Below are 72,089 nucleotides of genomic sequence, written 5' to 3'. Positions count from 1 at the left end.
AAAGAAAAACCCTGTGCAAGGGATCAGTTTAGATTTCTGCTAAGATAGACTGATATTCTTTTCAACAGCAGGTTAGATAGGAAAGAAAATTATATAGAAGAGTATCAAAACCAGTCAATCTGAAAGGAAATCAACCCTGATTGTTCATTGGAAGGATTGATAATGAAGCTCAAGCTCAGATACTTTGGTCACCTAATGCGAAGAGAGGACTCTCTGGAAAAGACCCTGATGCTGAGAAAGATTGAAGGCAAACGGAGAAGGGGATGGCAGAGGATGAGATGGTTAGATAGCATCACTGAAGCAATGAGCATGAAACTGAGCAAACTCAGGGAGGCAGTGAAGGACAGGAAGGCTTGGCGCAATATGGTTCATGGGGTCACGAAGAGTCGGACATGACTTAACGACTGAACAACAACAAAACCAAAACCTTTCTGCTCTGTCAGCTAACTTCTGCCCTACCACTGTCAGCATGCATGCTCCAAGAGATGACATCCAAAAACTCTGTGGCTTTGTTTCCATAAAATTTGAACCTGATAAATATCTTCTTAAATCTTCTTAAATCTTTTGTTTTATATATAAACATACACAATTCATTTACTGTTACATTCATTTCCTCTAATGGCCAGTCATGCTTTCTAATTTCCATTAAAAAAAATCAATTGTTTCAATTACTAAAATAATTTATATCAGTTGAAATCCTTATAGTTAAGGCGTTTTTTTTTATCTGCACTACTTTTGTTTGCTGTTGTAGCACTTACAGGACCATGTTGTAGAAATGGATAAAATTTGTGAAAAAAGAGATCAGTATTAGGACTCAGGGTTTTTTTCTTTTTCTTTTAATGCCTCAGGTAAGAGATCAGGAATTGAGGCTGTAACCAGATTCACAATTGCCCAGGAGAAAGTCTCACTGAACTCAGTGTAACTTGTTTCTGAGGAAACTTACCTAAGATAATTTCTCAGCCACTTTTGCAGGATAGGTGCCCTACTTTTTCAGTTAGGGCTGTGCAATGCAATGGCCACTCACCACAGCTTCTAAAACAGAGCAGCTATGTTGCTTTGCTTCCCATGGATGTAAGCCCTCATTCTCCATTTCTCATAGCTGCCTTGGAAATTGCCAAAGGAGGGTCTAGAAGGGAAAATCATGATGAGGAGAATCATGTTGCCTCTGCAAGAGGGAGCACTTGGTTGAGGCAAAGCCCAGCCACATTCTCAGGCCTTAATTTCCAATTGTGCATCATGATTCAGACTTTATAGAATCAAGCAGAAAGCTAAAAAAGAAAAAATCACCATAATAAAATAAGTTTTGAATGTAGCTCAAGTCTCAAACAAGTAATATGAATTAGTAACCAATAAGAGAAATGTAATATTTTCCTGTCCCAAGAGATATTATATATTCCTGCTGTGCTGATCATTCAGGAAGCTCAAATGAGACATTGCCTTCCCCACAAGTGGTTCATAGGGCAACACAGACGCTTGGCTTCTAAAAACGAGGAACCCAAATACCTCATGTATCACAAATGGAACTTTTAGTAGCCACACAAGGTTTCTGCACACGTGCAGCACATAGGGCAGAAGCTTCTTCTGGCTATTGTCAGTTCAAGTTGAGGCAGACACACACAGACACACATTTATACATATATATATGTGCGTGTGTGTCGCAAGAATAAATCACAAATTTATTGAACTAACGGTTTGACCTAAAATGGAAATGAAAACTAGCTAGTATGCATTTAATTCCAATGTTTGAGAACTTAGCAAAGTAAACTATGTAGACAAATTAAATATCAGTCACTTTGAAGATACACCAAGAAGCCAAGGAATTACTACATCCATCATCCTAGTATGTTTCTTCTTGTATTGACAGTAACTACAACCTTTTCTCCATCTCCTCAGATTATAACTTGGACTCTGCATTTGTCCTGTTTGCCTAAAGAAGACAGTTTTATCGCCTTTGAATTTATATAACTGCATAATTATTTATTTAAAACCTTTACATCCCACAAGCTAAACAGACTTCTAGGCAGTTCACAATAAATAACATTTAACAGATTAAAAAAAAAAAACTTCTAAAAATAAGTATCCAAAAAGTATTGAAAATATGTAAAACAACAGTTGATAAAAGAAAATTATATAGTGGGAAAGAAAATGTAAACACTCTGTTGAGTCAAGTTCTGTTCCTGGAAACTATATGGATACATCCATGTAGTATTCTTGTTTGCAACAAGAAAGTGATAAACCATTGCTGTTTTCTGTTTGTTTGTTTGTTTGTCTTTGTTCCCAAACTGGCTTATAGCCGTAATAGTCTCCAGTCTAAGTATTAACCATATCCAATCCTGCATAGCTTTTCAAAATCATACAAGGTTGATGTAACGGTACGTGGGAAAGTCCTTGGGAGATGGGGCGAAGAGATACTGCCTAGGGAATGGTCAGATAAGAGACAGCATAGCCCACAGCTGCATAGTGAGTGGAGCAAGAGGTCAAAAAGGACCCTCCCTAAGTTCCTGAGCTGTAAAGGAGTTGGGGGGGGGGAGATGTACTTTCAGACTTGCAAGATTCTGTTAATGTAGCTTTACAATAAAGTAAAATTAGCTTATCTGGTCGTGTTTCCTGTCTGGTCTACCTGCTAAGGCTGACATCAATCCTGCAAGTCTGAAAGTACAATTCTCCCACTGTCACCTTTACAGCCCAAGTACTTAGGAAGGGTCCCTCCTGAGCCTTTTGCTCCACCCACTATGCAGCTGCAGGCTATGCTGACTCTTATCTGACCATTCCCTAGGCAGCATCTCTCTGCTCCATCTCCCAAGGTCTTTCCCACATATCATTACAATTAGCTAGTGCTATTATACCAAAGGTATTTATGTGTTAGATTATATCCTTTCTTTTTCAAGAGCATAAATACATAGCATTCCCGCCTTCATTTTTTTCCTCACAGCGATAACTCTGTGGGGTTTCCTGAGCTGAAAAAGAGTAACTGCCCCAAAGCCATCCAATGAGCTTCCATGGGTAGGGGAGAACTTGAACCTAGGTCCTCCCAATTCTAGTCCAGCACTTTAACCAGTACAGCATAGTGACTCTGAATCATTGTTAACAAGATAATATTGTCAGTAGTATCCACAGCAAACTGCAATGACACCAAAATGATGACCCAAGCATGGTGATGTTATCATGCAAACACACTTCTTATGAACTTGCATTCTGACCTCTGATGCAAGTACAAGAGCTGTGGTACAAGACTCTACAATTACATTGTCACATACATTAGGCATTTGCCACCTTTCTCCCCCCCCCCCCCCCCGCTGCCACCCAAGGATATCTATGGTGTTATTAACTGACTAGCTAACCTTCCTCTGGATTCTTTATCTTGTATGTTGTTTTTCCCTGAGTTTTAGTGGAGAAAGATTTGATTTAGCTCAACAATGGTAGTTTAACAGGTCAGAGATGAATAGTACAGTGAAGTTACCACATGAGTTGAAGGAAAACATCTGTTAGCAACAGGAAGAGTTCAACTTATTTTTAAATAGTTGATTAATGTATTCTAAACAAATCATCAGAATAGTTTGCTGAGGGAAAGAAAAGACGCTCAAGATACCTAACAGCAGGAACCCAAGAATAAGGTAAGCTATTTGATCCAGTGGAAATGAAGGGGGCAGTAAAACTTCCCAAATTTTGGCAATACCAAAATATTGCTAATCACTTTCTCCACATTTTCTCTTTTTGTATTAGGTAATATCTTGTTAATATTTTACACACGTAAGTGGTTTTCAGTGGGACAGCAATGTTGTTCTTTTGTAATACAAAAGAATGAAGTATTTTATGGTATCTTAAAGCAGAATCAGATTGTCTGAAAACTTCTTTTTTTTTTTGGTCATTAACTCCATCCTCCAAATGTCTAAAAGTTGAAATAAGTGAAGCTAGGTTTATCTTGTACAAACATTAAAGTACCATTTAGCATAAAGCCTGGTATTTCTTATGTTGGTGAAATCTTTCTGATAGTAGAAAATATATTTCTATAATAAAATTGATCAAAATAACAGATATCTTTAAACTTTTGAAATGGTGACAGTCCAACTATTATAAACTAAGATAGCTGTCAAAGAGCATTACAGGTAGTCTTTGTTTAGTGAGTGCCTCATTTAGCAACTATTCACAGTTATGACAGCGATGAAAAAATAACTTTACAATCAATCCTTGCACTTATGACCAGGTCTGTAAAGCAAAGGAAAGCTAAAGAAAGATCAAAAGCACAGTCTCAGCTTCACTTAGTGTCCACTTTGCTTAACAACTAAGTTGCTGGTCCCAGTCGCTAAATGAGGACTACCTGTATGGTACAAATGGAACACCTGGGAAAAGCTGGGCAAAGATTCTTATATGCCACATTTTAAAAGACCCTTTTAAAATGTGGCACCAGAACTCTGGTGTCCTTTCTAGCAGCCTGGGTATCTATACTGGGATTTTTTTGGCATCAGGTGAAAATTTTTGTTTTTCAGTTCTTCAGTTTTTAAAAGCTAGACTTCTCATATAGATTTTAATTTCACTCTATAATTTATTATGCTCCAGATGTTTATTATTGTAAGCTTTTGTAATCATGCTGCCAGACAACTATGGCTATTAATATAGAACTGTAACAGACTAATGTTTTTGTAAGTAATGTTAACGGCTGGGTTCAGACATAATGCTACTATAAAACATGCTTTTATAAATCACACAAAACTAGCCTAGGCCAGTGCCATGGTTAACCCACTGTAATCTAGACTTGAATTTGTGCAATTGGCTTAAGCAACAGCCAGAAACAGTATGAAACACAAGCAGCTTAGGATGCAGTGCAGAACTGTCTGAAGTCTATATTTAATACTGTTTTTAGTATGTAACTGCACTCTGCTCTGCTTTTTGCCACTTAAACTCAACTGGTATGTATAAGCCCTTAAAGGAACCTTGTATACTTTAGAGAAATGTCTGAGTCCTGAGTAAGACCTTGCTCCCAAAGAGTCCAGCCATGGAACCTTAAACTTCTGTGTTATTCCATACATGACTCGACCACCCATAGACAATTCTGTTCTTGTGGGCTTGGGTTTATGACTTTCTTCTGCATCAGCCAACTGGGCTGCTTGTCCAAAAGTAGTAGATAGAACTGGTTCTGTTTTTCACTGCTTGTTTGGGTCTGAGACCTCAAATGAGAGGGATTGTTGCCCTCCTCATCAAACCCTTCCTTTGCTTCCTTCTCTTCCTCTGACTGGGATTCATCATCACCAACCAACAAAAGCAAAGCCCAGGAACTCAAACTCTGAGCAACTAATCAGGAGCAGGAAGCTTTTCCTCTCCCTCAAGTGAATCTTTAAAAAGGTAGGAAAGCAACTTCCATGTTGTCTTTTTTCTATTGTGGGGGATGATATCTTTTTTCAGACTGGCTTCAGTCAGGTAAAGAAGTTGTCCCAACCTGAAAAAGAGTTGGAGAATCAGAAGATTATAGCCATAGGGAATAGTAGAGCTAGATGTGGATTAGGATCCTTTTGTGAAATGTTTTATAAGTTGATTCTAAGCTATGCCTGATACTGTTTTACCTGTATTTTGCATATGGGTATACACCTGTACATGTGTATTTCTGCCTGGAAGAGTAGTCGCTGAGTAAAATCTGTAGGATTCATGATATTTTCCTTTTCTTTCTCTCAAATTGTCCTCAATTATCAGTTAACCCCTTAGCCTTAATTTACATAATAAAGGACCAGTATCATCTTCTGGAATTAGTATCCTCATTTTGACAGGGAATTTAGCCACTCACAAATTCCAGCCACTGTGCTAAGCTATAGAAGGGGCAAAAATGTTGACAGCAGGATATTTTCTTCTATTTTCCTCCTGAATAAAGGTGAGAAAAGAATTTTCATTTTAAAAGAGTGGTTGGTGGCAGTTTACAGAACAGACTCTCCATAGGAGTATGGGAGAAGAGCTTAGAGATCACCAGCTGAGGAAGCCAGAGGGATTAACACCCATCCACCCCACCCAATCCATGTATTTGTAAGTGTATGTTCCATTATGCCACCTATTCAGATACAATGGGAAATCATCATTTCTTTTATGCCTTTCATGAAATATGACATTTGTGCTTCCAGTTTAAACTTAGTTCCCTATGTTATCTGTAATTAGGCCACTGTAGTTTATTTAACGTATCCTCAAGTATTCATATCTTAGGAAACTATAGTTTGTTTAAATTCATAAGAGAAACTTTGAAAGACTTCTCAGTTGGAAAAAAAGAGGGTAAAATTGTGATAGTAGAAATCCAAGTCTTGCCACATCCATAATGGTTATGAGTGTGGTTTGCCATTAATAATATTAGTGGCTGACATTGCACAACACACTAAGCTAAAATGTGGTTGACTAGATTGTAACTAGTGTAAATCTAGCCAGTTGACTTATGTAATTTAACTGGACTCTATCTTGTCCCTCTATGTTGTTTAGCATTTAGTTGAAAGCACTAGGAGCCCTTTGGAGTACAGCAGTGTTTCTCAACCTTAGCAACTTTAAGACAGATGAATTTCAACTCCTAGAATTCCCCAGCCAGCCCTAATTCTGGGAGTTGAAGTCCACCCATCTTAAAGTTGCTAAGATTGAGAAACACTGGAGTAGAGTGTCGGTAGTATTCTGATGACTCACAGCTGAGTTGATCCTTAACTACAGGTGTCCTTAGGGGTAAGCAAATGTCTTGTATCATTTTGATGCTGTCATAGTTTGATATGATTCAGCAAGTAATCTTTGGTTGGTTGGTTGATTTTAGTGCCTTCAAATCAGTCTTGACTCCTGGCAACTGCCTGGACTAGTCCCTACAGTTTTATTAGCAAGATTTCAAAAGTGGTTTGCCCTTACCTTCTTCCTAGGGCTGAGAGAGAGTGACTGGTCCAAGGTCACCTAGCTTGTTTTGTGCCTAAGGCAAGACTAGAATTCATGGTGTCCCAGTTTCTAGCTTGGTGCCTCAACCACTACACCAAACTGGCTCTCACTTTGGACATACAGCAACTATCAAACTTGCTTACCTGGAGAGATATCTAAGATCTACATGAAATCTCACCTCTTCATTAGGTTTAGGCCCTAAAATTATAGGTGATATCTGCTCATCATTTCATCTTGTTTTACCAGACCTTTAGCAATTCTGTAATAATTTTAACATTAGTTTAAATCTTTGCTTTGCGAATGGTTATTTGCTGCCTTAAATATTCAAGTGAATAGTTTTAAACTGAATAAATAATAAACAGGCCTTATTCATTTCATTGTGTTGTGAAAACATAGCTGCTATCAACATTATGACAGGATATAATGGACTGAGCTAAAATTTGCTTAATCATGACTTATGGAATAAACAATTGACTGAGCTCGCAAATTGTATTTATTAATACTTGCTTATAATACCTTATTTTTAATATTTACTTCAGAACAAAGATAGTCTTGTGTAGTGTTTATAGTATTTGATTTATCACTGGGGAGACACAGATTCAAGTCCATTCGAGCCACAGAAGCTCATTAAGTGACACTGAGCCCAGTACTATTTTTTTTAGGCCAACATACCATATAAAGTTGTTGTGGGAAAAACAGGGAAAAGGAATGCTATTGTGTTCCTGGGGGGGGGGGGCGGGGGCGAATGGACAGAATATACATCTAATAAAATGAAACAAATTATTCTTGCTGTGCAGTTGATTCCTTGAGTCCCATAATATACTATAATGTATTTTTATAACATGTTGCTGTACGTTATTTGTGTTTTTCTATTTTGAAAGTAGGCCTGAAATCTTTTCAAAAGAATGCAAAATAAATATAAATAAACAATAAGAAACCAATCAATTATTAACTGTAGATAAATAATACACTTAAGGAAGGACAACACTTGGATTTTTCACTCTGCTATTGAAGATAATGTGAAAATAAAATCTGTAATGGAAGGACAGAGAGAAGAGCTGAGTAAAAGGCTTAAAATGACAAAAAGAGCAGAGTTCCTACCATGGTGTCTGCTTACATTAATGAATGTCAATGAAGTACAAGCAAATAGCTCCATTTTCTTCACCCTGGGGCAGCTACTCACAACACCTAGTAATGCTTGGTGCTAGGATACAGATCTAAATTTAATCTTTCCTTGGGACAAACATGCATGGGGGAGATTGCAAATTAACTTGAAGGTGTTTGACAGGCTTCTGAACTTGTGAATAACACAGGGATGGTGGGTAAACATCTTTTGATTCTCTACCAGTTTCATTAAGCCATGGGTTGCAGACTTTGCATATTCTGGAGTATTCCCATGTGGGCTTCTGGGGAGAAAGAAAGAAACCTCTTCTGCAAGTCTCTATATTCAGGGTCATTCTTTTTCAGATTGATGTGTACCCAAATCCCACTTCAATTAAATGGAATTCTGCAGCCTCCCATTTAACACACTGAGACAGATATAATTTTCTCATTTAATCACTGCATTAAGTGATGCTGCAGCCTTCATTTTGATTCCTTTCAAACAGCTAGAAGGAAGAGCTCAGATTAAGAGGAGATGCATTTCATAATGTTTCCTTTCTATTCAAAAGGCATCTGGTAATCTTTCAAGCTGGAGCCTAGAAACTGCATCTCCATACATTAAATCAGCCAATGGCAAAGTGAATTATATAAATAGTCTATGCATAAATGGCCAGCCTTGCAGCAAAACATTCTGGTATTTGCAAAAGTGTACAAAGCTAGCAGCTTTCCTATTTAAGTCTTAGGCTGCAATCGCTTTGGGTACATCCCTATATATTTGGTCACTGACGCTACAATAAATATACATGCTGAGTTTTTAACACTGTCCAAAGTCATAGTTTATTTCATTATGTATTACTGAGAAAAATAATATAAACTTCGAGTATAGGAAGTGTGCAGTGCTCCACTTCATCCCTGTTTCCATAAACATCTGTCCCTCCCTGTGGTTATCTGTCTTTCAATTTATCCCTTCTCCACTGCAGACACTGACTTCCTCTCCCTCAGTCAGGCTCTACTCTCCTGCTTTTGCCCCCCTGTCCATACCCTCACTTGCTCTGCCTCCTGTCCCTCCCTCCCTGCTATTTATTTGGCCTTTATTTAACTGAAGAGAACAGTAAAAGAACAAAAGGAGGAGTGAAAGCAACACACACACATGCACACAAACATATTAATTTCTTGTTTGTGTGTTTGTACACACACACACACACACACACACATACATACAATAAAGGATGACCATATTTCATCATAATCATAAGCAACTCATTCAACAATTGCAAGTAATATCAGGTCTTCAATTAACTTGGAAAAAGTGTTAACAAATGTCTTTTAAGGAAAAGGAAGGTGTGGAAACCCAGTCATCGGTTTCCAAATTATAGTAACAATGACATCATAGCAGTAGTTCAAAAGAATATGGATGTCCCAAAATATTAAATCTAGTAATGAAGTCAAGCTGTAAAAAAAAATGTGGAGTTCTGGTTTTTGTTTTTGTTTTCATACATTTATAGTGGTCTCATTGTTGCTAGTTTGCCCAGGGTTATTTATTTTATTTTTTATTTATTTTCAAATTGGTATGCCGCCCATCTCCCCCAGTGGGTGACTCTGGGCGGCTCACAATAATAAAAAAGAAGAAAAAACACAGGACTCTCCAGACATGGACATAATCTATAAATAGTTAAAAGACATATGTTTCCGCCCTCTCGCGGTGCCTGGAGGCTGTGAGGGTCTGGATGGGGAACAACAGGCTCCAGCTGAACCCTGGCAAGACGGAGTGGCTGTGGGTTAATGGCTCTTCTGTATCCGGGACATTGTCATCGTTGGTTCTGGATGGGGTAGCACTGCCCCAGACAGACCCAGTGCATAACTTGGGGGTCCTCCTGGACTCACGACTCCTGCTCAAAGAGCAGGTGGCAGCCGTGACCAGGAGGGCTTTTGCACAGCTTCGGGTTGTGCACCAGTTACGCCCTTTCCTGGATCGGGATGCCTTGCGAACGGTCACTCATGCCCTCGTTATCTCCCAGATAGACTACTGCAACACGCTGTACATGGGGCTACCCTTGAAGAATATCTGGAAGCTGCAGCTGGTCCAGAATGCGGCCACGCGGGCGATTTTTGGGGCCCGAAGAAGGACCCATATAACACCTCTGCTCCGTGAGCTGCATTGGGTACCAGTTTGCTTCCGGGTCCAATTCAAGGTGTTGGTTATCACCTTTAAAGCCCTACATGGCATGGGGCCAGAGTACCTGAAGGACCGCCTCGCCCCCATGATCTCTACCCGTCCCACCCGATCTCACAGAGAGGGCATGCTTCGGATCCCCGCGGTAAAAGAACTCTGATTAGCGGGGTCCAGAAGGCGGGCCTTCTCTGCTGTGGCCCCCGCCCTTTGGAACATCTTGCCCCCGGAGGTGAGACAGGCCCCCTCACTCCAGGCCTTTTGGAGGGACTTAAAGACATGGCTCTGCCATCTGGCCTGGGGCAGGGAGGGAAGAAATCAGAATTGGGGTTGGCTGGCCCCTTAGTGGTATGCTGTGGCCCCAGCGGCCTCTTGGATTTCTTAGCTTTTTTATCTTTTTAATGTTTGGTTTTATAACTTTTAACTGTATTCATGTTTTTTAGTATGTTGTAAGCCGCCCGGAGTCCCCCATTGTGGGGAGATGGGCAGGGACAAATTAAATAAATAAAATAAATAAATAAATAAATAAATAAATAAATATTAAAAATGGCCTAAAAACCTCCTATAATTTGGCCCTAAAAAACCTGTAAGATGCTGGGGGGGGGGGGGACAACCCCTCACCCCACCAGCCATCTCCACAGGTGCGGGCCCCCCTCTGGCCCCCAGGCCTTCTGGCAGAGCCAGGATTTGATCTCTTTCCTGAAGGCCATGAGGGAGGGGGCACACCGCACCTCAGGCGGCAAGATGTTCCATACGGCAGGTGCTACAGCAGAAAAGGCTCTCTGCCTAGACCCCACCAATCGAAATTCCTTGACGGGTGGGGTCTGCAACCTGCCCCTTCTGCTGGACCGAGTGGGGTGGGCTGAGATGACCGGGGCGAGGCGGTTCCTCAGAAAACCGGATATATTGTGTAAGATGGGTGGTCATATATATGCTATAAATAAATAAGTGTAATGACTTCTTTCCACAATGTAACAGTGTCATGACATCACAAAACATGTTTTAATGAACTGTTATTCTCATAGCATCTCTTACAAAACAATGGTTTATTCATTCCTTTTCTGTACAAATGCAATGGGGTCAAATACAACTGAAATATTTTTGATGAATAAACTGTTGTCTATGATCAGTTGAAATCTTTGATACAGACATTATGATAGTTTCCCATTTTTAAGTCAAAATGAGGATCTCCAGTCCTTAAATTACACATATCAAATTACTTTATCAATAACAAATATTGATAAAGACTAATTATGGATTTCGTTGTCTCAAAAATTTAGTGATAGCTTCTAATAATAGAGGTCCTTGATGCTGAAAATGCCACTGGTCCAAATTGAGATGTCAGTTGATGATGTATAGTAAATACTGAATGTTGGGATTTTTATTTTAGATCAATTATTGGATGATAATGGTAATGAGTTTTATCATTTCCTACATTCAAAGATAAATATTATTTGTATGTTGCCACCGTACAAATGTAGGCTTTTGTATTTATGGTGTAAATGATTCACTGATCTCAATGGCAGGTTCACATTCTGTCCTAAGGCAAAAGTAAACAAATCACATTATGGCTTATGCAGTGCTTGAACCTGGCTACCATTTTGCTTTCTTCAGACTTATCCATTGCAAGGGCCTTGATCAGTCCTTTATTATATAGTTCCTTTGTTGTGCAGAGGACCCTCTTGCTGATTTTTCTGCCACAGTTTCTATGGAGGGCAAACCTCACCCAGGGATAGGCTAATCTGCTTTTCTTGGACACATTTTGTTATCATAAAAGTAATATAACTGCCAGGGTCTGGCTGCTTGATATTTTCAAACTTATTTAGAAAACTTGCTACATTTCTTCTAATAAAGGTTACTTTTTTAGAGTCTGACTTTCCATTCAGCTTTGCCCCCACTTCAATGACAAGAAAGTCATTGACCAGATAGGCCACTGATATGGATGCTTCTTTTCAATGACCAGCATATTCTTTCTTATCTTCAAAGGAAACCACTGGGAGAGTGAACATTCGTTAGGCATCTTACAGATCAAACGCTTAAACTGATATTTCTTGATTCCAGTCCGTTCTAGAAATAGAGATGCAGAATGCTAAGAGTGCAAAAACACAGAAACGTCAAAGCTGCTGTGACTGGTGCAGAGAGTGAGCTGACAGCAGTTATTCTTTGCATCATAGAATAATTCTAGAGTATCCAGAACAATGTTTGGTAATTATGAGATAATTTTTTCTTTCATTTGATCAGGTAATTCACATCTTTGGATGTGGATAAGTATCTTCTTCATCAAGATGCAGGATGAGTTTGGGATAAGTAGTCTTACAAAATGATTAATGTACCACTTTATAAGAAAGTTCTGATACTGAGATGTAACAATGGCTTCTGCAAAACAGAATTAAGAATGTTCTACTATTTCCCAAAGCAAAATCAGCTTCAGAAAAAAGTTCTCAATCTCATTTTCTGAAGCTAGTATTTATTTTGGGTAGGAAATGATCCTTGGTTGCCAATGAAGGATTTTCTCCCCAGTGTGAATGCTACTTTAAGATCACAGTAGGAGTGAAAATGGTTAAATATGCTCCATCTGCAGTCTTTATTTTTTTAAAAAAAATATATGCAGGAACAGGAGGGAGAACAGTAACTTCACTTTGCTGCAAATCCCTTAAAGCTACAAGTGTACAGATTGTATAAAGACAGTTTACTTGGATGCAGATTTTCCAAAAAATCAATCAATCAATCAATCAATCAATCAATCAATCACATGGTGGCAATATCAGTAGAATTTCAGCTGAAAGTGATAGTATGAATAGCATTTGAATATTAAAAGAGTTGCATTTCAATCAGCATGAATAGCCAGCTTTCAAAACAAGATATGGAAAGAAATTGTTTGTTTCTTTATATTATTATTATTATATGTAGTAACTATAGCTACATAAATCCTACAGTATTAAACAGAATTGATTGATTGATTGATTGATTGATTATGTTGTCATCAAGTCAATGTCACCTCTTAGTGACCATACAGATAGATTTGCACCAAGATGAAAGAATAATAGTGCTTTTATAAGAACCTTTCCTGAGTCAAATGAAATCCTGAAAATAATATTTTTTCTTCTTTCCTATAAAAGGTAGTATAGCTTTGTGAGCAAGACAAATGATGATGGGAAGTTCAATCAAGAAAACAGATTCTTTCTGTGAGTCAAGCAAATGGTCTAGTTAAGAGAGAAGCATATTGGAGGTTGTTTTTTATGTTCTGCTGTAAAGATGTTTGTTCCTCAGAAGATAGAAGTATAAGATGCTTAGTATTCACAGAAAATGTACTATAAAATGACCCTTCTTTCCCAGTGCTGCACGTCATTAATTATGTTTTTGTAGCATCATTTCTACCTTTTTTACAGTAGAAGTTTAATAACTATGTAATGAAAAATCTTGGGCACAGAGAGTGTTAAAATATAAGACTAAGTGCTAAAGTTGTCAAGATGGGAACCACTGATAGAATAATTATGTAATCATGGGACAGATACCTCTGACTCTCAAGGCCAGGAAAAGAATAGCCCAATAGCCCATCATTGATTTGAAACGATAGGAGGAAAATGCCTAGGATTTAAACTCTAGGCTGACATATGTACATAGGTAAGTAAAGGTAGAGATAGAAATACATAAAAAATAGATTTTTGTAATAATAACAATAACAATAATAAATTACATTTATATGATGCCTGACTCCCAGTGATTCTGGTAGTTGTGGTAGTCACAATGTCTTTGTTTATATTTCTTTCTTGTTTGCAATAAAGTAAGATATATGGCTGTCTCATGTTTGTGAAGCTTCTCCTATTAGGTAATTACTAAATGTGCAGTTTTGTTTCTAGAGACCTTGGATTTATTACTGTGCCAGGTGTGAAATCTGACAGTAATAATAGATATGAAAGAAATTAATAATGAGGCCGAAGAAAAAAGTTGAAGTGTCCTTGCTGAATGAACTTTACTATAGTTATTAGAATATATTTAATGGCTAAAGGCATTTCCAAGCAAGTGTGTGTGTGTGTGTGTAAATGAGAAAACAATTTAGCTGCTATAGTGGTATTTTGCACCAGTAGAATTTTTTGCACCAGTAGAATCTTTTGCTCCATCATTATCACTAGATCATTGCAGGAAACACACACACATGCACATACAAACAGACTCTAAATGAATAATATCACAATAGATATTAAAGCCACAAAATATTGGAAGACATGAAAAAGTGGCATTTCTATTCTTCATTAGCATTTTGAGTACTCAGATGTGCATTTGTAAGGGTCAGAGGCACCCTTATTCAGGTTTTGCACTGGGTTCCATTTTGTGGACTGTAAGCTTCTAATAGAAGCCTGAAATCTGGTCTTCCAAATTTTAGCCAGTGTTCTAATCTTTTTGTAATATTATTTTTATTTTTAATGGTATTTTCTAAATAAATCTAACCTCTGCTTCTGAGAACTTTTTTTCAGTCTCCATGGTTCAGAAGCAATGTCTAGATGCTGTAAGCTTCTTGAATACACACTGCACCTAATTTATTCAAATTGAAATGGGAGCTTTAGAAAGCTCTATGAATTATTTGAGACTTATTCAGAGGTACACTGGAGTACATTCTTGTTGACTACAAGGCCAGTTTAAAAGACCAAGTACTTCTATCTCTTTCTTTTAATTCTACTTTATAGAGATAGAAGTACTTGGTCTTTTAAAATGGTCTTGTAGTCAGCAAGAATGTGCTTCCATTTGAAGGAATCATTAGGTCAACTAGGTGGCAGCATCTTGGCCTCTTTGGCTGATCTCAAAAAAAACAAGTAGCGTCAGACCAGATTGGAAACATCCCAGAAAGTGCAGAATTGTAAGCCAGTTGGGGGCAAAAAAAAAAAAAAAACCTTGGAGAAGGAGACAATGGCAAACCATTCCCATTACTGCTGCCAAATAAAACAACACGGACGTGGTTATGATATCATCAAGAGTCAACCTGAACTTGAAGGGAGTTTATCTTTGATTACAATGAAAACTCATAGCCATTTATGTGAAAAGAAACTGTGCTGCAAATTTCATCCATAAATATTAGCATGACAGGTATAAAGTCTACCCTTCTGGGTTTTAAACCAACTACAGTTATTCCTAGTTTTGTTCAAATAACAAAACACCATCAGCTGAAAATGAAAGTGGATTCTTATATCTCTTCTTTACAGCTTGACAGAGAAGGATACGGGAGAGGCAGAAGAGGAGTCCATACTAATTACACAAGATAAATTATGTATTTATGAAATTTTGTCTAAATGTAGCTAATAGGATTTCTCATTTTTGCAGATTAAAGCCTTAATTATAGCCTTTTTAATGACAAGGAAAAACAGAGTGCTACATAAATTTTCATTGCATGATATATTCCCATGCTTGATAAGCAGTACAGAATCCAAAAATATTGGGAATCAAAAATATTATATACACACCCAGTATATCTAATCTTATTAAATATATTTCCTCAATAAGATTATCTATCTATCTATCTATCTATCTATCTATCTATCTATCTATCTATCTATCTATCTATCTATCTCATCTTATTGAAGAAATATATTTAATAAGAGTATATATACTGGGTGTGTATATAATTTTTTGATTATATACAGTATATAATCTTACTGACCCCTTCATGGATCACTGCCTTGTCGTGGCGAAGGGGCTTGCGTAACTCAGTGAAGCCATGAGCTATACCGTGCAGGGCCACCCAAGACGGACAGGTCATGACAGAGAGTTCTGACAAAATGTGGTCCACTGGAGAAGGAAATGGCAACCCACTCCAGTATCCTTGCCAAGAAAACCCCATGGACAATGTTAAAAGGCTAAAAGATATGACGCCGGAAGATGAGCCCCTCAGGTCAGAAGGTGTCCAATATGCTACTGGGGAAGAGCGGAGGGCAATTCCAAGTAGCTCCAGAAAGAGTGAAGCGGCTGGGCCAAAGCCGAAAGGACGTTCAGCTGTGGATGTATCTGGAAGCGAAAAGAAGGTCCGATGCTGTAAAGAACAATATTGTATAGGTACCTGGAATGTAAGATCTATGAACCAAGGCAAGCTGGATGTGGTCAAACATGAGATGACAAGATTGAACGTCGACATCTTGGGAATCAGCGAACTGAAATGGACGGGAATGGGTGAATTTAATTCAGGTGACCATTATATCTACTACTGTGGGCAAGAAACCCTTAGAAGAAATGGAGTTGCACTCATAGTCAATAAGAGAGTGGGAAAGGCAGTAATGGGGTACAACCTCAAAAACGACAGAATGATCTCAGTGCGTATCCAAGGCAAACCATTCAATATCACAGTCATCCAAGTCTATGCCCCAACCACTGATGCTGAAGAAGCTGAAGTTGACTGCTTCTATGAAGATCTACAACACCTTCTAGAACTAGCACCAAAAAAAGATGTCCTTTTCATCATAGGGGACTGGAATGCTAAAGTAGGAAGTCAAGGAGTAATCGGAATAACAGGCAAGTTTGGCCTTGGAGTACAAAATGAAGCAGGGCAAAGGCTAATAGAGTTCTGTCAAGAGAACAAGCTAGTCATAGCAAACACTCTTTTCCAACAACACAAGAGACGACTCTACACATGGACATCACCAGATGGTCAATACCGAAACCAGATTGATTATATACTTTGCAGCCAAAGATGGAGAAGCTCTATACAGACAGCAAAAACAAGACCAGGAGCTGACTGTGGCTCAGATCATGAGCTTCTTACTGCAAAATTTAGGCTTAAATTGAAGAATGTAGGGAAAACCACTAGACCACTCAGGTATGACTTAGATCATATTCCTTGTGAGTACACAGTGAAGGTGATGAATAGATTTAGAGGATTAGATTTGGTAGACAGAGTGCCTGAAGAACTATGGACGGAGGTCCGTAACATTGTACAGGAGGCAGCAACTAAAACCATCCCAAAGAAAAAGAAATGCAAGAAAGCAAATGGCTGTCTGATGAGGCTTTACAAATAGCTGTGGAAAGAAGGAATGCGAAAAGCAAGGGTGAAAGGGAAAGATATAAGCAATTGAATGCAGATTTCCAGAGAATAGCAAGGAGAGATAAGAAGGCCTTCTTAAATGAACAATGCAAAGAAATCGAGGAAAACAATAGAATGGGGAAGACTAGAGATCTCTACAAGAAAATTGGAGATATGAAAGGAACATTTAGTGCAAAGATGGGCATGATAAAGGACAAAAAAGGCAGGGACCTAACAGAAGCAGAAGAGATTAAGAAGAGGTGGCAAGAATACACAGAAGAACTATACAAGAAAGATCTTAATGTCCCTGATGTCCACGCTGGTGTGATCACTGACCTTGAGCCAGACATCCTAGAGTGTGAAGTCAAGTGGGCCTTAGGAAGCATTGCTAACAACAAAGCTAGTGGAGATGACAGTATTCCAGCTGAGTTATTTAAAATACTAAAAGATGATGGTGTTAAAGTGCTGCACTCAATATGCCAGCAAGTTTGGAAAACGCAACAGTGGCCACGGGATTGGAAAAGGTCAGTTTATGTTCCAATTCCAAAGAAGGGCAACGCCAAAGAATGCTCAAACTATCGCACAATTGCACTCATTTCACATGCTAGCAAGGTTATGCTCAAAATCCTACAAGCTAGGCTTCAGCAATACATGAACCGAGAACTACCGGATGTACAAGCTGGGTTTCGAAGAGGCAGAGGAACTAGAGATCAAATCGCCAACATTCGCTGGATCATGGAGAAAGCACGAGAGTTCCAGAAAAATATCTACTTCTGCTTCATTGACTATGCAAAAGCCTTTGATTGTGTGGATCACAACAAACTGTGGCAAATTCTTAAAGAGATGGGAGTACCAGACCACCTTACCTGTCTCCTGAGAAATCTGTATGCGGGCCAAGAAGCAACAGTCAGAACCGGTCATGGAACAACCGATTGGTTCAAAATAGGGAAAGGTGTACGACAAGGCTGTATACTGTCACCCTGCTTATTTAACCTATATGCAGAGTACATCATGAGAAATGCCAGGCTGGAAGAATCACAAGCCGGAATTAAGATTGCAGGGAGAATCATCAACAACCTCAGATATGCGGACGATACCACCCTAATGGCAGAAAGTGAAGAAGAACTAAAGAGCCTCTTGATGAGGGTGAAAGAGGAGAGTGCAAAAGCTGGCTTGAAACTCAACATTAAAAAAACTAAGATCATGGCATCTGGACCCATCAATTCCTGGCAAATAGAAGGGGTAGAAATGGAAGCAGTAACAGACTTCATTTATTTGGGCTCCAAGATCACCGCAGACGGAGACTGCAGCCATGGAATTAAAAGACGCTTGCTCCTTGGGAGGAAAGCTATGGCAAGCCTAGATAGCATATTAAAAAGCAGAGACGTCACCTTGCCGACAAAGATCCGCATAGTCAAAGCTATGGTTTTTCCAGTAGTAATGTATGGCTGTGAGAGCTGGACCATAAAAAGGCCGAGCGCCGAAGAATTGATGCCTTTGAACTGTGGTGCTGGAGAAGACTCTTGAGAGTCCCCTGGACTGCTAGGAGGTCAAACCAGTCAATCTTAAAGGAAATCAACCCTGATTGCTCATTGGAAGGATCGATAATGAAGCTCAAGCTCAGATATTTTGGCCACCTAATGCGAAGAGAGATCTCTTTGGAGAAGACCCTGATGCTGGGAAAGATTGAAGGCAAAAGGAGAAGAGGACGGCAGAGGATGAGATGGTTAGATAGCATCACTGAAGCAATGAGCATGAAACTGAGCAAACTCAGGGAGGCAGTGAAGGACAGGAAGGCCTGGCGCAATATGGTTCATGGGGTCACGAAGAGTCGGACACGACTTAACGACTAAACAACAACAACAAATCTTACTGAGAAAATATATTTAACTATTTAGTCTTCATTGCATTATGTTTGCATTAATCTGCCCAATGATCTTGACTAATTAATTTTAACTGTAGGTAGAAATGCCTCTGGTGATAGACTCAGCGGTGACAGTACCAGCAACATACAGCTGGCAGAATCTGTCCCTCTTTTTTGGTTTAAACTGACATTGTGTACAGCACTTTTTCAAAGAATTCTAAACACATGTTAAGAAAAAAGTTCTAAAGTTCTTTCAAAAGAATATTAAACTGGTGTTTATAAGGAGTTTGTGTAAGGCCTATCGAGTGCTTTGAAAAGTGCCAGACTGTGATTATATATGTGCAGGCCCCTCTGTGAAAATCAGATGTCTGGATTATCCTGCAGCATAAGCCAAATTGACTATGGTTCACAGTGAGCAATGACTGGAGGGGACAGGCTTGCGGAATCCTGAAATGGTCAATAAGATCTGAACAACTCCAAATCATTATGGACACAACTAGTTATAGTATTATCTTGCCCCTTTCATATTTTCAGGGACTTGTTTTTGTTTTAATTTAAATTAGGTGTTTTTCCTTCCTATGGACAAGTTCCTGGTCCTGGAACACCCCATTCTGGGGCAGAGGGGAGGAAGAATTAACGATAAAATGTATTCTGGCACATGTTGGGCAGATTGGAATATGTGATACATTGGAAGGGTTATTCAGATATGGAAAGACTATAAAACCAGAAGATGGTGTACATGCCCATTGCTTCCTTCAACCATTCCATCTGCAGTGATCTCACAACCCAAATCACACAGCTAGCCACTGATATCAGCTTTGGTGCCTGCTAGGATTTCTGACAACAAGAATGTGGGTGACTGGCTTGGGGAAGTGGATTGAAATTTTTATATTACTAATAAGAGACAGAGACTACCCACTCAAAGATGAGAGGGAGAGTTCCAGAATGGGGGGACTCCTGATAAAATAGAAGAGGTAGACATTTCCCCCTTCCTGCTAACTGGCATTAGAAGGAAATAGGAGAGGTAGCAGGGTATGTATGTATGTATGTATGTATGTATGTATGTATGTATGTATGTATTTATTTATCACATTTATATACTTGCCAGCTCACACAAAGCAACTCTGGGCGGCATACAACAATTAATAAAATAACAAGTGAATAAAGACAGTCACATAAAAAGATTAAAAAATATTATTAAAATAAAACATTATCACAAATTTTAAACAATTTGGGTTTTAAAATATACAAACCCCACAGAGAGCAGAATATCAATTACAGTGGAGCCACCTAAGGATGTCTCCAGTTCCCAAAGACCCCCAGGCCTGGTGACACAACCAGGTCTTGAGGGAATTCCTAAATGACAGCAGGGAAGGGGTGAGCCTAACCTCAGGAGGGAGAATGTTCCACAAGGAGAGAGCCACGGCAAAGAAGGCCTTCCTCCTGGAACCCACCAAATGCAAGTCCTTGGCCGATGGAATGCGTAGCATAGCTTCCCTGCCAGATCTAATGGAATGGGCTGATGTGATTGAGGAGAAGCAGTCCCTCAGATAACCCAGCCCCATGCCATGAAGGGCTTTAAAGGTCAAAATCATCACTTTGAATTGGATCCAGAAGCAAACTGGCAGCCAATGCAGCTCGCAAAGCAGTGTTGTAATATGTGCTCTTCTAGGAGCACACATAACTGCCCGTGCTGCCGTATTCTGAACTAACTGAAGCTTCCAGATACTCTTCAGGGGCAGCCCCATGTAGAGTGCATTGCAGTAGTCCAATCTGGAGGTGACTAGGGCATGAGTGACTGTGAGCAATCCAGGAAGGGGTGCACAGAGTTGTGCAAAGGCCCTCCTAGCCATGACACAAATATGTCAGCTGTTCAAGATAGGTAAGATCTAGAAACAAGCTCATCAAGGATTCCAAGAATGTTTTTTCTTTTAGATTTTTTTTATTCCGCTTTTATTACTTTTATAAATGACTCAAGGTGGTGAACATACCTAATACTCCTTTCTCCTCCTATTTTCCCCACAACGACAACCCTGTAGTATGGTAGAATAATGGATTCTTGAAAGCCTGCCCAAGTTTTTATCTGTCCCATCTTATACTAAACAAAATCAAGGCAGGGTTATTATGAGTTTATTTATTATACTTTCTTCTTCCTTAGGACTGAATTATATTTTCACAAAGTACAGGTAGTCCCCAGGTTAAGAACGCCCAGGTTACAGATGACCCATAGTTAAGAACGGAGCCTATTGTAGCAAAATCTGAGTTAAATACACAATGATTCAAGTTAAATACTCAATGGTTTGAATTAATTACACAATACCACTTATACAGTATTGTACAATAATACTGTTCTGGCTTACATACAAATTTGACTTAAGGACAGACCTTGGGAACTGAACTCTTTCTTAAACTGGGATCCACCTGTATCCTCTTAATGGCTTGCTCGTTAATTTTTCCCTATTATCAAGGTTTCGCCAACCCTAACACTTTACACAGGGCCTGAAAGTGGGGAAGCTTCTTCAACTTCAGCTAAGAAAAAATGGAAATTTTCCCTCCCATTGAAATTCCCAGGCAGGAGAAAGGAGTTGTAGAGAGGACTGAATATGGTGGGGATCAGCTCCAGCTGAAAAAGAAATTGAAATGGAAGAAGGAACACAATGTCACTGAAGACATAAATTCAATGTACAAGAGTAATTCAACACTGAAAATAACACTGGGACTATAAGACTTGTGTGTGTGTGTATACACACACACACACACACACACACACACATATATATATATATATATATATACACACACTATATTACTATTACACATACATACACACACATCGTATACCAATGTGCTTAGAGCACAGCATACTTTTTTTAAAAAAAGTTATATTACTACTGAAAGACTTAAAGAAACAGTTAAGTTTCTTTATAATTTTGTTATACTGTTTTTATTGTTTGTGAGTCATCCAGAGCCATGTATTTGAGATGGGCAGTCATATAAATGTAATAAATAATAAGTTTGCAATCCTAGTTATATTTAGGCTGGTTATTAAAAGATGACAGATGCATTCCTGTTGATGTCGTTTGCAGGGAAGATAGGGAAGGTTAAAGTTGTAAGCAAAATAGCTAGATTGCTTGATGCAGAAAACAAGATTTTCTAATAATGGGTAGCTTTGTAAATGAAGAACAGATTTTGAGGATAGGAAGATTTCCCTGCAAGGCGTGCTGATGATACATTATAGTTCAATTATCCCCTGCCCAATATGTAGATTGCAACTAGTCTTCATTATTCCTCCCTGAAATTTCTGGGGCTCTTTCTTTTCATTTGTTCAAACACTGTTTCTTCAAAAGAGAGGGAAGCTATCACTGAAATTGAAAGTCTGTCGTTTTTTCTTTCCTATCTCTTTAAAAGAAAACAACAGTTCTTGCTCAACTTCAGAAATACTTCATTTTTTTCCAAAAGGTAATAGAAATATTGCACCTTTTCAGCAAAATCATAGCCATGCTTCATCAGAAATTCAAACAACTATATTCAAGGAATTCTGCCCCTGCTTTGTAAATTCAGCCTTTTTGGAAAGGTGATAAACTGTTTAACAACTGGATACACAAAAAGTAATAAAGGAGGAACATTTTCTGTGTTAGCCAACTTCCCCAAGGGTAACTGCTCTAACTGTGCCTCAGTTATATGATTTTCTGTACAAGCCTGCTGAAATATAGTTTTCCCTTTTTAGTTTGTTTTTTAAGAGAAAAAAAACAAACAAAAAAGAAAAAAGAAAAACAAATGCCGAACGGAATTCATGGGCTGATTAACAAGAAAAAAGTCCAAATCGTCTGCAAAATTAAGTGAATGAGATGAACAGACCAAATGCAGAATAAATGCCTAGTTTGGCAACGCTAAAATTAAGTTTTGTCTGGAAAGAATGAACAGTATTATTTACTGGTACTGCTGTGTGGTGTCCATCCGGTACCTTTTGATATAACCACTAAATGGTTTGGCGATTAGTAACAGCAAAAATATGAAAGCAGAAGTCTTGTTTTGTTGAGAATCTCTATTCCCAACATATTTCCAAATGCTTGCCAGCTGTTTTGCTGAATGTTTTTAAGACAGTACAGTGTAGCCAATAAAGTCTGTGTTGGAAGGAGAGAGGTCTGTATCACAGTATGCCAGATTTTTGTGTGTGTTTTTTTAATCCAATATTTGTTCACGTCTTTCCTCTGTCTTTCTCTCTCCTCTTCCTGAACACAGATCAGCCTAAGCCAAAGATTAAACTACCGTATGCAAAAAGATTGCATTAAGAAAACGCCGTCGTTTTCTGCAGTGACGCGTCGTACGGCAGGAACTTTAGCCTTAGGAGACAAGGGCCCGTGCGGACCAATCTCGGCGTAACACACCTCCCAACTCGGTCCGTGCTGAAAATCTGACAAAAGCAGGCAAAAGGAGATCGCGGAGGCGCACGTCATCCTTGCCAAGGCGTGGGTGAAATGTAGGGGGCGCTGTGGAGGACTTTGGAGGACGACCAATGGAAGGGAGGAAGAGGCGACGCTCAGCGGGCGAGTAGACGAGGGCGGCTCAAGTTAATGCTCGCGCCGCGACGGCGGAACAGAGAGTCGGAGACCGCGAGCGGGGAAGGGCGGGCGAGCGGGCGAGCGGGCGAGCAGCTGCCCGGTAGAAGCGGCGGCGGTGGCTGAGCGGCGCGGGATCCTGTCTTGAGCGGGGAAGACACCTAAGAGGGTAGGTAGGAGCCGAAGCTCAGTGCAGGCAGCCAGGTCAGTTTCGTTTCTTGGAACGAGGAGCGTTCCCCTGGCTCGGCGAGACCTTTCATCGACGGCTTTTCTCCTCCGCCCGTCCCACCGCAGCCACGAAGCAGATGGCTTGGCCAGTTCCGATCCAGCTGAGCGCGAAGGCAGCCGCTCTGCTTGGGCTCCAGCGTGGCGGTAGTCCCTTCTCTGTTCCTCACGCCTCGGGAGGCAGCCGCTTTCTGTCCGCCGTGCCAAGCTGCGGCTACGCGTTCCGTTGCTTCCGATCCGGTTCGTTGTTTTCTGACTAGGAGCCCCTGGCATGCCCGATTGTGCACCATCCAAACCGCCTCAGTTTCTTTTCTGTAGATCCGTCTTTCCCACGTAGCTCATCCTGATCTTTTACTCCGATAAAATCTCCTTCCACAGGTACTACAGGTGGGTGGAGAAAAAGCACGAAGAAAAGAGCTTCCTCCCGCACTTTCTGATCATACTTTGTAGACTATCAGATCATTGCAGGTGGACTTTACCGTTGTCTGCACTGTATCCTCCTTTTGTGCCACCCTCTACCAATCCCATGTTGCCTCACCACGCTATAAAAGCCTTCATGAGGTATATCCACATTTTACTACAATTGGCTCAGGAAGTGTAACTTACATTCAGTTTGGATACATGTAACCCAACTGACCATAAAATGATCAAATTGGTATTTAATTGACATGCCCTGCAGTGGTATCATGTCCTGGTTATTGTGTATATCTTGATGTAGTATTAAGATTATTTGCTGAGGGAGAAAATTATGCAAGTGGTATCTGATAGGGAAGCAAATATTTATTCAGTCCCATCAGTGCCACAGGTTGCCTCTTGCAGGGAAACCATTAAAGAGCCCTACAGCATCCTAAATGCTAGCAAACAATGCCATAACTGTAGTCCACAGATGTTATGTTATAATAAATAAAGTCGTGTTTTCATTGCCTCAGTTTGCTCACCTGGGTGATTGGTGTTCCCTGTTCTGAACTGGCAGAATGTAAGTAATTTCTATTATCATCTAGTGCAGTAAGTTGTTTCTATAGAAAAAGAAGTAATTATTTGATGTTTATTTAGATATCTAGAAAATGTGCATGTCACCCACTATGAATGGTTCTGGCAGCTTACAAAGGATAGTAAAGGTATCACTCATAAACCTTAAAAATGAAATAATAGGTGTAAAACAAAAAAACTGAAACAGTGGTATTAAAAATCATCAAAAAATTAATATGCTTTGAGGCTTCTCCTAAACCTTAGTAAAGGGCTTGCTTTAACTCCAGGGGCAACAGATTTCTTAATAGGGCCACTGTCCCAAAGAAAACTATGTTTTTTAATGTCAAATATATTTGTGTTACAACCCACAAAACAAGCTTCATTAATGACCTAAAATATAAATTGATAGAATAAAATAGAAAAACAGTGTAATTGAGCAGCTTTGCAATAAAATACAATGCTTGTATCTAGAAAGATAAAACAAATCATCCCTCTCCATTTCCTTATTAACAATTCTATCTATCTATCTATCTATCTATCTATCTATCTATCTATGCTAAAAGGTTCTATCTATCTATCTATCTATCTATCTATCTATCTATCTATCTATCTATCTATCTTTGCTAAAAGGTACTATCATTGTAAAGCTTTCATTGTTTTTGAATCATCCAGTGATCCACTTAATCAGGATGGCTATTTGAGCTTCCCTCAGGTCCAGAGTATAAACTCTCTAGAAACCCAACCTGCACTTGGTAGCAGCAGTGTTAAGACTCAAGGACAAAACTAGGCTAGATAAGGTGCTTTTATTACAGACGCAAATAATCCCCAATTAAGAAATAACAGCTACTGCAAGAGCTAGGAATTAAACCATATTTTTATCAGACCCGGGGTTTAAAGTCTTCTCTCGGCCTTGTGCAATACCTTGTGGACAGTATTTTGATGACAGCACTCTCTGCCTAGGTTCCTTGCTTCAACCTTGCTAGGTTCAGTCCTCACAATTACAATCCATTACTAATGATACCCTTCTTATATCTGTGGACTTAGTGCAAAAGTACTTTTGGAAGTACTTAAAAGTTGAGTGGCATAGTTCAGGTTATGCTGCTCTTTAGAAAAGAGACTGTATGGCTCCTACTGTTAGCTTTGCTTCATCTTTCAAAACCTTTATTGGTCTTAGAAGAAATCAATGGACTAAGTGGATGTAGTAATGAAAGTAAACAGCATTGCAATTGATAAAAATTATTGTGCTGAATGTATGAGTAACACTTTCTGTCTGGCAGTGCTTCTAAGACTATTATATATATTTATGCTGAACAAGAATGGTGGGATTATGGATTGTGTTATTTCCTATCTCAGGGAGTGTGCTAGACTACACCTGTTTAGATTTTTTAAAATTTGTTTTGATGATGTGGTCTCTATATAGAAGATGTTGTATGGGATAGCATTCAAAAATACAGTTTCCTTCTGGTAAAATCAAGAAGTCCAACTGTACTATACTTGCCACAGAATACCATAGACGTGGAAGCTCCATGCAAGCACAAAAACAGAATATGCTGGTTGTCTTTTTTATAATCTATGGAAGCATTTTTAAAAATACAATACCTTTGTGGTACTGTAATTTGAATTGATACAGACTACAGTATCTAATTTCCTTCCTTGTTGTGCTTCATGTCTACAACTTCATGCCTACAATAGAGTTGATAAATGACTCTATTCTTAACATCCTGTTCAGTATTTTTGAAAGGAGGATTAAGGCAAAAGGTGGGTAAGTTTTACTGGGTAGCAAACCAAGTCTTAATCATTGTAATCTTTCAAAGCAGGTGGATGCCACTGATGCAGAGCATATCTCACATTTTCTTTCCCTCCCTCCCTCCCTCCCTCCCTCCCTCCCTCCCTCCCTCCTTCTTTCTTTCTTTCTTTCTTTCTTTCTTTCTTTCTTTCTTTCTTTCTTTCTTTCTTTCTTTCTTTCTTTCTCAAATTTGTCACCGTCCATCTAGTTAAAAAAAATACTCTGGGTGGTTTACAAAGCAGTTAAAATCAATTAAAATTACAATATAAAATAATCTTAAATAAATAGAAAATAAATATAATCCAAGGATAGATGTTAAAATTGGCAGTAACTCAGTGAGCATCATCAAGGCACCAGCCACCCCCAGGACTGGGTAAGATTCTTGTCAACCCATGCAAGCTGGCAAAGCCAGGTCTTTAATCCTTTCCGGAAACCAGGAGAGTAGGGGCCTCCCACACCTGTGGGCGGAGGATGTTCCAAAGGGCAGGGGCAATGGCAGAGAAGGCTCTCCTCCTAGGCCCTGCCAACCGACATTCTCTTGCTGACGAGGTCCACAACATGCCCTCTCTGCCTGACTGGGTGGGACAGGTTGGTGTGATGGGGGTGAGACACTTAAATGGTCTGATGCGGTTATCTGTCTGTCTGTCTGTCTGTCTGTCTGTCTGTCTATCTATCTATCTATCTATCTATCTATCTATCTATCTATCTATCTATCTATCTTCATTGTGATACTGTCCTAATTCTGTAATAAATTACAAGGAAATTACTTAATTACAACTAACTTGGTTGAATGAGGCTTGACACTACTTTTATTGTTCAGCCACCCTTCCTTATTCCTTATTCATAGACTTCAGCTTCAGGCAATGTCCTCCATTTGTGAATTTCTTCACAATACTTTTTGAACAGTAATGCTAGAGGTTCTCCTGGAAGCATCCTAATGCTCTCAAGGAGATGATTAACACTGCAGTACAAAGCATAGTGATTAGGCCTTTGAAGTTGTTGAGCAAACTTTTGTGTAAATATGCTTAGAAGTGATTTAGAAAGCAGATTCTTAAATGCACTGAATAGCAATTTAGCTGTAGTAATTCCTTTTACAAACACTAAACACAGTTGTCTCAAACACTAAACACAGTTGTTTGGTTGATTTGCATTTCTTTTATCATTCGGTTAGTCTTAAAATTTTAGTAATTTAAATTTGAATCTCTGTTAAATGGCTACTCCCTTATTAAAACTGAATTTCTGAAATCAGCTTCAAGTTATTTGGTATCTGAATCTAATCAAAAATTAGTTTCTTCTAAATATTAACTACTACTAACACAATTCCTTCCCTTCCCTTCAAACATGATAGTGGGGCTAATAGGAGATGAACTTAAAAAAAAATGAAAGGCACTGGGACAGTAACCAAGAACTAGACTTATATTAGTTTTTATTCACTTCACCTTTGCAAATAAGATGACTTTGGATCTCGGCTCATTGATCTGCATTAGATTCATTAGTACATTAGCCCTTCTTTCTGTTGTTATAACTGTATTTATTACTTAACAAGGAGCACTATCTGGCAGTCTTGACTGGGCTTGTAAACTAATCTGTATTGGGGCTGGTTAGTGCTTGGATGGGAAACCACTAAGGAATTCCAGAGCTACAGGCTGGATTAGACAGAAAAAAAGGACACACACATATACACACACATGGTCGAAAGTTGTGGTAAAACACTTCTGTATTGTTGCCAAGCAAATTACATGGATGTGTCCATGAAGTCACCAGGAATTGAGCTCAACTGGAAGGAAACTTTACTTTGAATTATTTAACTGTTATCAGTTTCACTTGAAGAGCAAGAACTAGACCCTTCATCAGCACCCGATGTTTCCTAAGATCATGTTTGTCTTGGCAGTGAGAGAAAGAAAAAAATATTAGAAAGAAGCACTGTATCCCAGATATATTTTGAGTGATATTAACAGTTGTATTGGGAAATTGAACTTCTTGTGCCATGCATTTTTTTTCACAGACAGCTGGCTTGATGAACATTTTAATAGTGTAAGGTTCCAAATCAGGTGCAGAATGAGACTATCTGGGAAGTTGTTTTACTTCAATTATAATGGACATAATTCTCTTTCCCAATGACCAATTTTTGCTTAATCTTTATCAAACTCCATTCCTTCCCTTCCCTCTTGGATTAATTTGTTCAGTCATTCTCCTTCAGTTTGGGCCATTTTTCGTCCTTGAGGTGGATCAGGTAGGACATGTACAACTTTTCAGTTTCTGTTCAGTGCTGTGATTTGTGTTATTGTACATTTATTATTTTGTTCAATAGTACTTTATAGTGGATTATGTCAGCAACCCATATGGAGGAAAAAACACCATAGAGTTATGCGTTGCAATGTGCATAACTGGATTTCTCATTTTAATCATAAAAAAGATTAATTTTTCAAAGTTTGGAAAAGTAACCACCTCATCATTTTCTGGGTCTCATTTCCTGGCTAATATGTTTATTAGGATTCACCAAAGTAGCACAAAAAGAACAGTAATATATATGACATGTTCTCATTTTTATCTTTTTCCTAATGATTCCATTGAGTCTGACTTTTATTGATTTAGACAAAACAAAACCCCTTAAATTTTTGTACTTCTTCAGTTTTGTATATCTTCAGCCAGCAGCGTTTAAAATAAAGCTGAACTACATTGCTTTCGATTCTTCTAGAGAAACACTGCAAATATTTTGTATTTTATTAAGGAAATACTTTTTTCCCCCTAATAAAGTAGCTCCCAGTAGTGTAAATAAAACAATGGGTCTTAGTAGCTTATAAAATGAAGATGAAGAGAAATCACAGAGGAATCTTTGGAACCAAGAACGAAGATTGAAAATCTGTTTCACCAGATTTTAAAAGCAGATTTTCAGGAGGTTGATGACATGCTTGGATTCCATATGTAGGGAAATTCAGAATTCTGAGTTTCAGATGTAGGAATGTAAGGTGAGAAGGCCAGCTTGAACAAGTTACTTGATCATAGACATGACTGTATTTGTAGCTGACCAAAAAAAAAAAAAAAAGTCAGGAATGCTTAGAGAAAGATTTAAAGCTCAGTATTTGAGGAATCCAATTACTAAATAATACTTTCAAGCTATTAACAATCCTTACTGTAGCCTTGCCATTAAAAGAAATATGGCTACTCTTCAGCCACATTAAAAATCTGCAAATTTTACATCTCTTCACCATAATAATTTTCTTCTCTCTGTTGTGCTTTGAATCTTCTCTAGAATTAGAAATACAATTTGCATTAGCTTAAACTTCAAAGGCCCCTGAAAGATTGATTCCAGAACAGTATAGAACAAGGATGCACTATGGAAAAGCATAACATGCCCCTCAGAATGTTCTCTAAGTTGCTTTGTTCTTCTTGTTTTAGTTATTGTTTCTTATCCTTTGAATTTTTAACGGCACAAAGATAGCTTTTTGTCTTTTTTGCAACTGGGTATTTTATTAGTTTCCTTGCACAAAAAGAGATAATAATGATGATAATATAATCATAATAATTTATTAAACTTGTATGTCACCCAGCTCTGAACTGGTGGCTCTGGGTGGCTCAAAGAAATTACAGTAAAATATAAAAAATAGAAGTAAAAAATGGCAAGCACAATGAAGTGATGTGGATAACTTCTTTTTCACTGAAATCCTGGGTGAAAAGGTCTTCACAGCTCTTCTAAACATTAACAGAATAGGGGCCATCTGGATCTCAGGGCGAACCTCGTTCTAGAGGGTAGGGACTGCTACAGAGAAGGTATGCTTCCAGGGTCTAGGGAGATGACATTGTTTAATTGAAGGAACCTGGAGTGTGCCAATGATGTTTTATAGGGTTTTGAATCTACAAGAGATTTATTTCTAGAACATTGTGACTGAAGATGAGAAATGCAAATGCAAATAATAGTATGAGAAAGGTCAGTGGAATCAAGGCAAAGAAGAGTACATGTTAAATATAAGAGGTTATCAAAGATATGGTGCAGAAAATGCTCTGAGATACTTAAGGACATTAAAGATGTTAAACAATCTTCAGTAGATTACATGCAGCATACTAATATGGACATATCAAGTAAATAGCATAGAACTGGAATCAGTTATTTAGATACAGTGGTACCTCGGGATACGAACTTAATCCGTTCCGTGACTCTGGTTGCAACTCGAGTTGGTCTCAAGTCGAGGTAAAGTTTCCCATAGGGTTCAATGTAAATCTGGTTAATCCGTTCCGCCCTCCGAATTTGGTCGCAACCCGAGGCAAATTTCCCCATAGGGTTCAATGTAAATCCGGTTAATCCGTTCCACCCTCCGCCCGAATTTGGTCGCAACCCGAGGCAATTTCCTCTTCAGAGCCTGACTCCCGCCAAGCCTGCTCTGCATTTTCTTTGGAGCCATGCTAACATGCACACCAAAAACCTTCACAAAACACCGCAAAACACACCACGAGCCTCACCGAACATCTCCTTGCTACCGCGACCTCGGCCACAGGAAGCCGCGACTGCGTGACAGCAGGGAAAATGGCCGCGGATCCGGTTCGTAAGTAGAGGCAAGTTCATAACCCGAGGTAAAATTTTCCTGCCGAAGCTGGTCGTAACCCGAAATGTTCGTTAGTAGAGGCGTTCGTATCCCGAGGTACCACTGTATAGAGTATATGAGTGCGTGTTCTGCATATGACAAAGAGGTTCTAAATGACTATCCCCTATAACATTTACCATCAAGTTGATGAAAAGGAACATTATTCTAGACTTAATCTTAAATGGCAATCTCACTTGTGAGATATGAGTATGGGAAAATTAATGGAAAATGTTCAGAGTGCTACCAAACTTAATTTAATATGGAAGTGGAAAATTGGTAAAAAAAAAATTTAAATAACCATTTTTTACTTCAAAGGAGGAACTTCTTTAAAAAAGGTGTTACATATTCTTCCATTTATGGTTCACTCATTATTTCCCCCTCAAACTGCACTAGAAATATGAATTCATATAGTACGGTGATTATTATTATTTTTAGAATAAACTCCACATTCTTGGGCCAAGTTTATAATTCTGTTTTTATTTAATTCATTTACCTGAGATATTATTATAGCTTTGGGGATATATTGTTGACTGATATACTTGATTTAAGTATATTTATTCTCTGGGATATGCTTTTTTTTTCTTAGTCATGTTGATGAATCTATATAGAATAATATTTATAAGGATCCTCCTGTGATAGTATGCAACAACTGTAATGAAATACCTTTTTGACTATAGGTATCCTAAAGTCTATTATTTATTTTAAGGTGAGTAGGCAATATTGGCCTAGGACCAAAATGATGACCTAGAGGGCAAAATCCAGGCTCAAGTTGTAACATGAAAAAATTAAATTGTTAATGTCTAACTAGAAAAGTTTGTAAGACTTTTTCTTTTTTGCCTGCAAGTCTGACTTCACTCCTGGCAACTATAAGGACCATGCTGTTTTCTAGGTAGCATTTTTAGAAGTAGTTTGCCATTGCTTTCTTCCTAACTGAAGAGGGGCAACTGCCTCAAGGTCCTGCAGCTGTCTTTCATGGGACTCGAACTAGGGCTTTCCCACTTCTAATCGAGTCCCTTAATCACTAGACTAAACTGACTCTCACTTTATTTTCTTTATCTCTAGATATCAATATTTTTCTCCCAATAAATTGGCCTTCTGTATGAATACAGAAATAATGGTGATCTTATTTTGACTTGATTCATATGTCTAAAATCACCTATGAGAGTACAAAGCAACAATTATGTGGTCTATTGGCAATTACAAGTATATGCATTTAGTAGGATTAACTGTATCTCTAAATGTGACTACTCTAAAAAAAGATTAAAATAATATTGGTGGTAGTGGAATGTATATATTTCTGGAACAATCATTGACACTCTGGGAACAGTTGTTCTAATAAATGCCATTGGAATCAAAAGAGTATCCTTTAAAAGCAATAAAAATTACTGTATTGACTTGATATAGGACAAATCCTTACAGGATATTAATATTTAAGAGTTAATTCCATTTCTCTTGATGTTAATAAAGTAACTCTTTAAGAGCAGTGTCTAGATAAGATTCATTCAAATATATCAGTAAAAGTTTTCAGAAACAACCTTGTATAAGCATAACTGAATTTTAGTAAAATCCCAGTTCCTTTGGCAAAAAAATGATGATTGTAGCAGCACACAGAAAGAAGAATTGAAGGTTTCAAATCTCTTCTCCAGAAGCTACACTGGGTCCAACACCCCGAGCCTGCCTCCTGCTTGATGTAGTTACTGCTGCCACCGCCTATGTTTGATGGGTAATTCATCTAGCATTCCTTCCTAACCCTAGTTTGTGAGAAAGATAGGAATCCCACATCATGTACTGCCTTTCTGGCAAATCAAGGATAAAAACATGGGAAAAAATAATTTCTATAATGCAGTTCCTGTTCCTATAGTGTAAATGTACGTGACTAGGCATTTCAATTCATCCTCCCCACTTTGTCAATTTCACAGGAGATGAAATAAGAGTTTAATAAAAAAAATCAAAAGATATATGAAGCCTAATTTGCAAAAGCATGTGCAGACCACAAGATAATAATAATTTGTTATAATTAGCAACTTGAGAGAGAGAGAACTTTTCAGTTACATATCAGCTCCCAAGAAAGAAAAAAGTAAATCTTGAACTCAGCCTGAAATCAGACAGAAAGTCCTACATCTGCAGAAAAATCAGAATAAGAATAAGGCTACACACCGAGAGACAAAAAAAATAAAAATTAATGTAACATATAGCTACAGCAGATACCTGAGTTTTAGAGATAACCTAAATCCCAAATCAAAGTCCTTTTCTTCTTTGTCCATTGACCTCCCCTAGTTTCTTGGAATAATTCTATTTATTAACAGAGCTGCTGGGGAGATGGTACCTCCAACTTGTTTTTCCAGCTCAGATGCCAGAAAGTTCTTGCTCCCTTTCTCCAGAATTCTGCTTTGGTCTTTTAAAGGAACAACCCTTTTTCTCTCTTTAAAAGAGGAAGCATTGAGGATATGTGCTAAAGCCCATGTTTGAGGCAAGAAGTCTGTTCAAATTCAGATTCTGTCTGGCATCCAGACTGGGAGGGAGGCTGTAGTATTATGTATCCTGGCTTTCTCTTCACAACAGTGATAATGCACATTTTGGGAATTAAATACTTGAATTAACCTTTGTATTCATGCCTGGACTGTAGTAACTTTTTTTGTATTTCTACAACATTTTCACATTTATTAGGGGTTACTATATATGAGAACATTCTGGCAAAAATGTTCCCTGTCATCTTTCCCAGTTCCTCCCTAATCCCCACCACATACGCTTATGGGAAATAAAACAGTCCTACTCTGTCTGCAGCAGGTGACTGCATATTGTTTATCATCCTTGCTGACCTGAGGGTGGAGAATTCAGAAGCTGTCTGAATCCTTCCTAAAGTTTTTAAAAGATCTTTAGGTGCTGTGTGTGTAAAGCAATTGTGCATACATTCCAATAAGAGTTTCAGCACATCCTAGTGGACTATCCCCATCTTTTTAATCCTGGACAAACATTTTATGCTTTCATCCCAGATAAGTATAATTATTTCAGAAGATAGACTGAAAAAATAGATCATTGTGGAACTAAGCCATTTAAATTTATACGTTAAAGTTGTTGCAATGATTCATTGTAATAATATCTTTAACCTTTGAGACCAGCAGCTGATATTATAAAGTGGTGGTACAATGAATGGGTTCTTTGGAAATGTCAAATACTGTTTTTACATGACGAGTGAAAATGGGAGCTGATAACTACTTTCTTAGCACAGTAATTTTCTGTGCCTGTGTGCTTCATTCTAGGAGAACATAGTCATGACATCATTGATGTGATTAAATCAACTGCAGATTTGGCAGCTACTTGACATATATAAAACTAGGTTACTAAAAATAGTTTTTCTTCAATAGAGTGTGTTCTACATGATCTAGGCTGTTGTTTCAATTAAAAAGCGTTAACAGTAACAAACTTTAAGGCTTTGAAAAGCATATTAGAATGGGTGAAGTATCCTTCATTAAAGCAGCCATGTCCTCTAGAAGGCATCCCTGACTCTGTACGTGAGGGAAGGAGTGAGTGTTTGTGCATGAGTATTCAGTTCACTGGTGGTATCAGCTGAAGAGTAGTCTGCATACATGTACATTTGTAGGCAGCAAAAGACAACCTTTGTTAGGGGCCACCCACCTAGCTTCATTGGACCAGGTCACTTGAAGAAGTGCCTCTCCTCCATGTCAGTTACTTTTTATCCCTCCAGTTTCTTCAGTTACAGCTAGTAGGCTGGAATGGAAAAACGTTGTAATTACAAGTGATGATGTATGAGCATTCTGGTCTTGGCATGTCTTTCTACTAAGGATCACAGAACTGTATCCTTAATATTCTTCATATTTCCTCTTTTTTTCACAATATGCTTGAAAAAATAATCACTCTTCTTTGTGTAAGTTAGTGTTTCCCAAACTGTTGCTGTAAAGGTGTATTGAACTTCAGCTTCTGTAGTATCCAGCTAGCATATATTAAATTTAACTTAGAAGTCATCAGGTTGAAGAACATTTGTATAAATTGTTCATTCATATAATTGAGTTTGTCTAATAATCTGTTACGTGCTTTCTACTTTAGGTATCTTTTAAGTGACATCTGAATAATTACATAATCTGCTTTTTTGTTTGTATGTTTTTCTGTTCTGGAAAATTCCCTTATCATATATACAGACTCTTAAATAAGAGTTTCTCCTGTGTGTTTGTAATGATATTTTACAAAAATTTATTATGTTTGCACTCATTGTATGGCTATTAAAAATTCCCTCAGTATGTTAATGTTCAGTTACATATAATTACAATGCTTTTGAAAAAATGTTGAATGGGCTTATTGTTCAATATTTATATTTTGAAATATTTATATTCTACCTGCATTTCTCATGGCACCTTGCAAACATTCTTTTATTAAGAAAATTACAACTAACTTAGCAACATACAGGGAGATAATTTACTATAAACTTTTTCTGAAGAATTCTTAAGTTTGTAATATACTTCTCATAAGTATTGTTGCCTTTAAAACTCAGGCGTACTGAGTGGTGTGGAGCTGAAGACCTGTTCTCTGAATTTGGGAGAGAAAACCATTTTGCCTTTGCAAAGGTAGCTTCTTAGCCTACCTGAAAATACAAACCACCCAGTAATTCAGGCAAAGCAAAAAGCATTTATTAAAAGGGGGGGGGTGTCAAGCCTTTTCGTAGGATACAGAAACAAATGATACATACATTCGGTATATGTCATACGTCAGAAAGCAAGTAATCAAATAATAAAATACATTGATTACCCATGAGAATTGAACAATAGAAAACAGAAGAAAATATGTGTAGCTCAGGGTTGAACTGTGGAGTCCTTGGGGTTCTCTGACCTTGGCTGTTTTCTTGCAAACGTTTCGTTACCCAGTTAGGTAACATCTTCAGTGCTAAAATGGAATGGGGTTTGCTCTCTGTTTATATACAGTGGCATGCCCTGCCAGTGTTGGTGGGGGTGTCATTTATAAGTCAGCATCTTAGACCAAGCTAAATCCAAAAATGTGAGGGAATTCCTGGAAGCTTGGTATTCAGACAAGGCAGCCATCAACAGGCACATAGAGATAAATAACATCTACACGCTATTCAAAAGAGACAATAAAAAGGAAAACAAAAGACCAGAACATCTCCTCACCAGCAATCATCACCCAGATAAGCAGAGATTAACACCAAGATTATCACCAGATATGCAATCAGCAGTAAACAATACCCTAATCAAGGAACTACCAGAGGGAAAAAATAAAACAAAACAAAAACCCCATCCCCACCAACACTGGCAGGGCATGCCACAGTATATAAACAGAGAGCAAACCTCATTCCATTCTAGCACTGAAGAGGTTACCAGCTGGGTAATGAAAAGTTTGCAAGAAAACAGCCAAGTTTAGAGAACCCCAAGGACTCCACAGAAAACATAGATTCCAGATAACATTCCAGAAGTGACAAATTTATGGGTTATGTCATTCTCTTTCCCAGCTGGGTTTGTATTTTTAAAACTTACAAGTGTATTCAAGGACTTTTCAGAATATGCTCTCTAATGTTGAGTTGCTGACAAAACCAAGTTCTCAAATATACCGCAAGAAATGGCTTTGGCCCAGAATTAAAACATGCTTCCCTAAACTCAGAAAAGAGGCCTAGACTGCCATGTTAAAAATGCTAATATCACCTTTTAAAAATGCTAATAATGAAGCCTAACATTCCAGGTAACAGTATGAGTAGTATGTTAGGACTATTTGTAATTAATGTTTTACATTTGTGTTTACAGGGAATATGCTGGAGGTAAAACTATGAAGAAGTAGCAGAAAGAATAATAATGTTTTTCCGAAATCGTTTTCTGTTTCTGTTGGCTTTAGCTGCCTTATTAGCCTTTTTGAGCCTTAGCCTCCAATTCTGTAAGTATAATTTTATATTATAGCTGAGAATTGTAAATACTATCTTCTTTTTATTACATTTTTAATGTACATGTAGAAGTGAAATCAAATAAATGTCAAAGTAATGTGTGCGCAACATGGGGAATAACTATCATTTTCTGCTTTCTAAAACTGCATAATTTTGAACATATTCCAAACAATATTAATTATGATTGTGCAGGCTGAAAATGATTGATCTGTTTGGCATGTAATGTGAAATAGGGAAAGAGGTTTCTTTTCCCTCCCATGTTCTGCAAAATACTGAGTTTATTTCATATGTATAGATTTTTATAGACAGATGCATATTAATTGTTACTTTTCTCACATTAGACTATTTTAATAATGATATAATTAAAACATGAGCATCAGACTAATTCTCAAATACATGAACATGAGTATAAGACAGGAAGGAGGTAAAGCATAATCAGTCTTGCAAGATTAGGTTATTATGTACTTTTAATCTTAATTTGGAGTTGATTTTATGGTTTGATCTACCTCTTGGGGCTGACATTAGTCCTGCAGATCTGATTATATTTTACCTCCTCCTTTTCTTATGCTAATGTGAATGGGGTGTGTGACTGTCTGAGATGTTTACACATACCTTCTTTATTCCTTCTTCATTGTTTGAGTTTAAACAGTGTTTTTCTCCTCACTGCTTTGGTAACAGATCCCTCAATACCACCCTCTTTACTCTCCACACAGTGTCACACATCAGAGTTAACAATGAAAGATCACTACAAATGGGTGACCCTAAACCCACAGCCACTCAGTTTTGTCAGGATTGAGCCAAAACCTGTTCTTCCCAGTCCAGACCCATACAGCCTCCAGGCACTGGGAAAGTATCCTGATGGCATCTCTTGGATAGTCTCTTGGGGCAAGGATGTATAACTATCATCAGCATACAAATGTTATTTAACCCCATGCTGATAGAAAGCACCTTGCCTAGTGCTTTCATTTATATCTTTAATAGTGCAAAGACAAAAAGTTTTGAGAGCTCTCCACACTTTCACAGGGAGCAATTCTTGACCACCCCACCAACACTTCTACCAATCATCCTCTTCACATAATAAAACCCTTTAACCTTTCTCCAACATAATAAAATCTTATAACATCTGTAAACAGTTAAGAGTTCTGACACAAACATATGGCCTTGGGGAAAAATGTATTGATGGGGTAGAAAGTTATGCACCTAAAAGCTGATTCTAGTACTTGTAGCTATACTTCCTTCAGTCCATTCGGGCATGTTGATAGGCAGTACCAGGAACGGTTGCCTTTTCCACTGAGGCTGTGGTCTTTTCTTCATAAGTTTTAACTTGATGTCAGCTGATGAGGAATACTCCTGAGATAAGGGATATTGTTGTTGTTTAAATGCATATATTAGTTTCTGTATTAAATAATTTGCTTAAAAAGTTGTTAATTCTACAGTTATTTTCTTTAAGAACTATTAATGTTAGATGGTTGGTTAAATAAACTTTTTGGTATATAAATACATTTGATATTTCTACAATATGAATAATTATAGCATTTATTACTTATTAGATATAGGTATTCTCTTTTTACTTTATGAAAATACATTGTAATTTTCCAGGTATCAAGCAAATACTGCTTCAACTGATCAGTCATTGTCACTGACAAGCCTTTGAGTCAGTTCCAGATGTGTACATTGCAGTTTTAAACCACAAACTGTTATGGATTTAGATTGCCACTTCTCTAATCTATGGAATAACAGTGGAATATGCTAAGTCTATTGGACTTTTGTTAGATAATGTATAAATCCCAGAGAAGCATTCACCATACAAGCAGCTTCAACAAACTTACCCATGCTGATACTGTTCAAATTACCCCAGCCCCTTCACAACATCCTAAAATGTGATTATAGTACAAGATTCTTTCTGCAGAAGTCAGTGTACTAAAAATCACAATGTGCATAAACATTTTTGTCCTGAAGACGTCTATCTTATAAATATGAATAGTATGGGAGATACACTGAAAGTAGAAGAAACGGATCTGTGAAAGAGCTGTCAGACTCTCACACCATGTCTCAGCAATAAATCATTCCTTCCTGTTGAAGGACATGGCCAAGGAAGACAGAGGTGAATACTATAGCCAATCAGTAGGTTACACAGATAGTGCCAGCAAGAACGATTTGGATTCTTCACTCATGAGATGCATTTACAAAATGAGGAACTCCTGACAGGAGATGAACTGCACCTCATGAAATCTGGAAAGAATGTGTTTGGAACAGTAATTTAGTTACCCTAAAACCTGTGCAACACAGAAAGGGGGACCCAGAAAATGGTGCAACACCAAGTACTGTGAACAGGACTGGGAATGATATACAGGATGTAGAGGCACACAGTAATGAGCACATAAATGCAGGAAAGAATAAGTCAAGTTTTATGATCCAAGATTTTTATTGTGTGTGGTTTTTTTTACAAGTGTATAAAATATGGGGAACTAAGAGAAAGAACTAGGAGTCTTAATGCAGACATGATTTAGTAGGTATTATTGAAGCCTGGTAGGACAAAACTCATGAGTGGAATGCAAGCATAAAATGATATAACTTATTCAAAAAGAAATAGGCCAACTGAAATGGGGAGAAGGAGTTGCATTATATGTGAAAAGAAAATGCATACTTGTGTAGTAATTTAGAAATCTGAACACAGAGTTCATTTGAGAGTCGATAAAAACACAAAGAAGAGAAATAATGTGTGTGTGTGTATAAGGGTACTATGGAGTGCCAAGTTAAGCAGAAGATCTGGATAATGCTCTCCTGAAGCAGATTGCATAATTTTTAATTTTTAAGGAGAAGAGGCAGTAATAAACTGACTTTACCCAAACCAATGTTGGAAAACCATTCAGCCAAGGCTGCATAGTCCCAAAAATTCCTCACTGTCCTTTTCCAAAATGTTGAAAGAGAGATAAGGCTTTTCTAGACCTAATCCTAACCAATAGGGAAGACCTGGTTGAAGAGGTAAAACAGTTGCAAACTTGGGAAGAAGTGACCACATCATCTTGTGTTTCAAGATACTACAAAATGGAAAATTGGAGTATGGTCATATATTCACACTAGATTACAGGACACCTAATTTGAACAAGTGCAAAAAAGTAGAGACAGAATCCTACACACAAAAATCCATAGCTGATATCTGTAGAAACTTGGCAAAACTAAAGCTCAACATAAGAAAGTAAATGAAAAAAAAAATCCTTTTGGCTATGTCAGTAATAATAGGCAGGGGGAGTGGGCCTGCTGCTTGGAGAAGATGATAGCATGATGACAGGGAGAAGGCTTTCAGCTCCTACTAATAGACCTAAGCAGCTCAGCTGACACAAAGAGGAAGTGGTAGCCCAAGATAAATAAGTAGTAAGGGAGAGCCTTACTACCATGAATAAATGTAAGTCTCCAGGACCAGATCAGTTATATCTGAGAGCCTGGAAGAACTGAGTGGATGTCATTTTGGAGTGCTTTTCTCTGATCTTTGAGAAATCATGTAGTGCCAAATGATTGGAGTAGGGCCCATGTTCCTATCTTCAAAAAGGGAGGATAAAAGGGGACCTGAGTAAAAACAGACTGTCAGCTTAATATTAGTAGTTGGCAAAATTCTGGTCCAGGTTATTAAGCAGTTGGCTTGTGAGCATTTAGAAAAGAAAACATTGTTTGGCAGAAGCCAGCATGAATTTATCAAGAAAAAGTTGTACCAAACAATTGGATCTCTTTTTTTGGTAGAGTGCTCAGTTTAGTGGACAATAGGAATACAGTGTACATAATGAACCTTGATTTCAGCAGAGCATTTGTAATGAGATCCTAGTAGAGAAGTTGGTAAAATGTGGGTTGGATATATGCAACCATCAGATGGATACAGATCTGATTTTACTGTTGTATCCAACAAATGTACTTCAGTGGCTCTGTATCAAGCTGGATGAAAGTGTGAAGTGGCATACTGCAAAGCTCTGTTATAGGCCCCATGTTAGTCGTATTTAGAAATGACTTGGACGAGGTCTAAGAAAATATTATTACTATGAGAAAAGATAAGGGGCATAGCAAATTTGTTAGACCTTGCAGCAAGATTTAGGAGGAACCTGAAAAACTAGAACAATGGGCAGAAATCAGCAAGATAAATTTCAATAAGGACAAATGGAAGTCTCCATTTGAGTAATAAAACTCCAAGGCAAGAGTATAAGATGCAGTACATGTGAAGAAGAACAAGGTGTCAGTAGATAACAAGATTACATAAACTACTGTATATGATGTATTGTCGAAGGCTTTCACGGCCGGCATACGATGGCTGGTGTGGGTCTTCCGGGCTGTGTGGCCGTGTTCTTGAAGTTTTGTTTCCTAACGTTTCGCCAGCACTCTGAAGATGCCGGTCACAGGTGCTGGCAAAACGTTAGGAAACAAAACTTCAAGAACACGGCCACAAAGCCCAGAAGACCTACACCAGCCATCTACTGTATATGATGCTGCTGCATAAAAAGAAAAAAAGTAAATACATTCCTAGGCTGCATCAACAAATGTGGAGTTACAAGATCAATAGAATAATTCATTTCTATTCTGCATTAGTCAAACCACACCTAGAGTGTTCTGTCTGGGTATCATATTTTAGGGAGGATGTTGATAATATCAGGAAAAGAGAAACCAAAATGATAAGGGGCCAGGAGTGCAAAAAATTGTGAGGAAAGGGCTGGTGAAGTTTTCCTGGGGAAGAGAAGTCTGCATGTAGACACTATATATAGTTGTCTCCAAGTATCTGAAGAACCACTGTATGGAAGATGGGATAACATTCAGTGTTGTTTCAAAAGGCAAGACAAGAAACATTAAGTTTAAATAACAAGGAATGAGATTTGTATTAGACATACAAATACAAGGATTTCCTAATGATAAGAGCTGTTCATCAGTGGAACAGATAGCCTCAGGAAGAGGTGGATTCTTCTTGCTGGAAGTATTTATACATATGCTCAATGACCATCTGTTGGGAATGCTGCAGTTGCATAGACACTGGGCAGGGTGTTGGGTTAGGTTATCTTTAAGATCCCTTCCAGCCCTTAGATTTTACCATAAATAGAATAGCTAATTGTAGTACCATTTAGTCTGTCCACTCCATAGTTTAAATCATCAATAAAGCATCTTTTGAAGGTCCTGCTGTAGATACATTCCTTTGCCAGACATACTGCCATTGGAGTCAAAGTAGTGCCCTTACTACAATTTATGGAGAAACTTATTTGTTTACCTGGTTCTCTAATTGTGGATGAATAGATGATATATGCCTTTTTTTTCTTGCTCACTATTTTTAACATTAATAATATCTAATGGAGTGTTAAAATGCTGGGGTTTCCAGCTAAGTCTAGACAGGGTTCATATATTTATTCCATCACATCATTATAAATGACTTTACAGAACATTGAATACATTTCTTGGGCAAGGCCATCCTGCAAGATTTTCATTGAGTAAATTACTGTTATCTGTTGAGAGAGGTAATTTAAATTTTCACACTTTCAGGTTTATAATTGGACATTTATTTTAGATTCATTTACTGACTGGAATAAGGAAGAATTCAGCTCTTTTTTGGGCTCAACATGAGAATTACTATTTGATCCCACTGAAATCCTGACAAGTTTTGGGAATTGTGTTTTTGCAGGGATCAGTTTCAGTAACACCTCTTCATGCTTCAAAATATGTATGATAAATATTGGGTTGTAGATATACGTAAGGGGATAATCTCAGTTGAAAAACAATCTTTAATCCTGTTTTTTTGGGGAGGGAGGTAAATTGGGCCTCTCACAGCATTATTATTTTGGATCAATTCATTCCCATGGAAGCCATTTTTAAAACCTTTGCCAGATTCAATTTAAATATCACTTGTTTGGTTTATTTAGCCCATTTGTGATAATTTCCACAACGGTTAAAAGTTCTGGAAGAATATTTGTAGAAACTAAACCAGTAATCATTTTTAGAGGAATGTGAAGAAAGTAAATGAAATTGATTTTAGCAATTTATATGTTCTTTGAAATAACAAATTTAAAAATGTCTTGTCCTGATAAACAAATGGAAGATTGAATTAATCGTCTGGGCCCAGGGGTGACTGCTGCCGAGGGTGTACAGGTATCTGGTGTGGCATGGCACAAGTACAGCAGGTTGGGGGTGGCTGCTGCTGGGTGCATTAGGGTGCGCAGGTGGCCGGCATGGCATGGAGTGACTGTGACGGGCCAGGAGTAGCTTCTGCTAGGTGGGGGAGAGTGCTCAAGTGGCTGCTGTGGGCAGGAAGTGCTGCAGGCACCATAACCAGGCTGCTCGGAAGAAAAAGACGTGAGAATGCAAACGACTTACCAGAGCAATTTGTGACCTTTCCTACCAGCTTCCCCATTGACTTTGCTTGTGCGAAGCTGGCAGGGAAGATCACAAGTGGTGATCATGTGATTCAGGAAGCTGCAACCATCGTAAGTGCGAGCCAGTTGCCAAGTGCCCAGATCACAATCATGTGACCGTGAGGGTGCTGGAATAGCCAGAACTTTGAGCACCAGTCGTAAGTACCACTTATTCAGCGCTGTCATCACTTTGAACGATCACTGAATGAGTGGTCGTTAACCGGGGATTACCTGAATATACTAAGTTGTATCTTTCTTTTAGACCTACATGTATTCATGATGTTTCAGATTACCTTTTTCAGATTCCAGGGCTGTAGTGAGGAGGTGAAAGTATAGGTTATTAGTCTGAAAGTGATTTGCCACTTGCTTAATTCTCAGTTTTATTTATTATATTTTAAATATCAGTTCTGTGGAATACAATTGGAAACATTAAATGCTTATTTCCTGTATTCCATATTGTCTGTATGGTTATCAATACACAAGTCACATAATGTTTAATTCTGAGTAGTTCTTTTTTTTACTTAAGTGGTATTACTTGTCAGTAGCTTGATCACCCAAGTTATAAAAAAAGTAGCTAAGATGATGAAGTTTTTTTTCTATGTAATGTTAATATGTTTCCTGTGTGACAAGGCAGACTTAGTTTGGGGCCCTTTTTTCTTTCACTAGTGTTTCTTTAATGCTTTAATGTTTCCATTGGTGGCATGCTTTATATATATTAGTTATATATAAGCATACAATTTGTTACATACTGTACTGTTTACTGAGTTTATTTAGTGTGATCTCTAAGCTTTGGCTTCCACTGACAATTTTTTGTGTCCATTCTGATTCTTTCCAGTGGTAAAATCTACTTGGGAGGTTTTGATTCTGCTGTTTGTTTTCATATTTATATTTTTCTTGTCATGGTTGCTACATGTTTAGGTTTGTTCTTTCGTGTGTGTGTGTGGGGGGGTGCTCTTCTCTTGGCAGAATTGTCTGATATTCTAATAAGTTGGCATTTGGTTTTTCTTTTTCTTTTTCCCAGAACTTCACAGAGGGACAAAAGTTATTTAAATGATATACTTCTTTCTTATTTTTAACAACTTATGTAAATTACAGTTCTGACATAGCACTTTCTATCTATGATTGAGTTCTTGTTCAGATTCCAGGAAGTTTATATATAAAAGCAGTTCCAGATGAATTATCCACATTCTGTACTTAAGCTGATCTTTGAATTGTAGCTGTCTAAAATTTTGGATCACAGATGGTCTGCAAACAAATTGTATTAATTTAATACCAGAAAAAAATATTTCAGCTGAATACCTATTAGACTACCTTTTATAACTGAAACAAATGTATTTCAGATGCCATATTTTGAATGAATATGTCAGAATCATTATGAGGTATAGGTGAAGGCAAGAGGAAGGTAGTGTTTCACATTAACTAGCAATAACTGCATTACTGATAGCAAAATACTCTATTGTAATGTGGGTTATACTTTTGGGAATGTGAACCTACGAATTAGCTCACCAGATAACTGTCTACTAAAAGAATGAAAAAATTCTGCTTCCAAATTCTTACCTTTAAATGTCTTTCACATATTAATGTTAAGAAGCCAATACTAGATTGGATACCATGATTGATTTGTAATGTATAATTCTGTTGTTTTTTTTTATTTCATTTATTGTAAAACTCATTTCATCCATGCAAACATAAGAGTTGTGCACAAAATAAGTATAGATTCAAGTAGGGTTTTCTGTGTCTGGTGTGTGTGTATGATTGAAATTGACAAATCTTTGGATTATTTAAATGTCTGTGTTGACTTTTCTGTTCATGAAGAAGGGAATTATTTGACATTTGTACTTTTGAGTAAATGTTTAGGTTTCGTCATGTATACTATCATGCTTTCATTATTACATAAAGCATCTGTTCAGGACAAAATTGAGCTCTTGACAAAAGTAACTTGTAAGTGTTGTATAAAGAAAGAAGTTCTTTGTCATTATACAGATGATAGATTGTAATGCTATTTTAGGTTTAGGAAACATTGTAATCCTTCTAAGTGGTATGTATGATGACAATCTTCATAGAGGAAAAAATAAATTTGAAGAAACATCATTGGTAGTGAAAAAAACACTTTGTTTCTATAATTGTTTGGATTTTCTGAAAGAAACAAGCTCAGTTTTGACAACATATTTGTGATTACCTAAATTATGATTTGAAAGATTTCAAATTTGTCACAGGCCTGTTTTCTCTTATCCTTTCCCAATTGGCTAACCATAATTTGTTTGATATTTTAATTAAATTATGTGCTAAAATAGTTTGCTTCAAACTACCATTGTGATTTGTTTAGGGATGACTAGGATGTGAACTGTTTAGTATATACATGCTGTCCAGAATCACACAGCATTGTCTTATTTTTGCTTCTACTATGCCTTAATACTTTAATAAATTTCTCCATTATATGGCAGTTGGATTCCTAAGCATTATAAGAGTTCATAAGGTATTATCTTAAAATACTGCATGATCCCTTCATATATTTCATTTAATACCTAGTTATTCCTGGAGATATGCTTTCGAATCAGTCTCTACTCCTGCCTAGAGAAGTATCTGCAGTTTTCTTGGCACGATTTCAAAAGTGGCTTGCCATTGTCTTCTTCCTACGGCTGAGAGAGAGTGAGTGGCCCAAGGTCACCCAGCTGGCTTTGTGCCTAAGGCGGGACTGGCTCACAGGCTCCCAGTTTCTAGCCTGATGCCTTAACCACTACACCAAACTGGCTCTTAAGGCATATATACACAAATACATTCTTAAACATGTGTGCAAACGCCCAATGATTGTCTGTAAATTCTGCAGGAAGGAGAGAGGTAATGTCTGCTCTTTATGGACAGCAATAATTTTAACTTCCTTTTCTAGCATCTATTAATCGCCCCCCCCCCGCCATAACCCACATACATTCTTGTTCCCATTCATTTTTTTTTCTTAGTTGTCAGATTCCTTCTGTTATAACCAATGAGTCATATTATGCCAACAAGTGCCATGCTAGGTCCAACACTGATGTTACTTGGACATCAAAACCTGTACAAATGAATGTTGATAATAGCAGTATGGGCAGACACATACTGTCTTAAGTAACTGTTATCATGACACTTCCATCTTAGTCATGTAGCATAATACTCAAACTGCTCTAAAGGATGTTACGTGAAGTTGGAATCAGTGTTGTTAAATGTACACATGCATAGTTTCTCTCTTTATCTAATATTAAGACTCCAGCTTCAATATGACAGACTTGATTTGGGGTCTGGAAGGATTCAGCCACAGAGAAGGAATGCACCATTATTTCAGAGCCTATGAAAGTTTCTTAGTACATTATTTCAAGATTCTACTAATTCAGTCAGGCTATATGCAGATAGTCCTCATTTAGTGACCACAGTTGGAACCAGCAACTCACTAAGCAGTGAGTTAAGCTGTGGTCACTAAGTGAAACCGTGACAGTGCTTGTGATCTTACTTCAGCTTTCCTTTGCTTTACAGACCTGCAAAGGTCGTAAATGAGGGATTGGTCCCAAAGTTACTGTTTCATACTGTTGTCATAACTGTGAATGGTTGCTAAACAAGGCAGTTGCTATACGAGGACTACCTGTACTAAATACTAAATCCTCCATGGATATTGTAAATTCTTAAAAAGCTTAGCCAAACATTGCAGATGTAGATGCTTTAACTAGACAAATATTAAATATGGATGTGGTTTGCTTACGGAATAGCTATGCAGCTTGTTTAATATTTCTGTAAAAATTGCATCTGTGCCTGATGATAAGAAGAACATTGTTATTATTTTCCTATACAAAGAGAAATATAGGAAGAGCAAGTCCAATAACTATAAGGGGATTAGTGTTAACTTGAGTCTGGAGTAGTGTTTAACCAAATTCTAATTAAAAGAGTACAACAGGTAACAGTGAGGTAGTTTGGTTATATAGAGAATTAATAGGGATCACATCTCAAAACCAATACATGAAGGAAGAATGAGTAAGTAAAAAACCAAGGGGAGGACCAAGAAGGTTATGATTGGATAGAGTAGATGCAATCCTCAAAGACAAAGGTGAGAATTTTAAAGAACACAAAGCAACTTATGAAGCAGTGTATGGATATAGAGGAAGAAAAGGGTTTCAAGGGTAGAAAGTTATGGAAAGGTACCGTAAATAGTGTTGGTATAAACAAGGTTTACTATGTTGCCTTTTCTTTAGCTTACTATTTCTTCTTCTTGTGCTCTGCATAACATTCCTTATCCTGAAAGGGAGTGTGGACAGTATGCACATACGGTACGCACATGTCTCTTGAGGGGTACACATTAACTAGCACCTCTCTTGGGAGGCAGATCACCCTGAGGCAACACTGCAGCTGACAAGGTTAGGGGTATTGTTACTGTGGAAACACTGCCAAATATGTGATAGCCGAAGGCCTTTAAAAGTCAGACCTTAATGCTGTTTACCTTAGGCCGTTTCAGACACCTCTCTTCTCAGAAAAAATCAATATTATGGACTTACTGTTGTACTCATAAATGAAACACAGCTGTGGTCCAATAGGTAATAATTCACCCTTAAAAGCCAGTGTTTTAGAGGTTTTTTCCTTCAGTTTAGTTGAGAGCTAATAATCTTTTCCTGCAGTAGGGGTAAGCAGGAAGGAAGTACAAAATAATATAATTTACTTATATTGTTGCAGTATAGCTGTCTTTCTTAAGTTCTCCAAATGTTTAAAGAGAGTCCTAAAGTTAGTTAGAACTATATAATTACTTTTCCATCTTACTAGTCAGTTTCATTGGTACATATTGCTACATAAGATCATTGCAATGATCATGGCAATTTTAAGTGCAGGAATGCACCTGTGATTGTATCATTAGACCCTTGGACAAATATTTTAGAGGTAATTAAAAGGAAATGGCTGGAATGTGATTTGGAGTTTCCTGTAGTTTGTACTGATTTTCTTGTTACTTACATGTTGGGTGAGGACTGGGATTCCTGCTTCTGGATTGTTATATTTTCATGAATAGATTTAATATGAAAGATTACAACAATACCTGACTTTAGTCTTGGGGGGAAAAAAACTCTTGATTGGTAACACAAACTGAAACAAGCAATAATAGATTTTCTGGATTCTTGCTGTCATAAAGTCTGTGAAATTTGAGTGGAGATGTTAGAGTGCATAGAAGCTACCAAATGTTTGCCTGCCTCTTGTGTTATACCTGAAGCTTTCTTTTCTCACTCCATATCATTGTTGTTGCAACATCTGTCTTGTTCCTTATCTCTTCTGTTGTATTTAGGATATTATTGCTATGGTGTATTTTCCTTTTCATTGGAAAATGCTAGCAACAGGAATTTGTACGTGTACCTAAAGAACCACTCAGTAACAATTTAGGCAATTGTTTCTTAAGATATTGCCACCCTATTAGGTGCCCATGTTTCAGTTCTGTCAGTTTTGTGGAAAGAGTATGAGCAGTGATTCTGGGAGGTGAGTAGACAATAAAGGGAGAGAAACATTCTTTAGCCCACCATTCCCCAACTTGGCACCTTCCAAATATGAATAGTACCAGATTGGGAAATGCTGATTCAGCTCAACCAGATAAATCTAATTTATGATGCCAGATTGGGAAATAGTAGATTACATTTTCACATAATCTATCCCAGAAAATTTCCTATACTCTTTATCGTGCTCAGTATGACAGTCTGAGCATACCTCTCTGTGACATTGGTCAGTTACATAGATTAGCAAAAGAGGCAGTCCATCCTAGAACCAAACAGTACACTCTTTTCTCTATTGATACAGAGGAGAAATAATCTTGTTAGAAAATATTTTAGTATCACTTTTTCTAAATAGTTCCTGATGAATGGAAGAGTTAAAGTTCTCTTCTCCATTCTTGGTAGAACTTTTCTAGTATGACTATTTTATGTTTAAAGCCAATGAAAATTTACCATGGATCCTTTAAACAAAGTTTGCTATGTGGTTTCTCATGTTAGTGAAAATAGTTTAAAATAGTTTGGTTGCACAAAACTGAAAGAACCTTCTGTGTTTAAGGCTAACATCCAGGAAAAAAAAATCTATTCCAGGTTTTAAAGTAGAAAGAAAAACGGGAATGGATTTGCTTTCATGTCTCTTAATTTTTGGTAAAAATTATTTTTCTTCTCTACCTTCCTTTTAGCTATTTTAGTATTCATTGTATTGCTTGTTATTCTCATAACGATGTTCCTAATTAAGGCAAAAACTTTATAGCCTGCTGAATTAGTAAAAAAGAGATGATCAGATGCACTGAAATGCATGAGATTCTATCTGATTTTATTTTTTTATATTCTTTTATTTTTCAGACGTCACTATGCTAAAAGCAGTAGTGCATGTATTGCATGCGTAATGTAAGGTGGGAAAAGATTAGGATAAATCTATCATCTCTGACAAAAGGCTGTTTTTAGTAGTGCACATATAGTTTTAATATTCAAAGGGGAATATTTGTTAGGCTAAATTGCAGCAGGTAAGCATGCTATATGCTTCCTTTTTTCTTGCCTCTTACTTCATGCTATATTGTATATAAAATATGCTGTATGTATTTAAGATAATCCTGGAAAAAATCGTTTGTTTCAAGGAGGACTGGGATTTAAACATATTTATTGGAGCTAAGACTAATTCTGTGTGAAACTATATTTTCTAAGAAAGGATAGCTCACAATACACAAAATTGTTAGCAGTGTCAGTACCTTAGACAGCTTATTTATTGCTTATGCATTTAATTGAAACCTTGTGATTTTATTTTAGGGGTTCTGTTTGCTCAATAGAACCTCCCTTAGGTATGGTCTCTTTTACACCATCTGCACTTACCCCAAATCTGTTTTGAGGATCGCAAGCAATGCATAATGGGAAGGAAGAAACTGTTTTGCTGATGAATACCACTCCATCAGCAAAATTATATCAGTACGTACAACCCACTAAGAAATTACTAATTAATGAGAGGTAGAAATAGATTTTACACTAGAAATCTATTTCCTGATTCATTCCATATTTATTTATGTATTTTGAATTATGCAAATAAATAATTTAGCATTAGAATAATCAGTATCAACTCACAATGCATATTGCTTATTTATATGTTTAGTACATTTGATTCCTGTTAACCCAATTAAAGACGATGGTCTGCATTCCAAGAATCGAAAGAGAATAATGCCTAATCCACTAACAGAGCCACCTGCTATTGATCCTATTTATGAAGCCCAGTTTTATTGTAATGTTCCCAGCATCCCTGAACGCAGTATGGAAGGTAACTATGTGATTGTGTTGTTGTCTGCTCTTTTATTTTTATTTGATTAATTATGTTGTAATTACGAAACATTCCTGATAGAATGTTCTCAAATTCCAAATAGAAAGCAGCAATTAAAGTAAATGCAACCCTCAGACTTACCTACTAGCTTAAACTTAACTGAAACAGCTGCTCAGATATACCTTCCTCCTCCCCCATAGGATTGATCTACTTAAGTCTTGCAATTGAAATCCTCAGAAGACCCAGGTAGGATGAATGCTTTTTATAGGAAAGCATGCAGCTTCTGAATCTACAAGAATTAGAATATGGATTCAAAAATAATACTGTTATTTTTATGTAGTACAGAAATAGTCTCAGCCAGACCTGTACCTCATACTAAAATAGTTTAATATTGTATGCTATCATGGGAAATAAGTTCTTCAGTTACCCCAGGCTTCTTCCATTGTAATTCCCTAAGTTCAAATCAGGGTTCTTTCCCACAGCTCAGTTAAAATGTCTGTGATCCAGCAGAAAAGTAAAACTGGCGTACATTTAGCTGTCCCCACCATCAGTCCTAATTGCCTCTGTTCTGGCTTACAGGAAGAGGACCTTCTCAGCACCACCAGGCAACCAATTGATAGCTCTACCCATTGGTTTGTCAGAATTCACCTCTCCCTCTTTCACCCAGCCCCCCCCCCCTTCCTGGGCATCAGCTGCCTGGGCTGGTAGAAGGTGGCAGGGGAAGGGGGCTTTTTATCCAGAGCAGTGATCTGCATCAGCCCAAATTATTGACACTCTGAAGAAAAGCTGACAGGGACAGTATGGGGAAGTGGGGGTTGCATGAAGTGTGTGTGTCCCCCCCCCCCCCCGCCTTTTCAGTATTAGCTGCTTTTTACACCATAATCAAAGATGAATGAAGCTGACAGGCATCCTGGGGTCATTGTGCTGTGAAACCACAGATAAAAAGTTCTCTCTCTCCTACTTCACTGTACACCCTCCCACCACAAATACTTGTCAGCTGCTATTTGGGATCAGCTTGGAGGCCTGGCCGTTTTAGGGGAGAACCTGGTTTGAAATAACTTTCTTGCACTCAGGGTTGAATGGCCCTGGTCACGCTAATGAAAACTCTCTCAAGAATAGGTTAGGAAAAAGATGAAGGCAACATTATGGGGACTTGGCAGGAAAAGAAGGATGGCAGGTCATGTTCATGCAGTGGTTAAAAGCAATAGGGAAAGGTCCCAAATTTCACTGACTGAATTTAGAGGGGATTATTTCCAGTAAGTGGGTATAAGACTGCAACCTTTGGCAGGAGCAGTCATCTCTAAGTCATCCTGCTAAACCCACTCAGAAGAGTTTAGTGGGAGACTTTGTCAAAAACTTTGACTTTGTCAAAGACTTTAATTCTTGATCTAATTAAAATACCTACTGGATCACTTCATCTCTCTTGTGGGCAATCTGTCTCTCCCTCCAAGAGTTTTGTAATTCACCTTTAGTCAGGTTAGTGGAAAACCATATGAACTGTTTACAGTTCTTCAGTGCCAGTGTTGTATGTTTAACTAAATGTGTAAATGTATTATAAATTGTTTGAGTTGAATTGGAATTCTAAAAGGGATAGCCATTATGAGTCTATTCTCTCTTTTTTCCTATAGGTCATGCACCTCACTATTTTAAATTGATATCTGTTCATGTACTAATTCGCCATGGAGACCGATATCCTTTATATGCCATTCCCAGAACAAAACGTCCAGACATTGACTGTACATTATTGCCTAACAGGTAAAGCTTCTATATTGTACCATTGCTTTCTATACTTTATTTCTGCAGAAATAATGTTAGTGCCTGATCAAAGTCAATTTTTCTGTAAATTGCCATCAGTTTAAGCACAGACCTACAAACTTTCTCTAGAAGGATTCCTTCATTCTTTGTTTGTATAGTGCTCTGCATATACACTGACACATATTGATAAACTTATATTCCTTTCTGTTTCCATTCCATCTTCCATCCTTTCTTCCACTTCTTCCAAAATTGGTAGAATTTTCATCAAATTTGAGTCACACCTATAGAAAAGATTTTAATTCTTTACTAAAAGCACTGGGAATCTGAGCTGATTTGAAGAATATTGCTGCCTTTCTGGCCTTCCTCCAATCACTCCTAAAAGCATATGTTGATGAGTGGGTGGATTTGTTACTACTTAACCATTTTATACCCAGCTCTTTTGCTGAAAAGTTTCCTGGTGTAGCTTATAGATAAATAGAGACAATCCTACCTTTAGGTTTACAATTTAAAGATACAATACTAAAGGAAAAAGAAGAGAAAAAGAAAACAGTATCAATTCTGAACATTTTAAGCATCTTAGATTTTCACACGTGGTGAAAAGGCTGTTGCATTATCACATTGAACGTAGAAAAGTTTGATGGATGAATTGTTGCCAGAATAATGACACATTAAACAGTAAATACACCAAATTGTTTTAAGATGACAGAAGCCCATTATTTTTCTATTCATTTGTTCATTCATTTATTAATTCTATTAGGCTGTATTATTTCAAGATAGTATATTATGCCAATTCTGTAGTAAATGTTAGTTTCAGTGGATGTCTTAATTTGAAGTGAAAAAGAGACTGGCTATTTCAGCAGAATAACAATCCAAAATAAACTTCCAAATCAACTATACAGTAGTTGATTTACTTACCAGAAAGAATGATAAAGGTTTGGGAATGGCCTTCATAGTTCCTAATCTTGAATATGAATTTATGGAGAGATCTCAATCATGCAGTGCATGCAAGGATATCTAAGATTATTTCCAAACTAGAAGTGTTCTGCAAGGAAGAGTGGGAAAAAAATTCCAAAAGCAAGAATAGAAAAATGCTTATCTGACTACACAATAAGTTTAGAAGCTGTTATTTATGCCAAAGAGGTATTACCAAGTACTGACTCAAAGAAGGTCCATTTACACCTGACATATTTACTGTTTTTTTACTTTGAATCTGTAAACAATTGCACATAAATAGAATGCATTAAAATTTCAAGAATGTTGTTTTTAACACTGTACCATGTAAATGTTGTGTCACTTTCTGTTACCTAGGGATTCATTGAAACATATAGTTTGACAAGAGGTATTTCAACTTTTTCATACAATTGTAAAGTAAAATCATTTAAGAGAGAACCAGAACCCCAGGAGCTTTTTGTGGTAAACACATTTTCACAAATAGAATGTTACTGTGCTGAAGTAAACCATGCATAATAAATATTTCTAGAATAGCCCTACTGGTGAATAGAACCAAATTGCATTGGCTGTAATAAGCAATTACATTTTATAATAAGATAAGTGATGAAAAGTTGTTAATTGCAGTGATTGGATTTTTAATGAACTTACTCTAGGGAATGAAATATTAATTGAAGACTGCTATTTGGACATTTTATGGGACATGACAGCCAAAGTTCTTTAAGTGTCTGGTACAATAGTAGTGGAAAAAAGTCCAAAGTTGTCAAAGGCATTCTATGATAATATTAATTAAATAACTATTTTAATTCTTCTATAAAGCTGAAAAGAAACAAAGCCAAAGCCAGCAAATCACATTGTAGAGACTTCCAGCATAAATGTGATTTATATAAAGTTCTTTTGTTCTTTAGTTTTATATAAAATTAGTTTTAAATATCTACGAAACAATATTGAGTTTATATCTCCTAATTTAGCTGATATCCCCATGCAGTTGGGATCCCACAATGAAATTGTGTAAGATTAGATGGGTGCTGTCCATATGTTTTGTGAAATGTTTAGCCTTTCTAAAGCTATTGTATGTGAAGTAAGTTTGAATATTCATGAAGCTTCCTTGCATGCAAATGATATACACTGTTTTCTGTACTCCTTAAAGAACACATTTTTTTTTCACACATACATACTTACATACCTATCATGCTATTCCTTTTCAGGGTAAGCCATGTTTTGCAAAGCACACACACACACACACAAAGTAGAAACAGTAAACCAAAGAAATTAAAGGCATGAGATAGAAACAGAAGTGGAAATACAGTCAAATCTAGTTTGACAGCATTCACCATCCCACCATACCCTTCTTTCCTTGCATGATATCCTTTCATCCACCATATCCATACACACATTGCCTCTCTTTTTGAGGATCTCCTGTACTCCATCCAGTGACAACTTTCTGAGATTTCTCTTAACCCATTCACTCTTTACTTTTTTTTATTTGATCTTCTTCATTCATTCTTTCATGTGATCGAACAACCTATATGTTTTTTTTGTTTTGTATTGGTCACATTTGCAATCAGTCCACATTCATTCAGCACCATTTGTTCTTGATCCTATCTCTTGTTTTATCATACACATTTCTGAAGTACCATAGTACTCAATTTTTCCTGAGTTACTAGTTTGTCATTTCCATTTAACAAAATAGGTAGAAACAGCCATTTTCACTTGATAAAGCTTTAATTCCTTTCACAGGCTATATGCTACTTTATGCTTGTACATAATATTTTCAATTTCCTCAACTTTAGTAAGTATACACATTCATCTACCTGCTCTCATTTTTTGCCATTTATTTGTAACTTGTTTACTCTATTTTCTCTGTCAACACATCTTGGTCTTTGATATATTGATTTTCAGAACCATACTTCTCATTGTGTCATATTATCTGCAAATGTTAGAGAACCAACCTACAATATGGCATCTTCTGCATACCAAAGTACATAAACATTCACCTCCCCAATTGACAAACCTCCAATTTCACTATATACTCTTTATATATTTATATATCTACATTATATATACGTTAACCACCAGAGGAACATTGCACATGATTATCTTACTCCGTGCTCAGTGTTAAGCTATTCTCTAAGCATTCCATTTATTCTTATGCTGGCTTTGTTTCCATCATGTACCATCCTTATTCAGCAATCAATCTTCAGCTCTTTAATTAATTTCTGTGGCATGACTATAACCTGGAAGAGAAGATTTTAGAGATGGTGGGAAAGGAATAAATTGAATAAGAGGAATAAGGAAACTGGAAGAAGGCAGCAACCTCCTTTATCGTTGCCGTTGTTGAGAGAGGTAGGGGTGGTGTCAAAAAAAGAGATATGATTGCCTATATGATGCCTCTGGGAGATGGTATCAATCAGGTCAAGATGAAAGTATGATCAATATGCTCCTTTTTGGGAGAGTATTTTGTTCTCCTGCTACTACTAAACCTCTTTGAGGTAATATAACTGAATGTAGGGAAGATATAGGATAGCACAGACACTTAGTTATCTTAAAAATTGTTTTTAAAACAGGTTCACTTATTTCAACAAATCATCTCTTTCCTGTAAATACTACCCTTCCCCATTCCTAAAATTATTCCTAACTCATTCTTCCCAACAAGGGTATTTTTTTCAAGTTTGGATTGTGAACCTCCTTCAGACCTGTCCTTCCATCTGCATCTCCCAAATCCTACTCTCCTAGTTGTCTCTTCTTCCTAAAATATAACCTTGGAGGAGGTGCCCAATGTTGCCATTCATTGATGGGCAGTTACAGCACCCAATCATCACATACATTTCTACTTGGAGTGGAATAGGAGATGGTCCTTGGCTGGTGTCTGGATGAGGATTCAGCCTCATCCAGACACTTCAGGATGTTGAGGCTGAATCCTGACAAGATGAAATGTTATGGTATAGTGATTAAGGTATTGGACTGGCAGCAGGGAAAGGCAGTTTCTGTTACATTCTCAGCCATAGTTCATAGGATTACTTCAGACAGTTATTCTCCCAACCTAACCTATCTCACAAGGTGGTTGTTATAGGGAAAATACTATGAGAGGAGGAAGCATTATCTATATCATCTTGAGCTCCTGAATGAAAGGCAGGATAGAACTCAAATAAATAAATATATATTCCATTCCCTAATGACAATCCTCATTCAGATATATTTTATCCTTCCCCTTTCTCTTAGTTCCATAGATACACAGTGCATCTATTTTTTTATTTGTTTCATTTAATGTGTTAATTCATGTTCTTTACCATTTGTCCTCTCACATTCAAGTCACTATCTCCATCTCTATGGCTATTCATGGCTTTCACATAATGATTTTTTAGGAAGTGTAGTAGAAAATACAATCAAGAAATGGCAAAATATGGAGAAGATCCAACAATTGTATTATTATTTCAGTGTTAGCTTATTACAGTGAGTCACTGGTCTCTTTCACCAAAATAAGCCACAAGCAAGATTCTCAAAGTTACATATATCTCATATAGAATGTTGACCAAAGACAGTTCAAGCATGGATACATCTGTAGAGTTCCCAAACTAGAACAGAGTTCACAACTGGTAAGGATGCTAAATACCGCAGATAACAGTTAACAGCGATGAAGTGAACAGCGATGAAGTGAACTGAAGTAATATATAGTTTTGTTCTCTTCCACTCAAAAATAAGTGAAGATGCATAGTGTGCTGGAGAAGTAAAAAGGAGTTTAATTCTAGGGAGGAAAGTAATAATGAACTTAGACAAGATCATGTTGTCTATTTCTATGACAACACAGCTCAGAATAGTTAAAGCACTGTTTTTGTCAGTAATGTATGTCTTTAAACACTTGAACAGTGAATGAGAGAGAGAGAGAGAGAGAGAGAGAGAGAGAGAGAGAGAGAAGATAGATGCCTTTGAATTATGACCTTGTAAAGATTTACTAAGAATACAGTGGACTTCAAGAGGTACCAATCAATCCACACTGGATAAAATAAAAACTGACTAGTCCATTGAAGCAATAATCAGAAAGCAGAAACTCACATACTGTGGGCATGTGATGCAAGGAATGATGGCAAAAGCAAAGTTTTATGTTTGGCAAAATTGTAAGAAATAGAAAGAGGGGTAGGCAGTGGATAAGAGGATCAAGGTGATAAATGGAATGACTTCAGAACATCTATGGTTGCTGCTGGAGACAGATCAGGATGGAGGGTATTTGTCTACATAGTTGCCAGGAGTCCAATTCAATTCAGTGGCATTTAAGTAGGTACCCCTGGTTACATCTCAAGATGTATAGTTATAAAAAGAAGGGTCAAGTTGCATATTTAATACCTTCCCCTTTATCCTTCCATCTTATGGAAATTAAAATTGAAGAATCTTTCTGGAGGCTTAATCACTCAAACAAAATACTTTTTTTCATTGTGCATAGTGCCATCAATCTCCACACCGTTGCCTGGATATTGTAAATTAGCCATTCAAAAGAAAGATTGCTAATAAGATTTTTAAAACATGGAAAAGTAACCAGTGTACTTCCTTTCAGCTGCTTTGTATTTCTTTCTTACCTTCAACTCCTTTCTTTTTTTGTGAACAGTAACACTCATAATGAAACTTCTAGAATATATGAGTGCAGGATTTTTTCTTAAAGTACAAATACTTTCACATATGGCCTTTGAGGAACAGCTTTTCATAAATGTATGTATGCTAGCATTGATTTTATACTATTTACTGACAAATAATCAGGATGCTTTCTAACAAAAGCAATATTGACTTTTCACAAGGTTAATTGTAAATGCTAGTGTTCGGGGTATAATTGTGAAGCTGTACTTCTTAAAAGAGCTTCAGGTTTCTAAACAGTATATTTCGATGTAATATTTAATTAGAAATTGAAAATCCTCTTTAGTTTTTTACAAACTTTTTTACAAAGTTTGTTGAAAATTTTTAAATTAATGTTTTATAGAAATGTATTTTTGACACAGCATGTGCTAAATTGATGGTGCGAGTAAACAGTTATTTCATAAAGGAACTGAGAGTATTGAAGAATATCCTTACAGGAAACTGTGCCTTAAGCTCAAATGCATAACAAATTCAGAAATTTTGTGGACAAGCACAAAGGGTAATAGAAAAAGGGAGCTTTGGAGTCCTTGGTATTCTCTGAGCTTGGTTGTTTTCCTGCAGACGTTTTGTTACCTGATTAGGTAACATCTTCAGTGCAAGAATGGAGTGGGGTTTGCTCTCTGTTTATATACAGTAGCTCACCCTGTCAGTGTTGCTGGGGGTGTAAGCTGCCCAGAGATGTTTAACAGTCAGGTGGCCTATAATTGAAATGAATAAATAAACTGTTAAGGTTATTCCAGCCTCTAATAGTGAAAATCCCTGGCAACCCCAACACATTTTATAAGTATTAAATTTTAGTTGTCAGAAACCCAAGATGGCATATATGGTTGCAAAACAGTGCTCTTTAGCATCTAGGATCCATTGTAGTAAGATTAATGTATATGTTTATTGGAGTATTATCAAACACAATTGCTTTTATGGTTATATTTTATGGATGTTCAATATGCATGAGTTCTTGGCTAAGATGGTAATAAAGCAAAGCTGAAACTACTTTTCAGTTAAGTAAATTATTTGTTTTAAATTCTCTGTACTGTAGTTATGTGGTAATAGTATTTAAAGTGAAATAAAAGCAGTATGGCACCACCTTGTGGTTTAAGTAATTTTAGAAAGTTTAGACAAAATAGCAAACACTGGACTGACTTATTTTAATTCTGGTAATTTCAAAATTTTAAAATAACATCACCTGGAAATTAAACTCATTTTAAAACCATTAGATTAACTTTTGGAATTCATTTGTGTAAGATACAGCACTAGAACTATATTGCCTTTTTTGCATTTTATTTTAAATGCTTAATCCCCTACAAATAAGTAGATAAAAAAATAAGTACACTAAAGTCTTTATAGTGAGTACCCTCATATAGATCATACTTCATTACAATAAAATGTCCAAACTTGAAAAAAAAGTTAGTAAAAAGTTATGTATAATATCAATAAAGTTATGTCTATATTAGATTTATAGGGATAATGAAACTGACTGTGTTTGTATAATACAGATACATACTGTAGATAGAGATATATAAAAACTTCCAAGAAAAGTGCATAGAAATTTATTATATTTTCTTGTCATAAAGATCAAGATCCATCTGGATATCAGCAATCCACTGTATATCTAAAACTACATATAAATAAAGTATATGTAGTTTTTTTTTTATTGTAAGGAATAATTAACCTACTTAAGTTATAAAGTGCTATTCACAATGCCAACATAGTTGTTTAACATGCTGTCAGCCGACGAGGTTAAGAAACCAATGCCATATAGGTCAGTATTACTTTTATTGTAACAGATATAGTAACAGAATCTTGCAATCCTGAATGTTTTTTCCCCCTCCCTCCCTTTATCTTTGTGTGAACTAGGGAGGGACTTGTCTGAGATGTTTTCTCAAATCACTTTTTTGGTCCAAGCTCAGGTCCTTCTTATCTGAGTATTGCTTTGGTAGAAGCTTTTCCTCCTGTCTTTTAAGGCCATTCCCTCTGCCTTTTACAGAAGCAGTACAGGTAGTCCTCAACCTATAACCATTCGTTCAGCAACTATTTGAAGTTACGACAGCACTGAATGAATGGTGGTTACGACTGGTCCTTGGAGTTCCAGCTGTCCTAGCACCCCCATTGTCTTGTGATCATGATCTGGGCACTTGGCAAATGCCTCACAACTGGTTACGACCAGTTGCAGCACCCCACAATCACATGATTGTCATTAGCAACCTTCCCTGCCGGCTTCCCCAGAAAGTCAATGGGGAAACTGGCAGGGAAGGTTGCAAGTCACTGGGGTAAGTCTCCCCTACCCGCGCACCCTCCCTCAGCCCCTCTGCGCGCACACCTCCTTCACAGCCTCGCACCCTCATGCACCTTCCCCAAGCCTTGTGGCACCTCCTCCACACACTCCTCCACCCCCTTGTGTGCCCTCCCTGAGCCTCGCTGCATCTCCCCTGCACCCTCTTGCCTCCTTGTGCACCACCTTGCCTCCTCACACACCCTCCCCAACCCTTGCTGTGCTTCCCACAGACCCTGGTGCACCCCCATGCAGCCTCCCTGACCCTTGCTGTGCCTCCCTCACACCCTTGCACACCCCCTTGCACTCTCGTCCACCCTTGCTGCACCTCCCTCACACGCCTGCAAACCCTCCACAACCCTCACTGAACCTTCCTCGCACCCCCACACACCCACTTGCACCGTCCCTCCCCCCTTACCTGCCTGTTGGCCTGCTTGCACACTGCCTGGGGCTTACAACTTCCTGCTGGCTTTCCCACTGACTTGGTTGTGGGAAGCTGTCAGGAAGTTGCCTTACCTAACAAGCATGGGATTTGGTTAATAACAGCAACCGGGACTGCTGGGATTGCTGTTGCTAAGTGATGAGGTTGCAGTTTACGACCACATCGCCTAGCAACGGATATTCTGATCCCAGTTGCTGTCATAAGTCAAGGACTACCTGTAGTTAGAACTATGACCTCTATCAGTAACAAGAAAGCCACATATTACTGGGATGTTTTTGTTTCCAGTTTTTACTTCAGCTCTTTTTTGATTTGTCCAAAACCAGCCCTTACCCCACTTTAAGTGGTTTGCCTTGTTTGTTTGTTTGTTTGATATATATATATATATATAAGCAGTATTTTGAAAAAAGGCTAATAGAAGCATCTTTGTGTACAATGTATGCCTATTTAATCTGAAAACTGCATTGGAAAATATTAGACCAAATTCATTTAAAAGCATAACCCAAATGAAATTCTTCAACAATCCTACTGATAAGTCAACGTAATGGGTTTGAATGTATTTTAATGTCAGCATTAAGTAAGATTCAGACAACTAGCTAGTTCTATAACACAGGTACACAACCATTATTTGAAGAAACACCTTTACACTGAGGTCACATATTGCACTAAACCAAAACAAAATATATAGCTTAGTGTGATGGGTAGACCTAGCCTTTGTCATTTGTACATCATAATTTATGGCTAATTCTGTGGACAAACTAAGGTGTAGTGTGAAATGTAAATAATCCTGATAGTTTTGTGTGCTGTTTATGTGTATGAATTACAAAAGGCTGTGTAAAAGTGTTCATAGGGTTGACTTAAATTTTTAATTGCTGTGACTCTTTTTTACAGATCTGTCTTTCCTGCCCATCAGTTTTTCAGGCACAAGTGTCCATCTGCATGGCTGTATGTTTCATTTTCATAAAGAGTATTTTTCCTGAGCAGGAAGTATGTTTTTGTCGTGAAATTCTGTGAAGAGTCATAATTAGAGCACTTTAATCTTTTCAGCTTTTTCATACACTTATAGCTGTTTTGGTTAATCTCTTTTAGAAAGCCTTCCCATCCTCTGCTTGAAGCTTTTATTAGCCATATGTCTAAAGGATCAGAAGCCCAAATGGATGGCTCTTTGAGCAGTGTGCCTCGTTATCCAAGCCATTCACTGTGTGAAATGGGAGAGCTGACACAGACAGGTGACTACATACAGCTGTTTTATTTTCATTTCTTAAAAAAAAACAAAACAGTATGCTGGTGATGCCTTGGTTTTTTTCTTAACTTGAGCTTCTCAAAAGCCTTGATTAATATTTTAAATGCTTTTGCCAAGGGGGCACGTTGTCCCTTTCCACAGCATAATATAGTTTCTGTAAGAAATTATCTCTCTTTTTTTTTTAAGTTGCCTGAATAACCCTTGAAACTAGCATTTTTAAGCCATTTTATATTTAGCTTTTCCACTGAAAAAGTTCCTGGTGTAGTTACAGATAAATAAAAATCCTACCATTTAGTTTACAATCTAAAAATGCAATGCTAAAGGAAAAAGGGACCGAAGAGGAAAACAAAACAGTATCAATTCTGCATGTTTTAAGGATCTTAGACTTTCACAGCCTGGTGAAAAGGCTTTTGAATGAACTGATGGAAGAACTGTTACTGTATCTTGTTGGAACGCTGAAACATTAAAGAGTAAATATATCAGATTGTTTTGAGCTGACAGGAACATATTTTCCTCATTAATTCTCTTAAGTTATCTATTCAGGACAGTAAGTTATAGTATTCTGAATATCAATTGTCTTTCTGTAATAACTGTTAATTTCAGTGGATGTTTTAATTAGCTTGATATTTCAGCAAGACAATAATCAAAAGCATACTTCCAAATCAACTATGAAACACTTACAGGAAAGAAAGATAAAGGTTTGGGAATGACCATCACTACCTCCAGATATGAATAAATAATATTCTGCGGGAAGATATTAAACAACCAGTGCATATAGAAAGGCCTAAGACTGTGTCTGAGCTAGATATTTTCTGCCAGTGGGAAAATCAAGAATAGGAAGACTCTTTGAGCTGGCAAGAGAAACGTTTGGAACCAGTTATTTCCACTGAAGGAGCTATTACAAAGTGGTGACCACAAGGGTGTCCAAACTTTTGCAATTGGCATATTCACTGTTTTCTTACTTTGAATCTGCAAACCATTGTATATAAATAGTATGTATGCATTAACATTTGCAGAAAAATGTTGTGTTTAATTTTGTACCCTGTAAAGGTGTGTCAGTTTCTGTTCACCTTGGAATTTATTGACACATACACTTTGGCCAGGGGTCCCTTGATTTTGAATCAATTGTAGTCCTCTTAGCAAAGTTCTTTACAATTAAGAGCTGTCTTTATTGCACTACAGTTTACAAATAGTATTAGCTGTCTCCTTCCCTCCAGATGCACTTGCTATAAAAGTGAATAAAAACAGGAAGCACTAATATGACTCCCTTTGTAATATGCTGTTTTGGCCTGATTTATTTTCATAAAATTTTGGATTGGTTTTAGAACATGGGTTTCCATCAGTAATTTATAAAATTATTTATTTTTTATAAATTCATTTAAATATTATTACATTTATTAATATACTGTGGTTTCTGTGAGTCTGTTTCTTTCTCTGGATTGTATTTTATAAAGAGAATTGCTTTTAGAACTGAGCTGTAGTAGTGATCACCTCTGAAGAAATAAGACGGTTGGATTTGTTTTTTTTATCATAGTTTGTCAAATCAAATTACTCATTCAATAGCTTTTAAATATTATTTATGCCTAAGCTGTTGATTATACAGTTACACAACCAGTATGTCCATTTTGTTATTCTTTGGAATAATAAAGAGTGGGTTTGGGACTTCCTAATGAGAGTTGTGCAAACCTTCAAAAGACTGCTTATCTCTGATTATGTCTCATGCAAAGCATCCTATGCTGAAATGCTGAAAATACATTACTTGGATTCTACTAAAATCAAGTAAAATGTTAATTGGGCCCTTTGTTATAAGGAAATAAATGTAGAAAATTTAGAGGAAGATTAACAAAAGAGTCAGAGCTGATAGTAGGATAGTTTAAAAAGAGGGAAATGAAAAGGAGATAATGTTGCTGTATAAAATACAAGAAAAAAGAAACAGTGCTAGATGTTTTGATAATCATTCTATAATAAAGCATGTAGGATTTTTATTGATGTATCTGTAAACAGAAACATACCACAGTAGCCTATGCCTTAGGGTTCTGCTAGAACTTGATGGGCCTAAGGGGTGGTGGGGTTCATTCAAATGCAGCCCAGGGTGCCATAGCAGTTTTTCTGAGGTACAACACAAAAGGCAAAAATGATGGCCACAATCTATACCTAGGAGGCATTCTCCAGCAAATGTGGCATTCTCCCACAAAAAAAAACCAAAAAAAAACCCCCCACCATGACCATTTTGTGCATGTCTGCCCTTCTGCCAAGCAAAGTCAGTCAGTTTCAGGTAGACGGGATAGGTATTTCTCTCTGGGTGGCAATGCCTAATCAGCCTTTTTGTTATGGAAAACAACAGTGCCTGCAACCTTGAAACAGAACAGAGGCTTCATTTAGCATAAGTTTTGTTACATCGTCAATTTTCTATTTCTACAGTTTTGCCTCTAGATCAGGAGTTTTGGGAGTTTTTCACAGTTTCCTCTGAAAATGTTTAAAAACACTAGTTTACATTATGTTTTTATACATCATTTAGAAGTTGTGATAGGTCATGCTCATCTGATGGAAAAACAACTTCTGTATAAGAATTCTTGCCGTTTTTTTAGGGGGGTGGGGTTGATAGGAGAATAATATTTATACTAAAAGAAAGTAAGAAGAAATTATGCCACTTCTGATTAAATACATTTGATATGCACCCCTTTAAAACCTCTTCATAAACCAGTGTTCCACACCACTTTTTAAAAGGGAAGCATCTGCATTGCTTTGCTTCATTTTACTATGAGGCCTCATCTGGCACCTCTAATAATTAAAAGAGGCTTCTAATATATGTGCAGAAACTTCCCCTTTTCCACTCAGCTAGCAGCAGCACCAGAAGAGGCTTCTGTGCATGTTCATTTGATGCCTCATTAAGACTTATTGTTAATATATACTATTAACCTTATTATGTTGCTCTCCATAAGAGCAAAAGGGCGCTCAAGCTAAATAAATGCAAATTATTAAGTCTCCTCGATTCTACTGTGGAAGAAGGCTTATCTTTTTCCTTTCTTTTTAAAGGAATCGTACAACACCTACAAAACGGACAACTGCTACGTGATATCTATATAAAGAAGCATAGCTTGCTACCCACTGACTGGACAAGTAAACATTTGTATTTGGAGACGACTGGGAAAAGTCGAACTCTACAAAGTGGACTAGCATTACTCTACTCTTTTCTACCAGAATTTGATTGGAAGAAAATTAACGTTAGGAACCAATGGAGCACAATTTTTTGTTCTGGACACTGTGAATGCCAGAGAAGAAACCATTACTTGGAGGAAGAGCAACGTCGTCAGTATAGTCTGCGAGTGAAAAACATAGATTTGGAAAAGACATACGCAGATATGGCCAGAATAGTTGGCATTCCCACACGACAGTTAAGAGCTTCTAATCCCATTGATTCTATGTTGTGCCACTTCTGCCATAATGCCAGCTTTCCCTGTACTAAGAATGGTTGCATTGCCATTGAGCACTTCAAAGTAATCAAGAAACATCAACTTGAAGATGAAAAGGAGAGGCAGAAAAAGAAATATTATTATTTGTATGCACTACTGGCCACTCATCCAATCCTTAACCAAACAGTCAATCGGATGCTAAGGATTGCAGAAGGCAAGAAAGAAGAATTATTTGTTCTTTACTCTGCTCATGATGTTACCTTGTCACCTGTTCTTAGTGCCTTAGGCATCACTGGGGCCAAGTTTCCAAGATTTGCTGCTAGACTAGTCTTTGAGCTGTGGAGAGATGAAAAGAAATATAAAAAAAACTTTATTCGTATTCTTTACAATGGGGTTGATGTTACATTCCAAACTTCCTTCTGCCGGGATTTTGACAAGTATTTTGGCAAGATGATGTGTCCTTTAGAGAAATTTGTCAATTTTGTTAAACAGGACATGTTTTCACCTTTTAATACCACTAGTTACTACGAAGCATGTCGCAGAAGACCATTCTAAACAAAGGAGGAATAAAGTATTTCATTTTGCATTGTCAAAAGGTCTGTCTCTGAGGAAGCTTGATATTGTCAAAGTCTTGTGTGCCTAAGTGCAAATGAATATAGCTTGAAATTATTTTATTTTTGCCAACATTCATTCTAGATTAATTTAAAATGTCATATCCCATTATTAGTCCCAGCATTACAAAATCTATTTTCTTTATGCTCAACATAATTTGTCTCATAATTGATGTAAAACAGACATTGCTTGAGTAACTGATTGCATATATTCTGATTACTTAGCATTCTACTGCAAAGGTTGAAACATGAAAACAAATACTAACAATCTCAGTAATTGTACCAGAAAGTATTTCTTCATTTCACAAATCCATTCTTATAATCAGTTATTCTTAAAGAATTAAAAAAAAAAGCAGCCATTAGAAGAGAGAAAAAGAGATGCTTGATTCAAATGCTTTTTGCACACAAGGTTCTGGGTACACTTGATCTTAAGCTATTTGCTTCATTTATATTATAGATTGAGTGAAGATTGTTCCTTTAAGATGGGACAGTAATATTTCATAGCACTTGGAACATGTAGAAAATCTCAATGCCTGTAATCAGTGACTTTTTGAGGAGCACCAGCATTTTAAAAAGTACCTTGTACATGACCAGTATGGATCAACCTACAGAAGCTATGTAAGATTCCATTCACAATACATTACAGCCGCCTTGTTCAATTCCCAGCATGTGAAAGCAATTTTTGTTAGAAATCATCATGCCATATACAAAGCAGCCCATAGATTATATGGAAAGAAAAAAAAATCTGTTTTTGCACTTTTAGCACTTTATGTGTACTTTGAACACTAATTACAAGTTGTGCCAGATGCTAGAAAAGGATTCAAAAGTAAATATAGAGATAGATATGAAGAAAAGTCTTTACATCTTTTAATCCACTTCTTTAGAATCTCTCTATTTATCTGTTGAAATAATATGTGCTGTGAAAAAAGCGGTGTGTTTACTGTTTGGCTGCATATGACCAAAAGACAATTTAACATAATGCTTAATTTTGTAGTCCCTTTAGTACTTTTATAGACTAGGGAATGCATTTTATAAACTAAACCTTGTTTTTTACATTATAGTGACCTGTTTTCTACTTTCTTTGTAAAGGGATGCCAAAAGTTGTGTTTCAGACAATAATCTTTTAGCCTTGGTACTTAGATTCATGGGGAAAAAAATCTTATGAATAATCTTACTTGATAAATTGTTAATGCAAAAATGAACAACTCCATTTTAAAATGTTTTCATCATACAATATTTTTTAAAAACCTGGAAATGTTACATTTTGTAATGTTAATAACTTGTACATACCCAGAAACCATAATTTAGTGTATGATTTAAGATAAAATGGTGCTAGCAGTTAAAACAAGCTGTGATTTCTAATCAAGCTTTACTGACATTTCAGCATCATTTTGACAATGATACATTTAGATGTTTCTATAAATAAAAGTTTGAAGAATTTTTAGTGGTAGTGGTTCTTCAATGCCAATCTATCTTCATGTAGTGCTGGGTTTATTTTTGTTTTTTGGTTTAAGTAGAAATGCTGGTTCTTTTGCAGGAATATTACATATTCATTCTGTGCCAGTAGATGTTAAACCTAATCCATTTGTACTGAAGTTAAATTCATTTTATGAAAAATGTAACTGCAAAAAAGCTCCAAATGTGATTATTATCAGATTTGTAGAAATTACATAACTAACAGCCTTCAGAAAACAATCCATCAAACCATATTTCCTTTATTATAACCCTAAACCTACCTAGAGAGCTAGTTTGGCATAGTGGTTAAAGGTTTTGGATTAGAAGCTGGGAGACTGAGTTGTAGTCCTCTCTTAGGCATGAAGCCAGCTGTGTGACTTTGGGCTAGTCACATTCTTTCAGCCCTGGGAAGAAGGTAATGGCAAACCACTTCTTACGCTGTTGCCAAGAAAACTGCTGGGACTTGTCTAGGCAGTTGCTAGGAGTCAAGTGTGACTCAGAGGTATAAAAAGAAGGAAGAAACCACTTGACATTTCATAGAGGTTATATCTGGTGTCATTCTTGCCATATAAAGTTTTTCCAAGCAAATTACCTAAAATTGAAAATTCCTTCTCTTCAGGCCCTATTTCAGGCCCTATTTCAAACATGCCTGCAAATTTCCTCCTTTAAATCCTCAGAAATTGAAAACTATTTTTATAAAAACTGCTTCAAATTAAACAATTCTGACAAAAAGTTGAAGCTGTTTATAATTCATCTAAATGAATGATAGATAGAAAAGCCCCAGGCTTTTTCCAAAATAAAGTAGTAAGGAATGTACATGCCCTATTAGAAAGTATTCTCTGCAGCTCCTCCCAAAAGATTCCAAGAATTGGGATGTCCAGGTGGAGGATCTGTACTTACTTTACGAACTTGTTATTCTATCTCAAACCTTTACGCAGGGCTTCTGGAGCAATAAGATTCTTGGGAAGATACCTGCTGAAGTTATTTGTAAAATGTCCCCCAAAGTGATCCAGCAGGTGTATTTTAATTTTATTTGGAAGTAGGTGCATTGACTCAAATTCAGACAGGTGTCATGAAGTGGTTTGAATCAAATGGCACACCTTTCAAAATGTAAACCAAACCAAATCTTGAATTTCTGCATATTGATATTGCATGAGCAGAAGCTACAAATAGCACAGAGTTATACACACATAGAATTGGAATTAATGCAGTTAGTGACTGTGGGGAACCATTGTCAAGAAAACATGAGCTGCTGAAGCAATTCTAAGGTTGTGAATAATTCTGTGTGAGCCATTAGTGCATTAAAAACATTTGGAAAATGAAATGTTGACAGAATTGGCTGTGGTATAGTCAGCCTGCCAAAGATATATCCATATATAGTCTGGATTCATACATTAAATTATATAATTTATCTGATTTCAATTTAGAGTGATATATAAATCAGAAGCTCTTGGCTTATTCAACAACACATGGTTAATTAAACCAAAACTTAATGTATTATGTGAACTCTTATACCATCCAGCTTTAGTGCAACAAGATCCTTTGGGTCAAATGATGTTTACTCTATGTCTACATCCACATTGTGATAAATTGCAGTGCCACAAAATTCAAACCAATATTCCAGCGCAAAAGCCTCACTGATAAGCCTGCTCTCTACCAAATAAGGGGAGGAGATTCTAAAGGGAGGACTTTACCCTCTAAGTAACTTTCTAACTACATCAGGGAAAAAGAGCCTATTCAGAATGAGGTAAGTCTAGCCCTAGTTAAGTATTATGAAAAGGGCAGAACTCCACACAGTTCCATTATGCCAGATGTGCTATAATGTCACTGAAAAGGCACTCATGTACATGACAATTATCTGCATGATGGAGGTTTTCCATGCAATCTTATATCCAGATAGCGTAGATCCTATGAAGTACAGATGATGGTGCTATTCACACAGATACCTGTCTCTTAACTGATAATAAAGCCTGGCTTCAGAAGAACCACTCACTACTGCTCCCCTAGTGAGTTTTTGTTTTATAATGCCTGAACACGATTTCCACTTGAATACCTACTTTATTTGCTACGTACCCTTACGAGCTTGTGCTCAAAGATCTGTCCTGGTTTGAGAAGATCACAAAGCAAGGAGATCAAAATAAGAAGGATAATGTGGGATAATTTCTAACAGTGTAGAAATGCTGTTTGTATCTTGCTACTTTCCTAGGCTCATTAGATCATCTCTTCAACTATGCCTTTCCCCACCCCCTCAAAAAATTACATTTCAAGCTATTATGTGTTCTGATCCAAAGTATGTGAACATACAGAAGACACAGTTCAGACCTAATTCAGTGATTTGTAAACCAACCTGATTCAAGTTGAACCAACTGAGAGACGGCCTGATTTAACGAAGCCCACAATCTAAATTGTGTTGAACCTAATTAATACTTGACTGAGAGACTACCAGGAATTCCCAGGATTGTATAGCCTATGCAGGGGAGCGGGCACTGCTTCCAGATTGTTGTGACAAGCCCAGCATGGATGCGTCCTTATAGTCATCAAGATTTGAGCTTGATTTGAGGAAGACTTTATCTTTTCCATATCCAAAATGAAATTCTGAAAAATAAACTTTTTTGTCTTGATTAACTTGGGAATCTGCAAGCAGCTGCAACTTAAAACAAAATTATTTAAATGATTTGGGTAGCAATTGCAAAAATGTATATTTCTGAACAGATGAAATTTCATAGTACTACAAAGGCTGTGGAATTAGGGCCTATTACTTTTTAAAATAAAGTGTTAACTGACTATATTGACTTTTGGGGAGAATCTGTTGAATCCAAACACCACTTTCAGACTGAAAAGGGCAGATGTTTTCTATTTGGGAATGTTCACAGATTTAGGGCAGTTTATTAATTCTTCCTCTCCATGTGTTTTAAAGCCTATCAACCTACAGGAAAAAAATGGTGGAATTAAGCAACTTCAGTTCTGACTGATACAGAGGAAGTTCTTTTCTGATTAGAAGACTAAATATCAAACCGGCCCCCCCATTTAATTTGCACTTCCTGATGTAATATACAATCTAAAATGCAATTTGCTTTTTATATTCACCGTTCCCAAAGTTCCCAATAAACTTTATATTGGTGAAAATAATTTCAAATACAGCATTTATAATATATTGTTTGCCTAAAATGTGTGATTTAGGAGAAATGCATATAAAAAAAAACATAACAGTATGTTTGTGAGTGTTGGTGTTAGATGTATGTAGGAGTTTTTATGTAGATTAAAAAAAAAAAGCTAATGCAAAACTAGAAGTTAGCAATAGAAAAATGAGAGACAAGCAAAGTCCTGACTAGTTTGACTATTTTGTGTTAAGAATATTTCAGTTACACTTAACACTTCCTGACTCAAATCCTCTGTTTAAAAAATATGTCTTATTTTCAAAAAAATGAAGGAAAAAAAATCAAGAAAAAAAATGGTAAAGATAACATTGTTGCTGAAATATTCTGAATATTCATTCTGAAACTGCAAAGGCTAAGACTCCCCTCTAGTGGTCACCCCTATAAACTATTTGTGAAACAAAGAGCATCTTCTCACCTTAAAGACTAACCAATTTTACTATTACATAGGCTTTTATGTGACAAAAGATGGGTTAATACTTAAGGTGCCATGAGACTCTTCCTTTTTGATTTTAATGTCTTACTTCAAAAGGCTAACACACACACATATATATAAATTGAAATGCTTACAATTATTAAATAGTTCCAGTTAAAATTTTTGTTATGAACATACACATCCATCCCACTATTCCCTTTTGGGAGGAGGATGGGGAGGAGGAGACAAAAAAATTAAAAGTGGATGATTAAAACAAAATCTAAATCGAGTTTACAAAAAACGCTATTCACTATACCTTTCTATCTTTTCAAATCACCCTTGTTTCCGCCCCACTTATATACAGCTTCATTTATTGCCTTTTGTTATTTAAATTTTTCACCTCTCTCTTGATCTTGCAGGATCTTATCAACTCCATCCAGTATGCATTTCTTGATCTTCTTTCCCTCCCTCTCAGCTCATCCAATCCACCTTCATTAAACATGCAAAAACTGCATAAATAAGATAAAAACCAACAGAAAATCTAGTTTAAATCAACAAAGCAACATTTTTTTAAATGAGCATTTTGTAATTTTTATAATTCTACTAAATTATATGCTATCTCAGCAATCTAGATGACACCAGTTCATATCTTTTGACCTATACTTTATTTTAGCCTATTCGTCCATAATTAAACCTACACTTTCATTTCCCTGACTGTATTAGCCAATTCCATTCCCAAGTTCAGCTCACCTTCAGTCGACCTATACTTCCTTTCCATGTCTTAGTTTCACAAATACACAACATGAGAAAATAAACATAAAATGAATAATAAGAAAATAAGAAAACATCTTATAAAAGTTTGTTCTATATCTTTTAACAATTAGTATTTTAACCTGAAAGATACTTTCCAAATCCTGAACTATTACATGTTGCCTATAATTCCAAAATTGTTATTTCAGCCTAAATGAAAGACATCTCCAGGTGTTTATTTTATTTTATTTCCACATCACATTTATATAGCCACCCATTTCACAAAGCAACTCTGTTAAACATATGTAAAAGGTGCATTTCCCTTAACTTACTGG

At 37.1% G+C, this 72,089-nt stretch overlaps 1 protein-coding gene across 2 annotated transcripts; it reads left to right on the top strand.

The window, feature by feature from the left end:
* The first annotated feature begins 23,517 nt into the window (after window positions 1-23,517).
* On the top strand, window positions 23,518-67,419 carry PXYLP1 (2-phosphoxylose phosphatase 1). 2 transcript variants are annotated; one of them, XM_007432196.4, is made up of 6 exons: window positions 23,518-23,748; window positions 36,905-37,031; window positions 50,517-50,678; window positions 52,307-52,433; window positions 61,802-61,941; window positions 64,992-67,419. In XM_007432196.4, the coding sequence occupies exons 2-6, from the start codon at window positions 36,953-36,955 to the stop codon at window positions 65,921-65,923; spliced, it is 1,440 nt and encodes a 479-aa protein (XP_007432258.1). In that variant the 5' UTR covers window positions 23,518-23,748; window positions 36,905-36,952; the 3' UTR covers window positions 65,924-67,419. The 2 variants fall into 2 exon arrangements, with proteins under 2 accessions (XP_007432258.1, XP_025024957.1); XM_025169189.2 differs by lacking the exon at window positions 50,517-50,678.
* The last annotated feature ends 4,670 nt before the right edge of the window (window positions 67,420-72,089 follow it).

Source organism: Python bivittatus, unplaced genomic scaffold, assembly GCF_059951505.1.
Source record: "Python bivittatus isolate LINGU-HERP-01145 unplaced genomic scaffold, Pbiv_v1 ctg000980_np1212, whole genome shotgun sequence".
Lineage (NCBI taxonomy): Eukaryota > Metazoa > Chordata > Lepidosauria > Squamata > Pythonidae > Python > Python bivittatus.
The sequence above is the reverse complement of the archived record's forward strand: the minus strand, read 5'-3'. Positions and strand labels throughout refer to the sequence as shown.

Excerpts from the sequence above, each read along its gene's own strand:
- PXYLP1 (XM_007432196.4), top strand. The coding sequence starts at position 36,953 with ATGTTTTTCCGAAATCGTTTTCTGTTTCTGTTGGCTTTAGCTGCCTTA. Across the intron at positions 50,679-52,306 it reads CCCTGAACGCAGTATGGAAG|GTCATGCACCTCACTATTTT; the intron begins GTAACTATGTGA and ends TTTTTCCTATAG. Across the intron at positions 52,434-61,801 it reads TGTACATTATTGCCTAACAG|AAAGCCTTCCCATCCTCTGC; the intron begins GTAAAGCTTCTA and ends AATCTCTTTTAG.